Here is a 72,089-nt window from a genome sequence, read left to right as displayed (position 1 = left end):
CATTGTACGTAACAGAGGCTCTAGGACTGATATCTCTATTAGTTAACTTTATCCAATCTAAAAAAGACCCATTAATTCCAACTCTCTATTTCTGTGTACTGAATATCAACTCTGCTTGTTATATTGTCAAAGAATTTTAACAAAAATCTCAAACATGATTTGCCTTTCACAAAATCATGTTGCCTCTGTTTGACTGCATTTTGAACATTTTCTAAGTGTTCTGCTTTTTTTTTCTCCCCTTTAATAATGAACACTAATGTTTTAACAGATGTTATGCTAACTGGCTTATAGTTTCCTGATTTCTGCCTTTTGAAGAGGCAGGCAACTAACTGTCTAATATTGACTGTTCATCCCAGTGGGATGTCTGGAAATAGCTCTGGTGGGTTCCCACCAACGTTTTGGCCAATGGATGGGACCACTACGACTGTCATTATGTTCAATCTAACATTTCCAAATGCTGAGCTCTCCTCCTTTATCCAACATTGTCACCCTTCACAAGTAAAAGGGTTTTGCACTTAAAAAACAAAACTTCAATAAGCAAACAGCCCAGCGAATTCTGCAAAAGCTACAGTCACTCTCTGCCTTCTCAATGTAGGGCACCAAACACCAGTCATGCTGAAATGCTTCCCTCTTTCACCCAAGAATGGCATTTTCTTTCCCCTTTGGTTCATGCAAAATGGCATTTTCTTTGCCCATTTCTTATTCCTTCTCAATTTGCTATGGCTCCCTTCATCCAACTGCCCATGCAATTCAACTTAGCACCACCCACAGCTCCCATTTATACTTGGACTCTTCTTCCTCCTTGTTGGAATCATATCATAGGAAACCTACAGTGTGGAAGCTGGCCATTCGGCCCATCAAATTCACAATGACCTTCAAAGAGCGAACTACCCAAACCCATCACCTTACCCTTTCCCTGTAACCCTGCATTTCCCATGGCTAACCCACCTAACCCACACACTAAAGGGCAATTTAGCATGGCCAATCTGCGTAGCTTGCACATCTTTGAACTGTGAGAGGAATTCGGAACATTGGGAGGAAACCAGAGGTGGGGAGAATGTGCAAACTCCACACAGTTAAAAATCACTCAACACCAGGTTATAATCCAACAGGTTTATTCAGAAGCACTAGCTTTCGGAGGAGCTCTGAAAGCTCGTGTTTCTAGATAAACCTGTTAGAATCTAACCTGACGTTGTGTGATTTTTAATTGTGTCCACCCCAGTTAATTACCGGCTCCTCCACATCAAAATGCCACACAGACAGTCGCCCGAGGGTGGAATCAAACCCAGGTTCCTGGCTCTGTGAGGCAGCAGTGCTAATCACTGAGCCACCTTTCTTTAGTTCATGTTCTCCTTCTCTCCTCACTTCATGTTGTCTGTCTGTTCCTCCAAGCTCACAGTGATAGTGATTTCTTCACTCCCCGAGCTGAAGCTGGGATTCTCTTATCCTTCTGCCTAGCAACTCCAGTAGGCTGTCTCTTCTTCTGACTTCTCTTCATCTCAGTGTCATTTCTGACTCTCACTCCCTGGATATTGGTATAATGATTGAATGCCGCTGCAAAGAAAGGCTGGGAATTCAAGAGATTTCAGGCTCACAGCATGCAAAAACATTCAATCCATTTTGACCAATAACACAAAATGGAATGGATGCCAGGAGCCACATTTGTCTAACTGTAAGCACCGCCCTTGAAATGATGACTGTCCAAGTCACTCATGACCTCTTGGCTTAGACAAATGTGGCTAACATTACACCTATTTCCATTCTTCAGATCATTAGAGCCGAAATGTTAATTCTGCTTTCTCTCCACAGCTGCTGAGTTTCTCCAGCAGCTTTCTGTTTTGTTACCTACTTCAAATGTGCCAAGAATATTACACAAAGTGTTACCCACACACACAAAAAGAGCTACTGTTTGGCTTACATTATTCAATCTGCTTGTGATGATTAGTTTAATTGCTATGTCAGTCCTTTGTGTTATTGGCATTATGGTCCATATTAATATTCAACAGAATGCAACGATTACATTATAATTAGCTCAGGTTAGATAATTCTCCTTACAATAATTAATCAAAGATAAGGAAATCTCTGATATAATTGTGAGGGCCCAGCTCCCTTTTAATGGACCTTTTGTTTTGCTATTCTGAAATTGAAACTTGTACTATAAAACATACCTGCTCGTTAATGATTTTCGTAGTTCCATCGGAAATCATTGAACATGTTCCCAGTGCCCGCACTGCGGAGGCATTGTTAATAATGAGGACATTCTCTTCCTTTGATTAAGGCCCTAAATTGGTTGTTCCAATTCTTCAGGCAATCTAGCAAGACTGATCCATTATTTGAACTATTGGCACTTCCTCTGTTGTGTGAAGATTGTGTGCACAGTTCACAGACAATATGCCAACATTCTATTTTTCATCAGTATTCCATCCTTCATTCATATTGCAGCAAATTCCCAAGCCTGTATCAGTTGACCTCTCCACTGACAGCAATCTATTTTTGATACAGGAAATCCATTTTGTCTAACATTATTTTTAATGAGTTCTGCAACTGTATGGCTTCTTCCTGTGACTCATCCTGTGTTTCCCAGACCGGAGACTGTGGTTTTGTTTCAAATTCAAATCTAACTTCTCTATTCCTGAATGTGCTGGCATCTTTAAAGGATAAAAAACCCAATTTCATTTGTTTTTATTTAGATACTCAGGATATGGTATTACATTAAAAAATGGTGGAATGAAAATAAATTACAGTTATAGTTGACGTTACTTAATGGGAGTAAGATTGATAATGACATTTATTTACAGAGGTAATTTTGGCAAATCTTAGTTTTCAATATGCTTAACTCAGTACTTTTCCTCATGGATATAATCTAATAGAAGGGATTCCAACTTTTTCAGGCACCTCAATTAGAAGCTTTTTCTTGCACTTAATAAGGAACTGTTCCCTTTAATGAGTCACCACATCAATCTTTTTATTCCCCACATTAATTTCTATCTTGCAACTAAGCTCTCAAATGTTACATTCCTTACACATTTACTGCAGATTGCTGTGTTTATTCACTGAGTTGTAATAGATTTATAGGTCATGCTCTTCCAAGTTAAATAAATGCTGTTACATTAAAATAGTTAAGACTGAATGAATGTCCTGCTTCAAAAAGTGTTAACGAAATAAGTTTGGAAACGTGCTGGAGGTTACAGCACTTACCTTTGGAAATTAAATATTCCACAGGACATTCTGATTGTTTTTTTTCTCAGGAACAGTGTTGTTTGTGGAGACCAGGTAAGGCACAGTTGGTAAGTGATGTGAGGAGCATTGAATGTATTTAGACTACTGTGTAATAAGTTTTGCAAATTAGAGAGCATCTTTCTGGAACTGCCAGATGATTGAATGGATAAAAGTATGAATAATGAATATGCTGAGTTGCACATTGTCTATAAAGGGAGATGGGTCGCATGATCTAGGGTCAAACAAGATGTATCATTGCACAAATGTTCTTCTCTGTCTTCCATGTTGCAACACTTCATCCCACATCCATGAGGATTCCTGCTAGAGTAAAGTTTCTTTAGATTAGATTCGATTCCCTACAGTGTGAAAACAGGCCCTTCGGCCCAACCAGTCGACCCTCCGAAGAGTAACCCACCCAGACCCATTTTCCTCTGACGAATGCATCTAACACAATGGGCAATTCACCTATCCTGCACATCTTTGGACTGTGGGAGGAAGCCAGAGCACCTGGAGGAAACCCACGCAGACACGGGGAGAATGTGCAAACTCCACACAGACAGTCACCCGAGGCTGGAATCGAAACTGGGACCCTGGTGCTGTGAGGCCCTTTACTGAACGATCAGGAAACTGATCAATTTGCTTTGCCTCCAGTCCAGAAGCAAAACCATCCAATGTCATTGAACTGCTGTATGAAGATGATGTTTGTGTGTATTCACACTCAGCAACTGAGCTCAAAACCATTGTCACTGCATTCATGGAAGTATATGAGACAGTGGGTCATAGTCTGAACATCTGGAAGACAAAGGTCATTTCTCAACCTGCTCCTGCTGTATAATGCTGCGGTCAGGTTATCCAGACACATGATGGGTCACTGTACAATGTAGATCAATTGTCTGACATTGGGAGAACTCCTCTCAGCCAGCGCAGACAATAGACAATAGGTGCAGGAATAGGCCATTCGGCCCTTCGAGCCACCACCACCATTTATTATGATCATGGCTGATCATCCACAATCAGTATCCTGTTCCTGCCTTTTCCTCATAACCCTTGATTCCACTATCTTCAAGAGCTCTAGCCATCTCTTTCTTGAAAGTATCCAGAGACTTGGCCTCCATTGCCCTCTGGGGCAGAGCATTCCATCTATCCACCACTCTCTGGGTGAAGAAGTTTCTCCTCATCTCTGTCCTAAATGGTCTACCCCGTATTTTTAAGCTGTGTCCTCTGGTTCAGCACTCACCCATCAGCGGAAACATGCTTCCTGCCTCCAGAATGTCCAATCCTTTAATAATCTTCAATCAGATCCTCAATGATGAAACTCAACAATGCTTCCTGTGTGTCAGTGAAGCCTTTGCTCATCTGAGTCTCCAAGAGATTGCTCAAGAAGGAGACAGAGGTCTTTCTCTTGTCATGGTCTCAGGCAACAATGATAGCCTACTTCTCTTTTGAAAGCCAAGTAATGAAAGGGACGCTATTGTTTAATATATGAATGTATAGACAGGGTTAGACCCAGGCACAGGCTGCTTTGAAACGTTGTCTCATGCCACCGTACTCGCTTCTGAGGAGATATGACATTGCAGCAGGTATCAGAGACGGAAGACCGGTGTAGTGGTAGCAATCTTTAAAAACAAGTGCTGTTTTTATATTACTGGCTCCTTATCTGAGCTGAACTCGTGGCTTCAATATTGACTTCAGTCACACAATATCTTGTTATGGATTGTCCAGCTGCTGCTGTTATTGTTCTGCCCGAGATTTTGTTGTTGGGTGGTTGTGATGTACTTGTTTAGAGAGTGTGAGTGGGAGTATCTGTAGTATTGAAGCTCTGAGATCTGCTGTAGGTAACTTTATAAAAGTTAGCAAAGGCCAGCAGAGAGAGTTCTCCTTTCACTTTATCAGTGATTTAACCTCAGTCCATAGCCAGCTCAAGGAATGTTATGTATTATAAAACATTTCAACTAAAGAATTTCTTCACCTCCTTCATGATTTTGAATGAGTTGACACTTCTGTCAGGGTCTACTCTGCATTCTGTCCAAGTATTTTATACCTCAGGAGTATCTCTTGGCCTAAGCTATAATCCTTTGTTCTTCTCTAATTCTGACTTTTTGAGCATCCCTACATTCAATCACTCCACCGTTAGTGGCCATACCTTGTATTGACTGGAATAGCTTCCAGGCACTGCTTAAAACCTAACTTTCTGACCAAGTTTTTTTCCTAATATAGGGCTTGGTGTCAATTTTTTTAAAAAAATGATAATCTTATGAAGTGCCTTGTTGTGGTTTATGACTATATAAATGCAAGCTGTTGTTGATCTTTCTCCCATTTACCCCTCTGCCATTTTGCTTCAGTTTTTCTATTGCACACCAGCCTTTTAAACTTGGGTTAACACGTCACCCACGTTCTCGCTGACTAAATAGAAACCGTGAGCTCCCATTGACAGTTTAAAAATAACAACTTAACATTAATTTTAACTAATCATGTAACTACCTCAATATGCAACAGCATTGTCCATATCTGGTGCCAAGACCTCAGGGTTTGTGTATCTTTAAAAATATGTGTTCTTTTAAATTTTATTACTGATTTATAATCAATTAAATTAAGAGTTGAAGTTACTGATTAATATCCAAATATTGCATTTGTTACAAGTAACTCCTGTAACACAAATCACTATAGTTTGCAATTAGAACTCTATTTTATTTCTATGAAGTCTTTTTTGTTGCAAATTGATGCCAGTTTTTTTTCTAGTATCCATACTCAAAATCATACAAGTCTTTAAGCAACATCACAAGTATCTAAAATATAGTAGAAATTCCAAAGGGATTTCAGGATTGCAGTCCTTTAATGGGTCTCAAAATTAACCACGCCAATCTTGCTCATGCAGCTTATGATGTCATCTAATCTTGCAATGGTTTGTAATTGTTCCCAGGTATCCATTATTCTGCATGTAATGAAAGCCTCACAGAGAACCCACCACATATATAAGTATTTATTTCAAAATGGGTAGCTTGATTTGGTTTGTCTGAAAGCCACAACAGCCTTTTGCAAGTAATTGCTTTCCACTGCTTGGCTCCACAGTTCCAATGACTAGCAATCAACTCTGCTGCAGGCATGCTCAGTGTCCATTCTAAAACATTCATGAAATATTGTATAAAATGCAGTCAAACTGCTTATGACTCCCCACTCATTTATTAGATATTTGGGGTCTAGCATACTGTTAAGATCATTGCATTGCTTCCCTACTTTATTGTAATTCGCCAATCAGAAAAATGTAAAACAGGAAAATATTCACAACCAGAAAATTCCTGTCTAACTATCTACTATGAATAGCCTATAGTTAAATTTGCACCATATTTTCAAATTAAGAATAGAATTGTGCATTTACAATAAACATGAAAGATACATTCTTATGTCCTTGGTATGTTCTTGTCAGTCTGTAAACAAAGTTTTAAGCTGCAATCCTTGTGTTTCCATGATACACTCAATTCGAAAGCACAAGCTGTTATTGTTTTAATAGAGACCTGAGGGGACAGTGATACAGTCTAGACAGCAATATCCTTTTAGCTAAATGCCAAAGGGTAAGTGAGGTAGCACTGAGATTGGGTTTATCTGAGGCTCATATTTCATAGGTGTTTGTAGAAACCCTTATTTTTACTAACCAGAAGCAGGCATTAACTAAACTAGACCAGGCATTACTAAATTAAAATCAAGCATCATTTATCTAGGTTTACCCAAATTTGTGTCCTCATCTGCTAAGATATTTGGTGAATTAATAAAATTAATTAAGAATACATGCTTCTCCCACCTTTTCCTGTTCAGGTTTTTCCATCTCAATTTCTGTGAGGGACAGAAACAAAATTGCCAATGGCCACTCCAGCATACTGGTTTTCCATATTTTCCTTCAACTTTATTAGTCAGTCAATGCATCTACCCTTGTTCTTCTTGAAGGCAGAGTTTCTTGCATTGCACAAGGTGGTTCTATAAATAAAGTTGTATATTTTTTCCAATAGCATATTTTCCTATGCTAAATTATTGCCTTCATTGTGTCCTAGGCCCACCCTATTACCTTTGCTAACCATCATTTTGATGCTGGCTCTTGATGACATCATTAAAAGGTAGCTTTTACATGGACAAGTCGACTAACAATGGTTCTGGAGATGTGGCTGTCCAATACAGCATCTCACACAAAATCCTGGGAAGACTAAAATTTGACAAGATGGATGTCTCAGTTGCTCTTGCTGGTTGTCAATACAGGCTCAATCTACTGGCAAACAATTTTGGAGTTCTACTTTAATCTTTGTACAGTCTATTTACCCTCACTGTCTCTCCTCAGCAGCCCGCCTTCACAGTGCCTTACCTTGGTGGCAATGTTAATGATACTGCAAGCAAGTGGACAAATGGTCACAATGTGATGGATATTTTGCAATATGCAGGGAGGTGTCAGCATGCACTTAACTGTGATCAACCAGCACGAGTGATAAAGCAGGACAAGGAGTCATATATATCTGTCTACTGAAGCTAGGAGCATGATCACAGTAACAATTTTCATTGCTGCTTTTCACCATTGAAATGCTACATTAGGACATTTATTTAGTGTTGTTACAATGAGATCTGTCTCATCTCCTCACTCACTGTTGTCTTGTAGCTCGCCAGTAATTTATCAACATGAGCATCTGCTGATGCCCTTTGGGGATTGCAGAACAGACACAGGCATCCTAATGTTTTAATTAGTAGCAACATTTATTTAACGCTAATGTGTGTTACCATGCAGATCCCTTTCCGACTCATTAAGCCTCATGTTATACTTCAACTTTGCTGAGACTGATATCGACAAAACTCATTCGTAAAGTGTTATTTGTTGGGCCTTTCTGGAATTGTGACTCAAGGTCACTACTGTGTGTGCAACGAGTTACAATTGGCAAATTGGACATTTGTAAATTAAGAAAATTGCTCACATTCAGAATGTCATAACACATTTTTAAGTTGGTTTGTCAATGCATTGAAATTTTGCTCTACATTACTTAAACTCTGCATGGCAACAACACTGAGGGGTATCTCACAGACAACACTTTGCAATGACACAGAAGTGATATATAACAGCTTCCTAATTTTATGTGCCCAATACATAAACATTCTCCCTGTGTCTGCGAGGGTTTCTGCCAGATGCTCTGGCTTCCTTCCACAGTTAAAAGATGTACAGGTTAGGTGGATTGGCCATGCTGGATTGTCTGTAGTGTCCGAAGATGCGCAGGCTAAGTGGATTAGTCATGATAAATGTGAAGTTATGGGGATTTGGATAGGGTGCTTGGTCTGGATTTTCAGTGGGTTGGGCTCAGACACAATAGGCAAAATGGCCTCTTTCTGCATTGTAGGGATTCTACGGTAAAGAATTTGTGTAGAACAGTGACATTCATAAAGATATCTTTACTTCAAAGGTAGGATGTAAAGGAAATGTGCACTTGCAAGTGAATGGATGAGTTACATTTTCTGCTACAGTGCTTTTGCAGTCCTCATGCTTTTTCTCAAATTGCTGGCTTATAAGGTCCTTCCATCTGCTCTCCTTTCTGGGGATGCAGCAGGAGCCAATGGCTCAGATCGACCAAAGGAGATCTGAAAGTCTCCGCTTAAGCCGCTAGTAACCCATTGGTGCAAGAAATCAATGTTAGCCTTACATCTAGGAGCTGAGGATGTTTCCTTGAGGCTTTTGTGTTGCTCTTGGAATGTACACAATATGCATACCTATGCATCCTGTTTGTGAGAAGACGTGTTCTCATGAGAGATCCTCGTCTGCTGCTACACTGAATGATATACTGTACATTGTAAACTGCACCAATTCCCCCTTGCCACAGCATAAAGACGGATTTTACAACTGTTGTCACCCAGTGTCTCGATTGTTACATTTTGAACATTATTATTGAAAGGAATCTCTCTGCTACGACACACAGGATGGCAATGACTGCACGTGAGACCACACCCTGTTGGAAGTCTTCCATGATTGGGCAGTCCACTTTTCCTGAAGTGCCTCTGACATGTTTGATGTTTGTGGCCACGATATTATAAGATGATCAGTGCTCACCGCTGTAATGGGATAATTTTGACCACAGAATCTGGAGACAGCACCAGCACAGTCAAACACAAAAGCCAGGATGTCACTGTCCAAATTATTCTATTCCTCCATTTTGAGTTTACTTCACTGAGAGACTTGGCATTCAAATACATGAAGAGCCTGACGTTAGATACTTACCCAGTGAACACACTAATAAAAGTGATGGTTAGTCATTCAAGTATAACGGCATAATAAACATTCTCTTTGGCACTGACAATGTACTTTTACAAGTGTGGAGTTTCATTCTTTCAGATTTAATTTTAATAAAAAATATCTTCCTATCTCTTTTAAATGTCTCTCTATAAATGCATCTTCATTTGTTACAACTGAGGAGGTCACATTACCCTTTTCTTTTAAATCTCTTTTGCAACAAAATCTTTAATTTTCTTTTTTTTTGGCATGTAGCCATTATGCTTTAACTAAAAAAAAACGCAAAGAACTTCAGATACTGGAAATCAGAAACAACATCAGAAATTGCTGGAAAAACTCAGCAGGTCTGGCAGCACCTATGGAGAGAAAGCAGAGTTATTGTTTCAGGTCCAGTGACCCTTCTTCAGAACATTGTGTACAATTCTGGCCTCCTTTCTATCAGAAGGATGTTCTGAAACTTGAAAGAGCTCAGAAAAGATTTACAAGGATGTTGCCAAGGTTGGAGGATTCAAACTACAGGGAGAGGCTGGGGCTGTTTTCCCTGGAGCGTCAGAGGCTGAGGGGTGACCTTATAGAGATTTATGAAATCGTAAGGGACATGAATAGAGTAAACAGGTAAGGGCTTTTCCCTGGGGTGGGGAATCCAGAACGAGAGGGCAGAGGTTCAGGGTGAGAAGGGAAAAATTTAAAACAGACCAAAGGGGCAATGTTTTCACACAGAGGGTGGTAAGGGTATGGAATGAGCTGCCAGAGGAAGTGGTGGAGGCTGGTACAGTTACATTTAAAAGGCATCTGGGTGGGTATATGAATAGAGGGATATGGGTCAAGTGCTGGCAAATGGGACTAGATTAATTTAGGATATCAGGTTGGCATGGATAAATTGGGCCGAAGGGTCTGTTTCCGTGCTGTACATCTCTATGACTCTATGATTGTAGCTAGGGAAAGGTTGGTCTATGTGCTGAAGGTGAGAAGAGAGAAAGGAGTAAATAATAGATGAAGGTGGAGTCCAGAGAAAGAGAACAACATTCAGGCGGACAAAGAAATGGGTAAAGGTCAGCCAGGCAGAATCAATAGCTGCTCATGTGGACCATTAGTAGCTGCTAATGGGTTGGTTGTCATAGTAGCCTATGTGATTCCAAGGCCTGATGACTGGGGGTTGAGGACAGGACATGGAAGAAGGTGCTCAGGCCCTAACATTATTGAAAGAAACCCAAGGAACCGTGAATATTGGAAAACAGGAACAAAAACAGAAATTGTTGGAAAAGCTCAGCAGGTCTGGCACCATCTGTGGAGAGAAAGCAGAATTCACGTTTCAGTTTAGAAGGTCAGAGATTGATTTTCTTTCTATGGTTTAGGGGAAAGCCCATACCTTGAAGAAAGTTCTTGGATTTCAGTTTTGCAAAAGTCTTGGCTGAAGATGGAAGTCAAAACAGTTGGTCCTGAGAAAGGGCGGTAGTTTTAGGACTGGCAAGAGACAAATTATCTCAGTATAAGGAATTTTAAGTGATGATGAGACTTAATGTCTACATTGTGATGCTGACAATTCCTCTGAAGGGAGGAAGCACAATCAGTTAAGGAGAGAGGCTCCAAGACATTTCTGTGGAGGCCAAGAGAGCATATCTCCTCCTTCAGGCTCCTCATTGAGGTATGTTTAAAATAAGATTGAGGTCATAAAATCTGCCTATTTCTTGGGAGCCTCCAATGATCCTTCATAATGACCTGGTCCCTCCTACACCATTTGGAACAGCAAGGAATTATTAAAACTTGTACATGATAACATCCATCAAGCTTTCTGACCAATTTGGGGATGGTTTCTCCAATAGATACCAGGCCCCTTTTTAGTTCTAATGGCTGTTTCAGCTGACAGAAAGTATGGGACAGGGCCTTACCCACAAAATGGTATTGCTTTGTGGCTGGTGATTTCCTCCAAGATATCTCCACTTCACTGGCGTAGCTTCAAACAGGCGACCATGGTGAGAAGCCTCCCGTTTGTGTCAAGAGATTTAACATCACCCAAGTTTTACAAGTGTTACAGTTAAGCCACTTCAGAAATCTGAGGTGGATTTGGACTCGACAGATTTGTACATTAACACCAAACAGGTGAAAGATTGTTCCTGGTTGAAAATGGTATTGGGCAGGGGGGGAAGGATTGCAGTGAGAAGGCTTCGCATAAAGAAATGTATCACTGTTAATGGACCTAAAAATAAGAATATTAATACACCAAAAACCAAAGTAGACATGATGGTATAAATATAATCTTGGGTAATGGTTGTAAAATAAACATGTTGAATCAGCTGCCCATTATACACCCACCCTTTATATTTATATGATCTGACATCACTTAACTTACACTAACACCTAAAGTTAAATTTATCTACACGTGTGCATCTGGGCACGTTCTCTCTCTGTGCTTTCACAGAAATTATTTTTAACCAGTGGATATCATTTGTCTTGGATTGACATCAATAACCAATATATTTAGTACTATGATTCAATAATATTATTTACTGTTGAACTTGGTGATTAATAGATGTTTTGTGCACTTGTTAGAAATTGAAAGTGACACGGACCAGTTCTCATGTATGTTATGCGTTATCCTTAGGCCTTTGAATCGTATTATACTGTATTCAGAATGGTTTAAAATCAAGATTCGAGTCAGTGGCCTTTGGAACATAGACATGTTGGAGCAGGAGTAGGCCGTTCAGCTCTTCAAACTTGCTACACTGTTCTAGATCACCACTGATCATTTACTTCAATGCCATTTTCCATCAGCATCTCCATGTCCATAGATGCCACAAGAATCTAGAACTCTATCAGTCTCTGTCTAGAATTTAATCAATAGCCAAGAAAGAAAGAATGGTGAAAGACAGTTTCGAAGATTCTCCACCCTCTGGGTGGAGATGTTCCTCCTCATTCTCACTCCTAAATGCTTTGCCTTTTATTCTGAGATTTGTTGCCCGTTTGTAGACTATGCAGCGAGGGGCAACATCCTTTCTGCATCCATTCAATCAACTCTTTTACACTCTTAAAACTTTCTATGAGATTACCTCTCATTCCTCCAACTCCTCGATCTTCTCAATGTCTCCTCAAAGGACAGTTGTGAGCATATCAGGAGTCAGTCTGGTGAATTCCCACTCCTCTATGGCAAGGTAAGGGAACCAGAACTGCTCACTAGGTTTCATATGTGGTTTTACCTGTGTGCAATGTAATTTCAATGAGAATCTTTGATCCTGTGCTTCTTGAGTGTTGTTAGAGCTGCACTCGTCCATGCAAGTATGAAGTAGTCCATCACACTCCTGACTTGACCTTTGTAGATCATGGATAGGTTTTGGTGAGAAAGGAAGGGAGTTATTCCATGTAAAATTGATAGCCTCTGACTGCTCTTATAGCTACAGCATTTATCTGACTCATTTATGATCAGTGGCAACCCACAGGATGTTGATAGTGAGGGTTCAGTGTTGGTGATACCATTGAATGTCAAGGGACATGGTTAGATCCTCTCTTGTTAGAGGTGATCATTGTCTGGCTCCTATGCAGTGCAGATATTTCCTGCGACTTTGATATTGACCAGATCTTGTTGCATTTGAACATAGACTGCTTCAGTATCTGAGGAGTCGTGAATGGTGCTGCACATCATCAGTGAACATTCCCACTTCTGATCTTATGGCAGAGGGAAGACCATTGATGAAGCAACTGAAGATGATTGGACACTATCTTGAGGAACTTATGCAGAGATGTCCTGAAGCTGAGATGACTGACCACCAACAACCACAACCATCTTCCTATGTGCCATGTATGACTCCAACCAGTAGAGATTTTTCCCTACTTCCATTGATTCAGGTTTTTCTATGGCTCCATGGTGCCACACTTGGTTGAATGTGGCTTTGATATCAAAGGCTGTCACTCTCAACTCACCTCCGGAATTCAGCTTTTTTGTCCATTTTGAACCAAAGCTGTAATGAGTTCAGGAGCTGAGAGACTCTGGTGCAACCCAAACTGGGCGTCACTGAGCAGATTATTGCTGAGCAGATGCTGCTTGATAGCATTGTTGATGACACCTTCCATCACTTTACTGATGACCAAGAGTAGACTGAAGGGACAGTAATTGGCTGGGTTGGATTTGTCCTGTTTTTTGTTTAAAGGACATACTTGGGCAATTTTCCATATTGTTGGGTAGATGCCAGTTTTATAACTGTACTGGAACAGCTTGGCTAGGGGAGCGGCACGTTCGAGAGCACAAGTCTTTAGTACCATTGCCGGAATGTGGTTGGGGCTCATAGATATTCCGGTATCCTAGGCCTTTAGCCAATCCAATGAACTGAAGACTAAGACTGAAGACTGGTATCTCTGATGCTGGATACCTCTGGAGGAGGTCGAGATGGATCATCCACTCAGTACTTCTGGTTGAAGATAGTTGCAAAGGCTTCAGCTTTATCTTTTGCACTAATGTGTTGGGCTCTCTCATTACTTAAAATGGAAATATTTGTGAAACCTCCTGCTCCAGTGAATTGTTTAATTGTCCACCACCATTCCTGATTAGATGTGACAGGTCTGGACAGCTTAAATGTGATCTATTGGTTGTGGGATTGCTTGGCTCTGTCTATCACTTGCTGCTTATCCTGTTTGGCATGTAAGTAGTTTTATTCTGTAGCTTTACCAGTTTGGCCTACATTTTTAGGTATGCCGAGTACCGCCCTTCATATATCATCAATGCATTTTCATTGAACCAAGTTTGATCCCTTGGCTTGGTGATCATTGTAGAGTGTGAAATATGCCAGGCTGTGAGGTTCCCAGTTGTGTTGTTTAATGATTCTGCTTCTCCTGATGACCCAAAGTGCCTCACAGATGCCCAGCTGCTAGTTTTGTTCCAAATCTATCCCACTTAACGTGAGGATAATGCCACTCAATGTAATAGAAGGTGTCTCAATGTGAAGACAAGATTTTGTCTCGACAGGACTGTGCGATAGTCACACTTAATCACCTGTCAGGGACAGAGCAGTCTGTGGCAGAAAGATTGAGTTGAATTGAAATTAATTTATTGTCATGCGTACTATGGGTTTAAGAGCCGAAAATGTGTTGCTGGAACAGCGCAGCAGGTCAGGCAGCATCCAGGGATCAGGAGAATCGACGTTTCGGGCATAAGCCCTTCTTCAGGCTTATGCCAGAAACGTCGATTCTCCTGATCCCTGGATGCTGCCTGACCTGCTGCGCTCTTCCAGCAACACATTTTCGGCTCTGATCTCCGGCATCTGCAGCCCTCACTTTCTCCTATGGATTTAAGAGTCTTGGTTCTTTTTTTATGAGGTTTTGAGCCTGAGGGAATGAGTTGTCTTGTCCAAGCTCATAAGGTAAACAGTTTGTGAGACCTTGGGCTATCTTTTAAAAAGTTGGGACAATAGAAGCAGCATGAATGGACAGAGTCAGGCTCCCACTCAGCCACAGTTTGAATTGAACTGAATTTATTGTCACGTGTACTGAGGCACAGTGAAAAGCTTTGTCTTGTGAGCAATACAGGCAGATCACAGAGTTAAATAGCATAGATAAATAAATAATAGGTAAACAGTGGCAAAAACAAAAACACAGGTACAGGCAAATGTTAAGAGCTTGTGAGTCCATTCAGTATTCTAACAACAATGGGGTAGAAATTGTTTTGAAACCGGCTGGTGCGTGTGTTCAGGCTTCTGTACCTTCTCCCCAATGGTAGAGGTTGTAGAAAAACATTGCCAGGGTGGGATAGATCTTTGAGAATGCTGGCGGTCTTTCCTTGGCAGCGGGCCTGACAGATGGATTCTATAGATGGGAGGTTGGCCTTTGTGATTGTCTGGACCGAGTTCACCACTCTCTGTAACCGTCTCCAATATTGAATCGTTCAGTTGCCATACCAGGTAGTGATGCATCCAGACAGAATGCTCTCGATGGGGCACCTATAAAGGTTGGCAAGGGTATTTGCCATTATGCCAAATTTCCTCAGCTGCCTGAGGAAGAAGAGAAGTCGTTGGGCCTTTGTAACCAGTGTGTCCACATGAAGAGTCCAAAAAAGCTTGTTGTGGATGACCACTCCCAGGAGCTTGACACTCTCCACTTGTTCCACCTGGTGAAGATTGGTGAGGATGAGTTCAAGTATGATTTTCATTCTTGTTGATTCCCTTTAGTTCTGACAAAGGGTTACTGAAATTGAAATGTTTCCTGTTTCTCTCTCTACAGATTGTGCGAGATCTGCTGAGTTTCTCCAGAACTTTCTAACTTTGTTTCAGATTTCCAGCACCTGCAGCTCTTTGTTTTACCTCTGGATTGCTAGTGTAGTGACAACATGACAAAAGAAAAGAAAAAATTATCAAGGACAAACAAGAGTTCATTACAGGCAGAATTTAAAATAGAAAGTAGAGAACTAGCAGAAAAGCTAAATAAATATGTCTGTCTCCCTTAACAGGTTAAGAGATAAGGAATTTCTCTGTAATAACTGAGATCCAAGAGCCTGCTCACTCAGCCTCTCTAAATCTTCTTGAAATCCTTTTGTGTCCTTGGTACAACTCACAGTTGCAGTAAACTTTGTACCATTTGCATACTTGAAATTATCTCAATTAACTCCATATTGAAATCATTGATAAAAAATTGTAAATTTCTGGGGTACAAGCACTAATCATTGGGACACTCCACTCCTCAGAGTCTACGAACATATGAATGACCAATTCATTCCAACACTCTGCTTTCTGCCTGTTAACCAATCATCAATCCATGCTAGTATATAACACCAATCCCAGGTACTTTCATTTTGTTTTTAACAATCTGGATTAGATTTTATTAGAAATGTCTGAAAATCCAAAGATACCACATTGATGGTTGCACCTGATCAACTCTGTGAGTAACAAATTCAAAGAAATCTATCAATTTGTCAAACATGAATTTGCATTGCCATTGTCCAATCAGATAATTAATTTCTAAATATTCAGTCATCACATCCTTTGTGACATATTCTTATATTTTCTCTCCCTCTGACATCGGCTGCTTTCTCTCTCCCTCATTTCTTAAACAGTGAAGTTACATTTGCAAGCTGCCAAATGGTAAGCACTGTTGCAGATTTAATCAAATTTTGAAAGATGATCATTAATGCATCCAATAATTGTGTAGCTATCTCTTTCAATGTACTGGGATGGAGGTCATTGAGTCACAGGCATTTGTCTACTTTAATTTCTCTGATTTGGAGATGCCGGTGTTGGACTGGGGTGTACAAAGTTAAAAATCACACAACACCAGGTTATAGTCCAACAGGTTTAATTGGAAGCTAGTGTTGTGATTTTTAACTTAATTTCTCTGAGATTACTTTTTTAACAAATGATCATTTCTTTGAGGAACACATTCTCAATAGGCTCTTGGATCTCAATTATTACAGACAGATTCCATGTATCTTATCCTGTTATTTATTTAGCTTTTATTTAGCTTTTCTGCTAACTCTCCACCTTCTATTTTAAATTTGGCTTGTAGTAAGCTCATGTTTGTCCTTGCTAATCGTTTCTTGTTTAGATACCTATAGCTATAATGCTCTTATATTTTGGTGTTGGTCCTGGTGTTGGACAGCATGGTGACTCAGTGGTTAGCACTGCTGCCTCGTCGTGCCAGGGACCTGGGTTCAATTCCAGCCTTGGGTGACTGTCTGTGTGGAGTTTGCACATTCTCTCTGTGTCTCTATGGGTTTCCCCTGGGTGTTTAGGCTTCTTCCCACAATCCAAAGGTGTGCAGGGTTGGTGGATTGGCCACGGGTAATAGGGATAGGGTGGGATGCTCATTGGAGGGTTGGTGTGGACTCAATGGGCCAAATGGCCTCTGTCTGCATTGTAAAGGATAAAGAGAAAACTGTAAATAACAGAAATGGGGAAAAGTGGTCATTTCTGAAGGAAAAAGAGGACTTGATGCGATCAACTATTGCACCTTGTTTCTCACATAATGATTTTGTAGTCAACAAAACTCTCTGTTCTCAGTTTTTAAGAGTTCTTGCTCAAAATGTCAGTCATTTTGTCAGTCAATGTTCCTTCTGCCATCCCATTGTTGAAAAACAGACTATTGTTACCAAAAGGAATGTGAATGTTAATGAGTTAGAGTTAATGGGCCATTTATTGAGACTCTTGCCTATAACAATTTAGGATAATAGGTTTGTTTTCACATGAGAGGAATTGAGTAGGAATGTAACAGGTGAAACTGTTTCAGTGTGCAAAGCACAGTACTGTACAGCAGAAATTCACTTGTGGGATAATAGTAACCAATTAACCTGGCAGTTCTAATCTGGAAAGGAAAAGAGTTGTAGATTGTGACTCCTAAACACACGGACAGTCAAATAATAAATTGCCACATGTTTGGACTAAGTTCAAAACTCTGGAGTAGCCATAGGCTCATGCTAGAGTCAAATTTCAGCTAGTGCCATTGAAGTAAAGTCTCTTGCACATTCTCTCCTGGCTGTAGCACCCCATTAGCTCCCTCCCAATCTGTAGTCCTCTCCTTTTCATGAGGTTCCACTCAAACCCCACAGCTCCTCTTGGCCCAGAATGAGCTGTGTCTTCACTGCTCACTCTGCTCTTCCCATGTTAGAGATGATCTTTTCCTGCACCTTCCCTGTAACTGCAACACAATATACTGCATTCTGTTCTATCATGTAGTATGATTTGTCTGGATAGCAAACAAAACAATACTTTTCACTGTATCTTGTATGTGACAACAATATTTCAAATCAAATCAAAAGCAATTTCCCCAACTCTTAAAACTCCTACTTTCTTCTTCCTCTTTCGCTCCATCTTTAATCTACACCTTACCATCCAGTTCCAACACAGGGAGATGGAGGGTCTGTGACTTGGCTTGAGCAGGGCTGAAGCTATTGTGTGCCCATCCTGTGGGATGTACACGCAAATTCAACAGGATAACTCTTATTTCTCTCCTATGCCAGACAGGACCATATTTTGGTGAAAGGATAAGCAAATTATAAGAGATATCTTGAAGGATCAAAAGTGACAGTGAGAGAGAAAGAAGGGAGAATGTGTGACACTTAGAATGAAGGATATATAGAAAGAGTAAGATAGTCAGGGAGCGAGACATATACAGAAAAAAAGGACCTGTGACAGTCCTACAGAATGATTTAGAAATTATAATTTAAGAAAGGGAAGATGGAGAAAAATAGAGAGAGAAAGTATGAAGAAGAGGTGTGACTAAAAGTGGAATTAGAGGCACATGAGAGGATGAGGCAGACATAGAGAAAACTGTTCGAAAATGATCAGCAAGTCAGAGAGAAGGAGACAGAGGAATTAATGGGGGAGGTGAAGGCTGCAATTATAACTTTTAATGTCAGATGAAAATGGCAATAGTGAGTTGGCTTGCTTGTTTCACACATACTCCACAGAAAAGCAAGGTGGGCAATATGTTGAATCTCATTCATTTATTCATAAAAGTGAATGCTTCCCTACATTGTGGAAAGGCGAAATATACTTGTAGAAAAAGCAAGACACTTGTTTTTGTGAGTGTATGAGCATTATTGTTTCAGTAATAACTGCATTGCTGCGAAATCAGCCTGAGTAAGCTTAATGGTTTGAAATGGATTGGCAGATCATTGAGCATTCATGAAACGTTTATAAAACAATAGAATCCCCAAGTTTTAGAATGTCTACTTAGTCACCGAATCTACACACAATGATAGAAATTGACTTCTTTTGTGTGAGTATACTTTCAACATGTTCAGCAATTTCAAAATGGTTTCACTAAAGTAAAACACAGATTCCATGCATCACTTCCAACTGCTGTAGACTCAAATTCTCTGTGGTCAAGTACAAAGGAGCTACTTTTATTTGTATCCTCTAGTACTCAGCACTTCCTCTTTCCTCCTTTGGGGCAATATAATTTCCTTGCGGCCTGTTTCTACAATGTTGTGCCAATAGATTTTAACTTGGCCCCTTTTCTTCCTTGCCATCTGGAATTCATACCAACGATTGATTGAGTGTTCATTTGTTCGACATTCAACAGATGTTACCAAACTACATCAGCTCCCTTCTCCTAATTACTGTACAGACTTAGGTAGAATGCCCTTCCTTCCACCTCCTGAATTCTCCATCACATCATCTCATTTCGTGCCCAAAATGTATATTTTGTTTATCTTGTGTTGCTACTTTATAAAAGTTGTGATATACAGTGTGCTTTGCACTGATGGAAAATGCAGAAACCAAGCCTAACTTAAGCCTTGACTTGATCACACACAATTCTGTCTTCCCCATATTGACCTACTTTCTAAATGATGATTACATCAGACAAATGGAGTCATTTTCAGCTGGTTATCTAATAATTTTACTGCTGGGTAAATTACTACTTCTACTCTTTCATGGTTGTTAATGGTTTGAAAAGGAATTCAGGAAACAATCAACATGAAGGAACAACGTTGTTTTGAATTGGAATAAATTTAGGTGCCTCAGACTTAAAGTAAAAGGTTTATAAATGTAATAATGATGGATCCATTAACAACTATTTTCTCTCACTCTGCATTGTTCCTCTTCTCTGCACTCACCTCCACTTTTCTAAGTCCAAGGGAAGCTAATGTAAGCACATATGGTGCGTGACAGTTAATCATTCACTCTCAGAAATAGCTATACAATATTAAACACTACAGGATCCTGCTCTTGTCTGCCAAATCTGCTCACTATTCCACAACAACCAGCTTCTTTACTCCACTACAGGTCGGTCTTCCTGTTTGCTGCACTGTCATTTACATGAATTTTCAGGGAATGTAAGGACTTTTTGTCACTCAGATTGAGACCATCCAGTCAGCTACCTCGGCTGCTACCACCTCCTGCACCAACCCAACTGACCAACTGTCATCTAAAGCTCTGCCTGCTCTAGCTCTGAACTCATATCACTCTCCAATTTTTCTCTATCTCTCCTGATGCACTCTCCAAGTTCCTCTTGTCCATACAATCCACCTCCTGCTCCCTCACCCTATTTCCACTCAACCATTGAGCATATTTCCCCTCCTGATGCCCATGTTAGCTGATATTGTTAAAGTTTCTCTCCCTTCAGGTGATATTTCTCTCTCCTTCAAATCTTCATCACCTCTTTCCTCAAAAAGAAAACTTTTGACTCCAATGTCTTTGCAAACTCTTTCCCCATCTCCAAACAGCCTTTCTTTTCCAATGTCCTTGAATGTGTTTTTGTCTCCAAAATCCTTGCCCTCTTCCCAAAAAATCCATTTCTGAAGTGTTGCAGCTAGGTAACTGTACCCATGACAATGCTGAAACAGCCCTTATCACAGTTGTAAATGGCATCCTAAGTAACTGGGACAAAGTTAAGCTGTCCATCTTCACTCTTTGTGAGTGACCTGCAGCCTTTGATATGGTTGATCACAGTATCATCCTCCAACGCCTTTCAACCCTCTTTATCTGTCTAATTGCTGCCAGTGAATCTCTTACAATGGACTTTCCTTTTGCTCATGGGCTGTTACCTCTGGCATTCCCAAAGGATCTATCCTTAGCCTTATTCTATTTCTCGTTTACATCCCCTTGATGAAATCATCCGGGTGCAAAGTGCTAGTTTTCACATGTGATGATATCCAACTCTACCTCTCCATCACCTCTCTCTCAATTCTTCCATTGCCGCAAAATCATCAGATTGCTTATCCAGCATCCAATACCAGATAAGTTCAAATTTCTTCCATTTAATTATTAGAAAGACAGAAGCCATTGAGTTTGGTTCTATATCCAATCTGATCCAGGGAGATGATTCCCAGCCTCCGGTGATGATTTCTGGCCTCCGGCAATGACTCCCAGCATGATGTGGTGAACCCCTGGCCTGGCACAGTGGCCTCCCAGCATGGCATAGTGACCTCTTGTTCTGGCACAGCGGCCTCCTCCCATAGGGGCCTCCTGGCGTGCTGTGGTGACCTTCTGGCCTAGTGCAGTGACCTCCTGGTCTGGTACAGTGGCCTCCTCCCATAGGGGCCTCCCGGCATGCTGTGGTGACCTCTTGGTGTGGCACAGTGGCCTCCTGCCTTCTGGTGTGGCGTGGTGACCTTCCGGCCTGATGCAGTGACCTCCCAGCCTGGCACAGTGGCCTTCCGATATGGCATGGTGACCTCCCAGCCTTGTCAGGTGATCTCCTCCCATAAAGGCCTCCTGGCATGGTGTGGTGACCTTCCAGCCTCCTGGAGTGGCCTCCCGGTGTGGCGTGTCACCAGCATGGTGTGGAGCCAGGGCTTGGTGAAGACTGGAAACTAAGTGCCAGTATGGTGTGTTATACTGAACTTTTATTTCTGTAATTCTGGACATTTTATTTATGTATTGTCTAAGATCCTGTAACAATAGAACTTGTGCCTAGGTATGTTTGTATCTAAGTCAGCGCTGTAATTGGCAACTTATAAACTTTTCACAATATTCATTGAGTATATGTGACAATAAAGGCTATTCTATTCAATTCTATTTTATTCTACTCCTCTTCCTAGACACTGTCTGTCTTTACACTGGAATGTTTTCAACCTAGTGTCACATTTGATCCTGAGGTGATTTGCCAACTCTATATTTGTGCTATTCCCAAATCTGTGAGCACCTGACCATCCCTGCCACAACTTATCTGCTGCCAAAATTGTTTGTGGCACTTTTACCTTTAGGCTTGATGATTGTAATGCACTCCAGGCTGGTTTCTTGCATTCTACCCTCTGTGATTGAGAGAGTATCCAAAATGCTACAGTCCGCATGTCTCAACCTGTGACAAAACTCTTTGCCTACCGCCCTTCCACTTACTGGTCTATGTTGGCTCCTGGTCAAATGGTGTGTTCATTTAGAGTCATAGAATCGTTGAGATGTGAAGTATGAAACTGACCCTTCGATCCAACTCGTCCATGCAGACCAAATATCCTAAGTTGATCTAGTCCCATTTGCCAGCACTTGGCTCATATCCCTCTAAACACTTCCTATTCATATACTTATTCAGATGACTTCTAAATATTGTAATTGTATCAGCCCTCACCACTTTCTCTGGAAGCTCATTCATACAAGCAACGCCCTCTGCATGCAAAAGTTACCCCTTAGCTCCCTTTTACATCATTCCCATCTCATCTCAAACCTATGCCCTCTAGTTTTGAGGAGTTCCCCACCCCAGGAAAAGGCCTTGGATATTCACCCTATCCATGTCCCTCATGACTTTATAAACCTCTATAAGGTCACCCCTCAGCCTCCAACACTCCAGGGAAAACAGCCCCAGCTTAATCAACTTCTCCCTATAGCTCAAACCCTCCAACCCTGACAACATCCTTATAAATCTTTTTAAACTCTTTCAAGTTTTCTTTTCACTCTTGTTCTCAAATCGCTCCGTAGCCTCACCTTTCCTAATCTCTATAATCTCCTCTAGTTCCACAATTTCTAGAGATAGTTGTGCTCATCTAATTCTGACCTCTTGAGCATCCAGGGATTTTAATTGCTGCCTGTACCTAACACGAGTTCTATAATTCCTTCCCTACATATCTCTGCTTCTCTACCTCTTTCTCCACTCTTAAGACACTCCTTAAAGACCACCTCTTTGGACAAACATTGTGTCATCTAACCCATTAGCTGGATTGCTGATTTACAGTGCAGTTGGATGCCAGCAGTATGAGTTCAATTCCCGCGCCAAGTGAGGGTCCTATGTTCTTACCTTTTCCCCCTCACCTGAAACATACTGATCTTTAGGTTAAACCACAACTGGTCATTTCTCCCTAATGAGCGATTCGTCCACTCGAACTATGGTGACTTTATCTCAAGTTGCCCTTTGTCAAATTTTATTTAATAATATTCCTGTGAAGCACCTTGATATGTTTTACTTTATAAAAGCATTATTTAAATAGGTTAGTGTTGTCGCTGTTAAGTATAGATTAAGGAGATGAGTAAGGTTTCTGTTGGAACAATATATAGATTGCTATAGTCAGAATATTATGTAGCAGCATTGATTACTCATCCTCATAGTAGCATACAAGTCGCAAAAGAATCTCATTGATACCTTCGGTCCATTACACCCATGCTGGCTGTTTGAAAGGGCTCACACCAACATCTCCACTTCTTTTTCTGAAAATTCCTCATTCTCAAAAGCTGCCTAACAGCTTTTGCAAATTATTTATGGAACCAGCTTCCAAAACCTTTTCAGAAAATAGGTTCTGAATAAGAGAAAGCTCTCCTCCAGCTCCTTTGCCAATGTTTTTAAAGCACACAGAGGGTGGGGCATGTATGGAATGAGCTGCCAGAGGAAGTGGTCTGGGTACAATTGCAGCATTTAAAAGGCATCTGGATGGATACATGAATAGAAAGAGTTTAGAGGGATATGGACTAAGTGCTGGCAAATGGGACTAGATTAGGTTAAGATATCTGGTCAGCATGGATGAGTTGGACTTGTTTCCAAAGGGTCTGTTTCCGTGCTGTACGTCCCTATGACTCTATTATCTTTGACTGTTAACCCATTGGCAGAGGCAACAGTTTTGATCTAGCATAAGCTGATGATGACTGTATCTATTGCACCAAAAAAAATTATCTGGTCTTTTTTGCCCTTTTTTCTGTCAGTCATTATTAGATTATTAATTGCATTTATAATATTAAAAATGTTGGCAAAATGTGGTTGTTAATTTGTGATTTGACACGACTGAAGGAGCAGAAAAATTGTAACCTTCAGCCCTGCATCAAGTGAGGGTTGAAGGACTATGACCAATGCTTTCGTTATTTTTAACTTTGCTTCAGTATAAAACTTGGACTAGATGAATTCCCAGCTTTCAGTAATGTTAATCCTTGGTTAGGACATTGGTTAGGCCACTGTTGGAACATTGCGTGCAATTCTGGTCTCCTTCCTACCGGAAAGATGTTGTGAAACTTGAAAGGGTTCAGAAAAGATTTACAAGGATGTTGCCAGGGTTGGAGGAGCTATGGGGAGATGTTGAAGAGGTTGAGGCTGTTTTCTCTGGAGGCTGAGGTGTGACTTTATAGAGGTTTACAAAATTATGAGGGGCATGGATAGGATAAATAGACAAAGTCTTTTCCCTGGGGTGTGGGAGTCCAAAACTAAAGGGCATAGGTTTAGGGTGAGAGGGGAAAGATATAAAAGAGACCTAAGCAGCAACTTTTTCATGCAGAGGGTGGTATGTGTATGGAATGAGTTGCCAGAGAAAGTGGTTGAGGCTGCTCCGATTGCAACATTTACAAGGCATTTGGATGGGTTTATGAATAGGAAGGGTTTGGAGGCATATGGGCCGGGTGTTGGCAGGTGAGATTGGATTGGGTTGGGATATGCGGTTGGCATGGATGAGTTGGACTGAAGGGTCTGTTTCCATGCTGTACATTTCTATGACTCTATGACTCTATGACTTTGAGTGAAACTTTTCTATTTATTATGAACATGATCACAAACCCTGTTTAAAAATGCCTCCATGGGATATGGACATTGCTGGCTGGGACAACAAATATTGTCCATCTCTAATTGCCTTTTCTGTTCTCTAAATGTGTGTGTGCACACATACACCAGTTTTCAAAATGTATTAAAAAGTAATATATTGAATAAAATAAACGACCAAAAAAGATTAATTTTAGATCCTCAACAGATTAAGAGTTTTTCTAGTCTTAAATTTGATCACTATCAAATTCATCTTTTGTTGCATAATCTCTGTTTATAGCAACATTTCACAAACCTGTTTTTTTTTAAATAGTTAATTAAGCTTCTTAACTTTGATTAGTCATTTTTTTTTCTCTCAAACAAGTTTCTTGTAACAAAGACGGAGAATGCAGGTCATGCAGCACCTGTGGAGAGCAATCCGAGTTTATTTTTCGGGTCCAGTGACCCCTTTTCAGTTTCTTCTAATATCTCTAAGTCACCTACATCTACATTGCCTATTGTTAATTGGCATAATTATGGCATTCTGTTTGAGATATTAGTCTAAAACACAAAATAGTTGAAATAAATTGATTTTGTCATTGTTTAAAAATCTTATTAACGCCACCTGCAGTAGCTTTTTTGGTAGCTGCACTATAATTCACATTAAACTCACAGCTGACTTAAAAAATTCCAATTATCGCTCAGTTTCAAATTGACATTAAAAAAGTCTGAAACTTTGAGGGAGACAGCATTCACCTCTGTTACATTTGATAAATATTACATTGAGGTTTCATTATTTTCAGGCTTTCTGGTTTATTAGCCACCTGTAAATCATTATTCTGTTAATTGTTATTTCCCAATTTGATTCATTTATCCCTAAATGTTTTTTAATGACTGTAGCTTTAGAAATAATAAATAGAGATGTACATGGAAACCTAAATATTTCCAGTGCACATTGGTGATGATGGACCTTGCCTAGTGGCAGTGCACTTTCAAAAAATTATGCTCAAAATGATGATAACTCCACCAAGACTGCATCCATCCCATCCTGTATTAAAGTTTACTTTCTCTGATACTTACAATCAGAAGCCTCCTCCTCCATTAAGCTGCATACAGCTGTTCGTAACCCTCTTATACTGGGTTCAGTGTGATGCAATCTTACGAGTTTGGCTAAATTCATCAGGCTTTAATGAGATCCTTATGAAACAGTAAAACAGTAACAGGTAGTTTTTGTGTAAAAAGTCAAACGAAAATCTTGAAGGACAAAGTTGAGAATAGATTCTGATTCTGTTGGCCTGCTGTCTCCACCTATATAACTATTCAACTCTCTTTGATGCTAGGTATTCCACTCCGTCTGGAAATTCTTCACTTTGATGTACAGCTCCTCACATCAATAGAACATGCAAAGAAATATACTAAGAAGTATCAGTGAGCGATGTTACAGACTAGAAAAGTTCAATCAGTTGAAATAATGCATCCAACAGTGTATTTATACTACAAGTTTAGTATTGGTATGCAGTGGCTTTGGGCTTTACAACATGACTACAATCATGGGCTGAGCGGAATGCAGTTCATTCCATGATTGATGGATCCACCTAATTGTAGGAACGGCTGCATGTCAGTCCCCTGGTGGTTGTAAAACCTCTTTGTGGATACGAGTTTGAATTCCACCATGGTAGACAGTGAAATTTGAATTCAGTTCAAAAAAAAAGATCTAGAGTTAAAGCTAGCCAAATTGTGACTGTGTTGATTATCGTAAAGATCCACCTGATTCACTAATGTCTGTTAGGGAAGGAAATTCTCCATCCTTACCAGATCTGGCCTGCTTGTGACTCCAAACCCACAGCAATATGGTTCTCTCTTAACTGCCCTCTGAAATGTCAATTATATCATTAATGAGCCAACTGACGTCCATCTTTTTCAAAGGGAACTGGCATGCAATGGTAGCTCAGGGATTGATTATGAGTGGCACAGTTTTCCCGCACCTCCTGATAGCCAGCAGGCAAACCCTCCAGCCTTTGGAGATGTCCCTATCGGAATCCCGTGTTCAGTTGGAGCAACTGGCATCATAAATGTGATAAATGGCCATCTGAAAGCCCTTCCACTGCCCTTGACTCTGAAATTCCCATTCCCTCCACTCCAAGAAGCCCATCTCACACTTGTTCACTTAGCCCCAGGGGTCGCACAATGATTTGAATGAGCTATCACTCTCTATGGCATGGCAGGCAATAGAGGGCTGCCGACCTCTTAATCCTTGGAAGGAATTTTTATCCCCAGCAACCAAAGGCCCATAGAGGGCTTGATGTTGGCCTAGTATTTAATTTAGTTGAACCTCCCCTCAGCTGTAGCACATGTTTCTTGCTGATGGACTGGATTGATTTCAGTTCCATTAAATCCCACCTTCGGACTCTACGTAAATTGTGAAGGTCAAGTTATCTCTGAAGCAGAGCAAAGTGAGATACTTTCCTCAAGGTTTTCACTCTATTGCTCTCTAGTATCGTTTAGTTGTAGTATAGATGCACTCTGACTCCATATTTAGCTGGTAACACTCCAGTTAGAAAAGGCTTCTCTCCTTTGGACTCTCTTGCTAAGCAAACCGTGTTGTGCATCAGAAATTTTATGCTTTTGCCAAGTTTCTGGATCACCCAAATTTCTGTTTTAATGTAAAATAGAATCCCTACAGTTGGAAGTAGACCATTTGATCCACTGAGTCCACACTGACCCACTGGAGAGCACGCCATCCAGACTCATATTCCTACCATATCCCTGTAACCCTGCATTTCTCATGGCTAATCCACCTAGCTTGCAAATCCCTGGATACTATGGGCAATTTGGCATGGTCAATCTACTTAACCTGCATATCTTTGGACTGTGGGAGGAAACTGGAACACCTGGAGGAAACCCACGCAGACACAGGGAGAACGTGGCTGGAATTGAATTTGGGTCCCTGCCGCTGTGAGGCAGTAGTGCTAACCACTGAGCCACTGTGCCACCATGTAAATGGCTAAGAGGCAGCTTAGGGAATGGGGGCACCTGGCTGTAAGTTTGGCAGTCAGAAGATCCTTGAGGAGGGGGGAGAAGTATATGAAATAAATGCCCTAGCTCAGTTTTGGACAATTGCAAGGATTTGGGGGTCAGGTTCCATGTTTTGTCAACATGGGACTTACAGCATATGCCAATAGTTCATGCACCAAACATTGCACATACTAAGTTAATGGTCATGTGTGGAATAAAAAGGGACTCAGTCCTAAAGGGTGAAGGAGGAGTACAGTCTGACAGCGGATGCCACCACAGTCAGTAAAGGGTGTTGACTAATTACCCTACAGGGGATTGGCCATGGTCAGTCAATCACTTGTTCTGACCAGAGACCAGGAACCTGTGTAAATGCAGTCCAGAGCTTGGGCCATAATCAGTTCTGCAGGTCAACTGCATGTAGTCCAGAGATTACAGTGAGGTTAGTCAGGATGCTCTGGGGGTCTTGCAGTATATTTCAGAAAGAATGTGTTTTAATATGCTGACACGCTGTCCCCTTTCACAACAGGAGCTAGTAAACGATTTACTCATGGACACCAACCAAATGGAGGATTGACAGTAATAGATATTAGGATGTTTTACTGCAGATTTGTTACTGCAGGTTAGATTCCCTACAGTGTGGAAACAGGCCCTTCGGCCCAACCAGTCCACACCAACCCTCCGAAAAGCAACCTGAGTAATCTGATGCTGAAGATGAGGATGACAATCAAGCTGGTGATACAAGAGCTATGCCAGAGAGTGCCTGCTAGAAACCCACTCCCAGGATAAATGAGCTGAATTTGCACTTCATTTAATTGTTTAATATTGTCATATGGCAAGCAATCCCTGTTTCTTGCAAAGGATATGTGGACCTAATTCTTTCTGCAGTTCTTGATCTTTTATATTATTTAATAAATGTCTCATTGTCCATGTTATTGTAAGTTTGCCTTAAGGGAAGGAAATTGTCTGGCCTAAATATGATTCCAGACCCACAGCAATGTGGTTGACTCTCAACTGCTCTCTGAAATGACCTTTTAAAGTCAATCAATACAAGGACAACTAAAAATGGGCAACAATTGCTGGCCTTGGCAGTGATCCCCACCTTCCGTACAAGAGTTGTTAATGGGGGTTCACGTTGACCACTGCAGGTTCTGGTATCACAAACAGGGGGCGCAAGGGGCTGGCACTTGTCCTGAGAATAAGCTTCTAGGGGACCTGTTTATCATTCTTGTGGATGCCCACTAATTCCAGCATGCCCCCCCGAGAAGAAGGAACACTGGGAGTGAGGTCAATTTCCCTCATCACCCCCCTTCAACCCCTCATCTTTCCATTGAAGGAGAGCAGCCATGTGTACCTATCCAGCAGACACTGAGGGGCCTGTCATCAACCTGTCCAAGGAGACACACATACGCTGAGGCCATCATGGTATTGAAAATATTGGTGAATCCCTTCACCCTCTGATCGAGTTTACTGAAAGCCACTGACAAACCATTTTGATGTTCCTCTGCATTTTGACAAGGTCATTAATGACCATCTTCTGCTTGGGGCTTAGCAGGCACCTGGTCTCCAGCAGTCTACAGGGTGCCAGAGACTTGGCAGGTCCCTCCCTCAACCAGCTGCAGAAGTGTGCCAATGTTGTGCTCACTAGATGGTGTTCCCAAGTCTAATCTAGATACCCACTGAGGTGAATGTCTCCAAGTTGGACACCCCTTTTCTCCACCTCCCTGTCCACCTTCAGGTCTCTGTCCGTGATGGAGTGGGGGGGTTGGGGAGAAGCTTTCCTTTCTCTCTGGGCCATGTGTTCAGTAATAATGTCTGAGCACACAATTCCTGGCTGGCAGTGTTGCACTGGGGTGCAGCTGGATTTGAAATGTGAAACCAGAAGGCATGGAAACCAGAAGCCCCTGGCACTGGTGACCACTTCCACCTCCCTGAGGAAGGCACCCCGATGGAGCAAGCAGCGTGAATCCCATTGGGCAAAACACTTCAAATGCAAATGGAGAAATTCCATTCTCCAACACTAAATCCAGTACATAGAATCCCTACAGTGTGGAAGCAGGCCATCGAATCCTTCAAACAGGATCCAACCCCTTCCCCTAATAACCCAGTGAATCCCATGGCCAATCCACCTAACCTGCACATCTGTGGACTATGGGAGGAAACCCACGCAGACATGGGGAGAATGTGCAAACTCCACACAGACAGTAACCTGGGGTGGAATCAAACCCAGCGCCCTGGTGCTGTGAGGCAGCAGTGCTCGCCACTGACCCGCTGTGCCACAGTTGCATGCAGTCAACCAAATCCAACCCGTCTTCAATAAAAAGTGAATTTTTTTTTCTTGAGAACACAAAACAAATACTTTGATATTAACTGAGGATGGAACATTGTTTTCAGAAGAGACATTAACCCATTTAAAATACATTTGCATTGAAAATATTGAGTAAGAATACTTCCATCTGGTGTGTTTACATGCCATGGCAATGCTTTTTTTCAATTCTGGAAAGATTATTCTTTTATCTAGTTGTTAAGCCTCAATGATGTTTTTGGGCACTGGCTAATTTGCGTGCCTAACATTTCCACCCTGCACCTTGCAACCTGCAGCCTCAAAGGCATTCAACTTTAAAATGGCTTAAAGATTACTGAAACTTCAACACCAATTCAACCATGCCAGATAACTTTTTCTTTCCCATTCAGTTCAAAATACTGCAGGTGGTGCTATTTTGACAGGAAGCTGTCACGTTGAATTAATAGTTCTGGATCACTGGGAGAATGTCATGCAAACACACTTTGCGCCTGTCAGCACATTTCTGGAAGGTCACGGTGAATAATGAATGCTTCTACAGAGAAGCTCCGACTCTTCCCCCCAAACCCCCTATCACACGTTACTTCCCCCCAAACCTACCCACCTCCCCCTGTTAACTTCTTCCACATATTGCATCACTTGGCAACCCCATTTGTTTGACTCTCAAGGTTACAGAGTCCTCCCCCATTGTTGTAGCGCTTCACTTCCTCTGCAGCCTTTTGTGGCCGTGGAATGAATTTTATGCCTGGCTGCCCTAAGGATGCTGGATGTCATCCAGTTACTTTCCACAGAGGAGCTGCTCATTCTCCCTGAGGTCTACAATATCCTGTGGTTTGGTTAGCTCTCGGAGATGTTCTGAAAACAAAATTGGGATTGCCGGTGTTTCTTTTCAAAGAAAGGAAAAGAAAATATACCCACTTTTTACTTTGCAGCAGTCTGTTTTGCTCTGTAATAAATAGCTCATTCACCACAGAGAAGAATTGAGGCGTCTGTTACCTTAATGAACAAGGTCAATGCTTTAACATACATTCAAACTACATCATGTTGTTAATATTGACACTGAGGTGCCTTGCAAAGGATTGTATGTTGCATAGGAAATGCAATGTCAAAAGTAGTTCAATGTTCTTACAAACATTCATTAGTTTCACAAAAGAAGGAAAGCTATTTTCTTGGTATCCTTAGACATGACAGTATCTCTTTGGCTTTTTCTATCCAATCAAAACAAGGAAACACACAAACTTATCTTGAAATATTCCAACATTTTCTACAGCTGACATTTAGTTCCAAATCCTCTTTCCCCTTGCGTTGGGCAGATGCCTACAGATAATGTCTCCTCTGTGGAAATGTCAAGCAGCAATACCACACCAAAGGAATGGCAGCTATGATGCAATCGCACCTTGTTCTGTGAAAGAGCCCAACTAGAGCTTGGGCCATCTGAAAATCTGCAGAAATCTGGCAGCACATCACAAGCCATTTCAAGACTTTCATCCTATTTCAAAAGCCCAAAGAATAGGACTGCTTCCAGCATGGATATGACATGTTTTGCATTGAAAAATTGGAACAACAGTGACGATTACTTCAGAGATTTGTCCAAAAACTTAGCACTGCATAGTGTGAAAATAACATAAGAAAGTAAATCAACGTGACTTGATTTTTACAGGAGGTTCTTTTTGACCTGATTGCTTTCCCCTCTTATTTAATATACCCCTCTTTTTAGAAAAATGAAAATATGTGAAGCATTGTGATGAAAGAACTGCCTCCGTTATGACTGCAAGGCATTTTCTGACTAACAAGAGTTTTATTATAAATAAATGAGCCTTCAAGAATACTGTTCAAATCGTCCTTTATATTGCTGCAATGTTCAGAGCAGATCAGACAATGTCTTCCAACATATCACGGTTCGGTGGTAAAGATCTAGAGCTGAAATTCTAGATCCAGGACTTGGATGAGATGCACATAGAAGCTGAAAGTAGCCTTGCTGTCTGGTATGTGTTACAGCTCATGATCAATATGTTTGTAAAGGTTTCTGCTCTTGATATCATCACTGCATCATGGCAAGTGAACTGAGGATGCAACATTCTCAGATTCCATCTTGGATCTCTTAAAGCATAACATATCAAAACATATCACTCCACTGGAATTGTGTTGTTCTGTGCTGTAATATGATATGTTAAGACAAGTCCATACACTTGCGGCAATGAATGTTATGTTTCTATATAATAGTTAGCTGCAATAACTGTATGTTCGATTCTTCAATACCACAGTATCCACACACTGGGATCGATGCTGGCTCACAGTACAAAGTAACACCAACTTCAATCTGTGCATTAGTTGAGGTTACCGTGAAGGAGACTCATTCTCAACCTCTCCACATGCTTGTGGTGTGGTGACTCTAAGGTTAAACCACCATCAGTTCTTTGTAATGAGAGAGCAGTCCTATGACCTGATGAGGCTATGGTAACATTACCTTCCCCACATCCAGTTTCTTACCTTATGGGAGAGAATATAAGCATTGCCTCGAGAGGTGAAATGCCCTGCTGAATCCAATACCCATGTCAACCAGTTCCTAGGGACCTTCTTATCTCCATACTGTGTTTTCAGTATGATGAGCGACCTGCAAGTCCAACTACCCTCATGTGGTGAATAATAATGATGCTCATTGACATCCCAATTGAGGCCATGTAAAAGAGATCGATCCAAATGGTATTTCTGTTGAGGTACAGGAGCAGTCTGAGGCCACAAATGTAAAAGGGGCATCCTCAGTCATCACAGGGGTGGCCTGGCTGCTGAATCTATCTTATAAATATGCTAGAGAGAGGGTGCTTCTACCTGACACACAAGAGCACATTCTCTTTTACGCACCTTCCAATTGCAGCTAGTCACTCCACTTGAACTGAAAATTCAGGAGGGAGGGGTCTGGTTCTTGTTCGGCTGGCATAAAGGTTGCCTTGTTTAGCTGTCATGGCTTGAGCCCAACCTCCTTCCTCTAACTGCAAAAGAGGACAAATCTCTGAGAGTTGTCAATCAATCAAATGGTGGGCAGCTCCCTGGTCCCATAAGTCTCACCAGGAACTGTGGCTATTGTGGGGATCACAACCAGTCCTAATGACAACATGCTGTGATGGAGCTTGGGTTTTCAATTCAATCTGGATCTTCCCATAGCCTGGCTGCCAGGCCAGAAGTGAGGAGTTCAGGGTGAGGAGTGGGAACAAAGTGGAGACAATGGGGGTGGGAGGAAGGGTGCACAGGGCCAACGAAGGAAGCTTCATCTATCTTTGAATAACCAGCTATTTGCTCAACATTGAAACCTGTCAGGATACACATTTAGCATGGATGTGCTTAAAATCCCAATGACCAATGGAAGGGGCCCATAAGTGGCCATTAGTCCAAAAAACATTAGAAGCTACATCCATGTGGCGCAGATGGTGACAATCAGCTTGACTACAAAATCAGTGATCATTGATTACACAAACAAGGCAGAATGTTTATATATATCAAGGATCCTGTATTAGAAGAAGATTGAAGGTCTACAGTGATGAGTTTGAAATGGATTTTGTTGATGTATCTATCAATAAAAGAGTGCAGAATTTGCCTTTGGGTGACTAAAATGTATTGGCAGACCATTTAGAAGTACATAATATGATCAAGCAGAGTTAGAATAACGTCATGATGGTGAAATCATGCCTAACAAATTTACTAGAATTCTTGAAAGGGTGACAAGCAGGATAGATAAAGAGAAAGCTGTGGGTGTCATAAATTTAGATTTTCAGAATGTGTTTGTTAAGCTACCATACATTAGGCAACTTAGTAAAATAAGAGCTCATGGTGTTAGAAATAGTATATTGACATAGATAAAGTATTAAAAAGTGTGAAAAAGCACAGCAGGTCAGGCAGCATTTGAGGGGCAGGAGAGTCGACGATTCGGGTGTAAGCACTTCATCAGGAATGAGAAAGTATCGGTTAATGACAGAATATGGAAAATTGGGTTAGGACAGAGGGAAGGTGACATTGTCAGGACCTGTAACTCATGGAATGCCACAGGAATTGATGCGGTAGCCACTATTGTGTACAATTCTGGTCTCCTTCCTATCGGAAAGATGTTGTGAAACTTGAAAGGGTTCAGAAAAGATTTACAAGCATGTTGCCAGGATTGGAGGATTTGACCTATAGGGAGAGGTTGAATAGGCTGGGGCTGTTTTCCCTGGAGAGTCCCTGGGGTGGGGGAGTCTAGAACTAGAGGTCATAGGTTTAGGGTGAGAGGGGAAAGATATAAAAGAGACCTGAGAGATAACGTTTTCACTCAGAGGGTGGTACGTGTATGGAATGAGTTGCCAGAGGTAATGGTGGAGGCTACTACGATTGCAACATTTAAAAGGCATCTGGATGGGTTTGGAGAGATATGGGCCAGGTGCTGGCAGGTGGGACTAGATTGGGTTATGATATCTGGTTGGCATGGACGAGTCGGACTGAAGGGTTTGTTTCTATGCTGAACATCTCTATGGCTCTATGTCTCTATTATTCGTAACATATGCTAATGACTTGGATGAGCAAAGTGAATGTGCTGGAGCCAAGTTAGCTGATGGTACAAAATTGATGGGCAGGCAAGTGGTGAGGCTGACCTAAAGGGGACAGAGTGATATGGACAGGGGTAAAAGGTTGGCAGATGGAATATAATATTGGAAAATATGACATTATGGCCTTTGACAAGTAGGAAAAAAGAGCTGAATATTCTTTAAATGGGGAAAGATTGCAGGAAAAGCTACAGAACAGAGGGATTCAGGAGACTTTGTGCATGAATTACAAAAAGCTAGCATCCAAGTTCAGTGAGTAATAAGGAAGGCAAACAGAATTATTTCAATGGGAATGAAGTGTAACGCCAGGCAGGCTTTACTAAACCTGGCAGTAGTCAGACCACAACTGTAATACTGTGAACAGTTTTGGGCCCCTTGTCTAAGGAAAGAAATACTGCCATTGGAGGAAGTCTAGAGAAGGTTCACCAGGCTGACACCAGGTACAGAGGGGCTGCTTTATCAGGAGAGGTTGAACAGGTTGGGCATGCACTCATGTGAATTTAGAAGAATGAGAGGGGATCTTATTGAAACATATAACATTCCTCGGGGATTTGACAGGGTAGATGTGAAAAAGTTGTTTTCCCTGATTAGAGAGTCCAGGACCAGAGGGCTAATCCTGGAATTAAGGGATGCATATTTAAGACAGAAGTGAGGAGGAATTTCTTCTCTCAGTGGGAGTTAATCTGTGGAATTCTTCACTTCAGAAAGTGTCACAGTTGGGCTGTTAAGTATATTCAAAGTTGAGATTTTTAAACAGTAAAGGAATCCAGGGTTATGAGGAAAAGGCAAGAAAGTGGAGTTGAGGATTATTTAGATCATTTAATGGCAGAGCAGACTCAATGGGCTGAATGGCCTTCTTCCGTTCCCATGTGCCCTGGTCCCATGATAGTGAAAGCAAAACGGGATGACAGAACTTTTAAACAGAAAAAGACTGGAAAAAATTCGGCAGGTCTAGCAGCATCTGTGGACAGAGGAAGTCAATGAACTTTTGACATGGTGAGAAAGAGTGAGAAATGTATCAGGCTTTAGGCAAGTACCGAGTCAAGGAATGTAGGGAGGTAGAAATGGAGAATGGAAGGTCAGTGACAGAACCAAATACTAGAGAAATCAAATGACATGGGATGATTGTATCAACATGGGAGATGGTAATGGGATCACATGGTGAACAGTGAGTACAGAATGCTAATTTGAGGTCACATGTCACCAGGTCATAATCCAACAGGTTTACTTGAAATCACTTTCAATTAAACCTGTTGGACTATAACCTGGTGTTGTGTGACTTCTGACCTTGTCCACCCCAAGCCAACACCAGCACCTCCACATCACCTGGAAAGAGTGTTTGGGATCTTGGATGGTGAGAAGTGAGGAGTAAAAGGTTATGTGTTAGAATAGAATAACACACAGGCTCTTCAGCCCAACAAGTCCACACCAAGCCTCCAAAGAGCTAACCCACCCAGACCCATTATCACCCCTGACTAATGCACCTAACTAACACTGTCCTGAGCACCATGGGCAATTTAGCATGGCCAATTCACCTGATTTGCACATCTTTAGATAGTGGGAGGAAACTGGAGTAAACCCACGCAGACACGGGGAGAATGTGCAAACTCCACACAGACAGTTACCCAAGACTGGAATCGAACCAAAGTCCCTGGTGCTGTGAGGCAGCAGTGCTAGCCACTGTGTTTCCTCTGTTAACAGATGGAGGAGAGTACATGTCAGGGTGATGAGAAATGGATCACTGTGTCTCAGAAGGAATAAAGCTTTTTAATCCTGAAAAAGGAAGTGAAGGTGTTTGGCATTTTGCACTGGAGCTGATGGAGGATGTTTTTATTCATTCACAGGATATGGTGGCACTGGCAAAGCCAACAACTGTTGCTCATCCTTAATTACCCTTGAACTGAGGAATTTGCTGGGCCATTTCAGAGCTGATTAAGAGTCAATACTGCTGTGGGTCTGGAGTCACGTGTAGGCCAGACCCAAAGAGATGGTAGAGTTCCTACCCTCAAAGACATTAGTGAACCAAATGAGTTTTCACCACAATCAATGTTTGTCTTGGTAACCATTGCCAAGACGAACTTTCAATTTCAGACTTACCGATTGAATTTCAATGTGACCAGCTGTCATGATGGGATCTGAATAGTGCATTAGTCTGGGCCTCTAGAGTGCTCATTACTGCTACACAATCATCTTCCCTTATTGAATCTCAAAGCTGCTGGTGTGGAAGGTGAGGTCAAGGAGAACAATGTCTCAGCTGTGAGAGGGAAGGCAAGCAATGCGAATAGAAGTTCTGGAAATGAAATGATTTACACATGCTCTGAGGCAGGCGGCATTTGCTTCCAGCTGATCCTCTGTGGGAATGTACCTGCTAGTTATGATAATTCATAAGTTGCATTGCAGGACAGAATGGCTTACCTTCACTCTTGAGTCACACGTATGTCTTTAACCATTGGAATTAAAGCAGATTGATTGGACAGGTTAGAAGGAGAATGATAGTGTCTCCTCTGTTTGGACAGCATTGCAACATATCCTAAATCTTATTGCATTGTACTTTTCAGTTCTCAATGGCATGGGAATGAACTTAACCAGAGCCAAACCAGAATACCACACCAGTGACAGTGCATTTCCATTGTACTTGCACTCCTGAGAAAGACCTCAGAATGACTCATCGACTCTTATGGAACAACAATAGCACTGCACTGTTACCAGTGCAATAACCATATTGAACTAATTTCAAGAATATTGGCACTGGGAACAGAAAAGTTTCCCCTGAGAAGGTCCAAGAAAATGAGAAGATATAAGGCGTTAGCTATGGAGAGAGAGAGAAAAAAATCATCATCTTGTGCCCAGCAATGAACAGTGTCAAATTCCACATTCCTGCTTCTTTTTTTAAAAAATGATCCAGACTGCAGCAAAGTACAAGTAACTTAGCAAGGAATGAAAGGAAGGTCTTTCTAGGAATTAATTGATTCCTTCTAATTTCCTTCCTCATTTCCTAAACACCATCCTAACTCATACTGAAATACATGTTTCCACGAGGGCCATTTTTTTGGCTAGACTGAAATCAGTTAATGTAACACAGACTGTGAGTCAAAGCCTGGTCCTCCTCTCGTCTGTACTGTTCCATTCCACCTTGGCCACACATTTACCCACCTAATCACTAGGGGAGGCAGTGCTAGAAGATTCTAATATCTGATTGCTGCTTTATTATAAGCATAACTGATTAATAATGGAAAGCAGATGAGGAAATTGTAAATTTCCAGTTTCGAGCGTTTCATTCTATTTTAACCAAAAGAAACAGGAACCACTTACCAAAATCATTTGCAAAGTCAAAAAATTTTGGATTGTACAGTTATGTTAAAACTTGCGCTTTGTGAGAATTCTAATACTACACCACTACATATTCTTTATATCTTCCATTTCACAACAGCTTTACTTTGTGTGTGGGAGATGCAGCCTTCAAATAATTGAAGTAAACCCCATTGAATAGATGGTAAAGGTTGTGTTGTGGTTGTATCCTACTACAGAACCAAAAGCTCTGCATTCAAGTCCCACTTCAGATATTTGGTGGCTAAGCAAGTTACATTCATAATTAGATTAGATTCCATACAGGGTGGAAACAGGCCCTTCAGCCCAACCAACCCTCCGAAGAGTAACCCACCCAGACCCATTTCCCTCTGACTAATGCGCCTAGCACTATGGGCAATTTAGTGTGGCAAATTCACCTGACCTGCACATCTATAGACTGTGGGAGGAAACCAGAGCACCCAGAGGAAACCTGCACAGACACGGGGAGAATGTGCAAACTTCAAACAGACAGTCGCCCAAGGCTGGAATCGAGCCTGGGACCCTGGTGCTATGAAGCAGCAGTGCTGACCACTGAGCCACCATGCCACCTGTGGCCAAGTAGATTGAGTATCGACATTCCAATGTATGCCAAAGGCAAGCAGTAGAAGTGGCAGAAATTCCTTCTCAGTGACATAATGAGAATAAACTTGAGGCCTCTACATTGAGTCATACAGTACAGAAACAGACCCTTGGATCCAACCAGTCCATGCTGATGCTAACCCCAAATTAAACTAGCCCCACCTCCTTGTGCTTGGCCCATATCCCTACAAACATTTCTTATTCATGTATTTATCTAAATGTCTGTGAATCATTGTAACTGGACCCGCTCCACCAGTTCCTCTGGAATCTCATTCCACACATGAACCACTTTCTGTGTAAAGCAATTGCCCCTCATGTCTTATTTCGAATCATTTTCCTCTCACTTTAAATAATTCCCCCAGTCTTGAAATCCCCCACCCAAGGGTAAAGACACCTCTACCATTCACCTTATCTATACCCCTTATGAGTTTATGAACCTCTATAAGGTCAGCTCTCAATCTCCTATGCAATAATATCCTTCCTATAGCAGGGAGGCCAGAACTGAGCAGAGGACTCCAGAAGAGACCTCACTAATGTACAAGCCCAACATAATGTCCCAAATTCTATAGTCAAAGGTCTGAGTAGTGAAGGCAAGCATGTTAAAAGCCTTCTTAACTATCCTATCTATATGTGATGTAAACTCTCAAGAATTATGCACCTGAACCCCTCGGTCTCTCTGTTTTACAACCAACTAAGGCCTTACTTTTAATTGTATAAGTCTTGCATTTATTTGTTTTACAGTCACTATCATAACTCCAGGCTACTGCATACATGTCCAAATATATGTTGCCAAATCAACTTGGACTCCCTGAGAGGCCAGATGGCTGGTGTGGATCATATTGATGCTGAAAGTATGGGGTTTGGTTCCCATTCTGGTTGGTGTGGATTTGGGATTTACCCATAGTGGAGATCATGGGCAATGGGTTGGATCTATGTTTTGGGAATAGAGTTCAAGAAAAAGAAGAATAGATGGCTGCAAGTGAATAACTCAACCGGTAATACATTTATTTCAATTAGCTCGTTTTTAAAGGTGGAGAGAAACTATACAGGATATAAACTGCAACTTTAACCTAATCCAACTATTAGAAAGGTGACTGGGTCAGCTCAGCTGTACTTTTTAAACATGTCCAATTTTATTTTTTATGGGCTTGTTTGAAATTATTCTGCCCGATCAAAATTAAAAATGAAAGACCTGCCCTTAGCGGTGGTGAGATTCCTTTTGCCACTCTAAATCTGCGGCTTAAGCAAATGATATTTTTGCGTCTTCCGTCTCTGATTAGCTTTTGACTTATCTCCATTGGGCTCCTGTCATGGAGAGGGAGGGAAATTAAATGAAGTAGCCAGCAAAAGATGAAAAGAAGACGTGAGTTGAAATGCTGGGAGGCTGCAATGACATCAGCTTCCTCAGGAATTAAGGTATCAACAGAAGAAAGGGCTCCTAATTCTCAACTACATCCATCAATGTCGTGCAGCAGTGGATTTCCAGGGATGTTATAGTAAAGCATATTCGGCAAGGTGCATCATACCATATGGTGGTAAGTTGTTGTCATTCTCCACAACATAATGCAGGAAGATGTACAGTGACCATAAGGTGCAATGTACCAGTATAAGATGTGCAACTTGCCTTATAACTGTTTACAGCACAGAAGGAGGCCAGTTGGTCCATTGCATCTACACAGACACACACCCACATGCAAATATACACGTATAGGTTTGTGGGGTGAATTTGTATTTGCAGAATTACATTTTACTTTGCTCAAAAACTGCATGAATCCATGTAAGATTCTACAAATCTGTTTTTTAGATTAGAATCAATCTGACCATTGTGGCACAGACAGCCTCACACAGGGAAACTCACACTTTCAATACATTATCTGGACTGACATGACACAAAGTGTTAAAGTTCACTTGAGAATGTAACTTTTAAAAAATGTTTTGTGATTTGCATATGAAAGAACTGAAACCAACATGGTCATTCTAAAAGATGAGAGACTTAACAAACAATCCAGGTATTTTTCAATGTATAATTTCAGTTACATCACACTGTAGACTTTTGCTATAAATTCTGTATCTTACAACCCTTTTCTCCACAACCATCTGATGAAGGAGCAACACTCCGAAAGCTAGCGCTTCCAAATAAACTTATTGCACTATAGTCTGGTGTTGTGTGATTTTTGATTAGTGGTGCTGGAAGAGCACAGCAGTTCAGGCAGCATCCGAGGAGCTGCTTGAACTGCTGTGCTCTTCCAGCACCACTAATCCAGAATCTGGTTTCCAGCATCTGCAGTCATTGTTTTTACCTAGTTGTGTGATTTTTAACAAGTCAACAAAAATGTGACAACATTAATCCTATTTTCAAGCTTTTGTTTCACAACCTGAAGGCTATGGTGACACAAGCAAATATCTGAATACTGCTTAAATGTTACATGTATTTCACACTCAACAACCCTTTAAGGCATTGAGTTCCAGACTTTATTTTATGCTACCTCTTACTTGATGGCTGAATCTTACATTTTTGGCTAAATACAAGTGCCAATTTTGTTTTGAGGGAATGCCATTACAAGGCCAAGTGAGATTTCTCACCATATTTTACCAAAGGGGTATCATTAACTACTTACCCTTTCCCCAAGAATCCCTCCTATCCAATTCTAGTTTTCATGTTACCGCACTATTCCCTGAACAACTTGTTAATCACCAGATAGCCGCTGAAAGACCGGCAGCCCCTGCTATCTTTCAAAGTCCATTACACATTCAGACAAGCACTGTCAGTCTGGTGCTGGTCTGTCTGCTTCATTGTAAGGGTTGTCAGCTCACCCACTCCTCTGTGCGATGCTGACTGCCTATCACAGCGTCTCCACTATGCCTGCTCCTCAGGTTCTTTCTACATCATTAGCTAGGTGTTGGGTAACCTGAAATATATGAGGGAAACTACTTGGAAATATTGCAATAACCAGTTTGGTTAGCATTTCTTTTTTCTTTTGCATCTTCTTTCAAAAATGAAGTTGTTAGTGTAAAAAAGCTTTTTGAATGCAGAGTTACTATATTCAAGTGCTGCATGGTCAAACCAACTAACTGCTTCATTTCTGACTCTGTAATGAAAGCAGACAGTCTGCAAAAGCAGAAATGGTATAAGCAGCATGTCAGATCGACAAAAAGGAAGTGAATGCATTATGTACAGGCTGTTCTAATGAAGCATCTTAACACTATGGAAAAGACAGAGTAAAACTTTAATAATGTCGTTCATGACCTGTTGCTTTTGATGTGCTTCACAGCCTCTTAAGTACTTTTGAAGTGTAATCATTGTTGTGATGTGGGAAACACATTAGGACGTTTGCACATATCAGAAACAGCTATGCGATACTGACATGTTTTACTGATTTAATTGAGGGATAAATATTATCCAAAATAGTGCCATTAAATCTTTTACATTCACCTGAGATGACTCACAGGATGTAGGTATAATGTGACATCCAAAAACTTGACACCATTCAGGACAAAGCAGCCCGCTTGATTAGCATCACTTCACAAGTATTCATTCCTCTACCACTGACTCTCAGTAACAGCAGTGTCTACTATCAACAAGATGCACTGCAGAAGTTCACCAATGATCCTTAAACAGCACCTTCCAAACCCACAACCACTTCAGCTAGAAGGACAAGGGCAGCAGATAAGTGGGAACCCTACCAACTTCAAGTTCCCCTCCAAGCCCCATCCTGACTCAGAAATATATTGATTTGGAGGTGCCTATGAAGAACTGAAACCAACATGGTCATTCTAAAAGATGAGCAACTTAACAAAAAATCCAGGTCTTTTCCAATATATAATTTCAGTTACATCACACTGTAAACTTTTTGCTATAAACTCTCTCTTACAATCTTATACTCCACAACCACTTGATGAAGGAGCAGCGCTCTGAAAGCTAGTGCTTCCAAATAAACCTGTTGGGCTATAATCTGGTGTTGTGTGATTTTAAAGGAAATATATTGCTGTTCTTTCACCGTCGCTGGATCATAATCTTGGAATTCCCTCCCTAATGCCATTGTAGGTCAACCTACAGCAGGTGGATTGCAATGGCTCAAGAAGACAGTTCATTACCACTGCTAAAGGGCAACTAGGGACGGGTAATAAATGCTGGCCAGTCAGCAATGCCTGTGTCCCAGGAATGAATTAAAAAAATACAATTGCTAAATATGGTTGTTTATTCATTTTGACTGCAATAAAGTTTAAAACTAAAGTCTGATCTGACATGGTTCACTTCTACCTAACAGAAGTATGAACCTATCAAGATAGTAAGATAAATAATTACTGGAGATTATATTTTTGTTTTCTTACTTTTGGAAGGTTTCCCTACAAAACGAGACAAATAAGTTTCTCTGAACAGTTTTGGTGTTTGGTCTCATTTTTCTTATCTATTCAAGGGATGTTGTTATCTATTGGGGAGGACAATTGTTGCCAGTGCAATTGTCCTCCCCAATTGCACTGGCAACAATTAAAAGTTAACCATATTACTGTGTGACTGCACTCACATGCAAGCCAGACCAGATAAGGGCAACAGGTTCCTTCTTAAAGGGCAACAACAAACCAAATGGGCTTGTCCAATAACTACAATGATTCCATCATTAGACTTTTAACGTTTTTTAAAAAAAAATAAATTCAAAATCCACAATCTGTCATGGCAGTATTTGAGCCAGTCATTACCTGAGTCTCTGGATGATTAGCTTAGCAATAACCCCACTAGGGCATTACTTGCCCTAATGATAGGAGTGATTCAAAGGAAAGAGAGATAACAAAGACAGACATAACAGCTGGCTCATCCTTCCTTCTCTTTGTTTAAAATCACACTATGTTGATCAGTACTGTACAACTGCTCACTTCTCTTGCCATGCATCATTTTTACTGAGAACTGCCAGCCATCAGTCCAATAGAGGCCCTCTCTCCCTTAGCTCACTTGCTTCTGTGTGTCCAGAGAGCTCCATTCAAATTCAAGAGAAGTCGTTGGCTGGAATGATTTGTTAAAGTTATATCAGTCATTTACTATATATTAATACAGACGTTACATGGGAATATCACCATCTGTAGAATCCCCTCCAAGCCACTCATCATCCTGACTTGGAAATATATCACTATTCCTTCACTGTCACTGGGTCATAATCCTGGAATTCACTCCCTAAGGGCACTGTGGTGAACCTACATCACAGGGACTACAGCAGTTCAAGAAGGCAGCTCACTACCACTTTCTGAAGGGCAACTAGGGACGGGCAATAAATGCTGACCCAGCCAATGTTGCCCACGTCCCCTGAGAGAATTTAAAAAAAAGAATTGTTTTATACGGTTGTTTATTTATTTTGGCCAAAGGTCTGCGTTCTGTTTAGCTCTCAGAAAGTGGTATACTCCTGCCAGCAGCTGCAGACCTCCACAACCCTTAATTTTACCACCCACACTGAATGTGAAATATTACTGACATCCGGAGCTCACTCTCAGAATGTGAATTAGATTAGGTTCAGAGTCAGGGTGGGCTCAGCACACTGAGGGAGTAACTATGACTTTGCGTGCAAATCTAACATGCCCCTTTTTACATTTCTTCTGATTTATAAACATCAGAGGAGATTACAAAAATGCTTGACTAACTCACCACTTTTTTGAATTCATTCAGAGGGGATGAGGGCATCACTGGCTAGGCCAGCATTTATTGTCCATCCCTAATTGCCCACGGGGCTGTTAAGAGTCAGCCACATTGTTGTGGGTCTGGAGTCACATGTCAACCAGACCAAGTAAGGATGACAGAATCTTTTCCTAAAGAACATTAGCAAACCAGATGTGCTTTTTCCTGATAATTGATTTGTAGTTATCATTAGATTCTTAGTTCCAGATTTTTAAATTGGAGTTAAATCCCACCAGTTGTTGTGATGGGATTCAAACCCAGGTCTCCAGATCATTACCTGGGCTTCTGAATTAACAGTCCAGTGATAATACCACTAGGCCATGACTTCCCTTTACCTTAGTATGCAAAATAAAAATGATCCCTTTATCACAAAAATTGACAACTACCATCTAATTGTCAAAATCATCATAATAGTATAAATTTATGTCTAAGTAGATGCATCAGCTGATTTTTATTTTCTGTTTACAAAAATCTTGATTCAAGGAAGTTTTATCAAATTTAAATAAAAACCGAAAGAATAACTGAAACATTAACTCTGATTTCTCTGCACAGACGCTGCCAGACCTGCTGAGCCTTTCCAGCAATTTCTGTTTTTGTTTCTTTATCAAAGTTAACATGATTGTGAATATGCGACTGTAGTTAATTTATCAGGGTTGAGAGGGCAGACGTCACCAGAAGAGTATAATCAGGTGGAATAAAGTTCACTTCAGAAAATAACATTATTTATACTTAGCTTTAAATTTTCAGAGACAATTAGATATGACTTGTAGAAAGCTACAATATGATACTGCAATGGAGTACAGTATGTATTGGGGTTCACCAGGAGCTGGTATAAGTAGCGTTGACTTTCTTGACTAACCAACTCATGCATTGTCAACACTCTGTTTTAATTCAAGATTTCTGGTGTACACAGCTCAATTTTGAGCTCAGAAGATGAGATGTGCACTTCAGGAAATAACATTATTTGCAAAGGTCAGTTAGACTCGAAATGTCAGCTCATTTCTCTCCTTACAGATGCTGCCAGACCTGAGATTTGCCAGCATTTTCTGATTAGGAGGCCTGCCTTACTACTCACAGAGGAGAAAGTGACGACTGCAGATGCTGGAGATCAGAGTCGAGAGCGTGGTGCTGGAAAAGCACAGCAGGTCAGGCAGCATCTGAGGAGCAGGAGATGCGACGTTTCGGGCATATGCCCTTCATCAGGAATGAGCCTCATTGACTCTCCTACTCCTCAGATGCTGCCTGACCGTCTGTGCTTTTCCACCACCACACTTTCGACTCTTACTACTCATAGAATTTTTTTAAAGATTGTTTGGCACTCAAGCCCTAATTTCTCACACTTCCTCACCTCCCCACTCCCACGTCACCTCCATGGCCTTACACTTCTTTCTTGTCATCTTCTTTATGCCCAATCATCCAGATGATCATTCAATATAAAGTAACAAAGGAAAGTCTTGAAATGCATTTCAACACACCCATTCAGAAGACAGTTTTGACAAATACTGATGCTGTAACAACACTTCGAGTATTAATCAAACAAAGTTATTCTAGCACCAAAATCTAACTCTATATCTCACTTCATCCCTCTTATCTTTGTCTGTTTGAACATACAGATAATGAAACAAAGAGTTCAAAGAGAAAGTAGGTTATTATAATCAATTCAAACAAACACTACCCTTCTACTTGTGAAAACAGACCCTACGCAAATTCATTAGTGAGTGCTGAATCTCAGCCCGCCATCCATATGAGGCAGGCTATGGATTTAACAACAAAAACATATGGCCAGACATGGAGGGCATGGAAGGGGAGGGCATGGAGGGCATGGACAAAAGCACTTTTAAAATCTTCCTGAATACATTCTATGGTTCATGAATTCTCTGAGGGTCTGTGAAGCACGTGTTCAGAGAAGCTGGCCGAACTCCATGATAATTGTGTTGGCGAAAACAGCCCATAATCAGACCTCCATTTCATAAAGGTTGCAGAGTTGGCCAAAGTCTGTGAAAACCTGACCCACAGAGTGCCAAACAAGGAGGTTCTGATGAATCATTATAAAGCACTGGAATATTGCATCCAGTTCTGCACTTTGGGAAGTATATAAAAACTTAAGATAAAGTGCAGAAAAGATTCATGAGAATGTTTTGAAGTGTGAGAGCTTTGGGCTCTGTGGATAAATTGGAGAAGCACACTTGTTCTCCTCAAAGAAGAGAGATTGAGAGGCAATTTGAGCAAAGTGTTCAGAACAGGGAAGGATGGCAGATTCTGTTCGACTGAAGAGTCACAGGACTGAAAATGTTAACTCTGTTTCTCTCCACACAGATGATGCCAGGCCTGCTGAATTTCTCCGATATTTCTGTTTTTCTTTCAGATTTCCAGCAACAAGAGTACTTTGTTTTTATTTAAGAGTCCAGATCACATTCCAGTATTATTAGTACTCAATTTTATATTTATCAATTAATTAGATTTAAATATCTCCCTCTGACATGTTGAATCTGAACTCATGTCTCTGGAACATTATTTATGGCTATGCGATTATTAGCCCAGTAACATCAACGTTATGGTACTATTCGCCTCTTAAGTCTGTGGACTGATAGAGGTAGATTCAGTTTCTGCATTTGCTCAATAGCTATTGTTATAGTAAAGTATAATTCCCTTGACTTTACATAAAGAGAAGCAAGTCCTCTAGTCTTAATTGACTATAGAGACACATCATTTATATTGTGGAATTCCACAATCTTCTTGAGAGCAGGCTGGAAGTGAAGAGATTATAAAGTTGGATATTATTATGGAGAAACTGTTTCCTAGCGCAAGTGTGGAATTGGACAGCTTGCCCCCTCTTGTGTCATTTGCGACCCTTGTGACTAATGGTCATCTAAGGGTTTCTTCCTGTTGTTACATATATCTTACCCATGGCGGTTAGGAAGTGCTGGAGACCCTGGTTGCATTGTTGAGGGCAGAGGTCATCCCTTCCACTTGGGCACCCTAAAGTGGCCGGCATCCCTGGCCCTAAACCCTCCAACAGACCAGGGTGTTCAACTCCATCAACAAAACAACAATGCTCCCATTGGGTCTGCTGGGACCAGAAGTCGGTTGGCTGATTGATTGGCAATCTCTTCTCTGGGAATGGAAGCATTGCCCGAGTCAAAAGGTGTGGCACTGGAAAAATCACAGCAGGTCGGGCAGCATCCGAGGAGTGAGAAAGTCGACATTTCGGTTTCTGAAATGTTGAAGGGCTAATGCCCAAAACATCAACTCTCCTGCTCCTTGGATTCTGCCTGACCTGCTGTGCTTTTTCTAGTGTCACACTTTTCAACTCTGACTCTCCAGCATCTGCAGTCCTCACTGCTGTGATTCTGTTCGCCGAGCTGGAAGTTTTTGTTGCAAACGTTTCGTCCCCTGGCTAGGCGACATCATCAGTGCTTGGGAGCCTCCTGCGAAGCGCTTCTTTGATGTTTCCTCCGGTGTTTATAGTGGTCTGTCCCTGCCGCTTCCGGTTGTCAGTTTCAGCTGTCCGCTGTAGTGGTTGGTATATTGGGTCCAGGTCGATGTGTTTGTTGATGGAGTTTGTGGATGAATGCCATGCCTCTAGGAATTCCCTGGCTGTTCTCTGTCTGGCTTGACCTATGATAGTAGTGTTGTCCCAGTCAAATTCACACACACGCAGACAACAAGCAACATGAATTCGACTGGGACAACACTACTATCACAGGGCAAGCCAGACAGAGAACAGCCAGGGAATTCCTAGAGGCATGGCATTCATCCACAAACTCCATCAACAAACACATCGACCTGGACCCAATATACCAACCACTAAAGCGGACAGCTGAAACTGACAACCGGAAGCGGCAGGGACAGACCACTATAAACACCGGAGGAAACATCAAAGAAGCGCTTCGCAGGAGGCTCCCAAGCACTGATGATGTTGCCTAGCCAGGGGACGAAACGTTTGCAACAAAAACTTCCAGCTCGGCGAACAGAACCACAGCAACGAGCACCCGAGTTACAAATCTTCGCACAAACTTTGATCTGCAGTCCTCACTTTGTCCCAGTCTTGCCCTGAACCAATCAATGACCAAAGGGCTCTTATTCATTGCAGGGCATCTTGGCCTTGTGGAGGTGGGCTCAACTTAACTTCAGGCAGAGTGGAGCTGCCATTTCTGCATAAAGTCCACCCATTGTTTCATCTTCACCCAGTATGGTACCTACACAGTTGTTGAATGAATGAATGTTCTGACACCCAAACTTAGTCAGAATTGTCAGGGGGCAGCTGGAAATGGAGGGGAAAGATTCTTGTCCAACACAGAAAATTCTATGGCAATGAAATAATGCCCTCGTAATACCATCCAAATGAAATAGCTTCAGGTTCATGTTCTTTAATACTGTTAAATCAAATTCTGAGATGAAGGTCACAACATTATAAAGGACAAAGAAAGCATCTATATTCTTTCTTGAAAATGTTCTAAATTATTGCACTTGAAAGATTAAATCACACTATTCATGTTAAATGAGCATGCCCTTTAATAGCCAATAATTAAAAAAGAAAGGTATATCAATTTTGGTGAAGAACTATCACAAAGATTTTCAATTAACAAGGCAATTAATTACATCTTGTAAAATGAATGGGAAAGCAGGAAAAGATGATTTTTTTTTAGATTACATTACAGTGTGGAAACAGGCCCTTCGGCCCAACAAGTCCACACCAATCCGCTGAAGCGTAACCCACCCATACATTTACCCCTTACCTAACACTACAGGCAATTTAGCATGGCCAATTCACCTGACCTGCACATCTTTGGACTGTTGGAGGAAACCCACGCTGACACATGGAGAACGTGCAAACTCCACACAGTCAGTCGCCTGAGGCGGGAATTGAACCCGGGTCTCTGGCGCTGTGAGGCAGCAGTGCTAACCAGTGTGCCACCGTGCTGCCTATTTGCTTACCTGAACATATACATTAGACCATTTGTTACTGTACTGACGGCATTCCAAATGTAAATTTTACATTTCGCTACATCTAGTGTGATCATTCAAGACTTAAAGGAGATTTTTGGTTTAATAATCAATCAATCTGTGAAACATTCTGTTCAATGTCACAATGATGCCACACCATGCAAACAGGAGTGGCTTGGAAATGCAGTGATGAAGAAGTGGTGATATAATTTGGGGAACCTGGACCCAAGTGAAAAAGTTCCATAGACAGCAGGCTCTCCGAAACACCTTTGAATTCAGTTGTAGTAGAAAACTGAAGAAAAAGCACCATCCTGAACTTTGCAAAAAGGTCCATGAGAAACCCTCGAAACATGTGAAATCAATCGTCATTCCACAGGCAGTTACTGTTTTACACGATTTGGAGATGCCGGTGTTGAACTGGGGTGGACAAAGTTAAAAATGACGCACCACCAGGTTATAGTCCAATAGGTTTATTTGGAAGCACTAGCAGGTGAAGGAGCAGTGCTTCCAAATAAACCTGCTGGATTATAACCTGCTGGTGTGTGACTTTTAACTGTTTTGCACTGCTCTCCATTTTCTTATTTTATTGTGGTTGTTAAAAGCTGTTACACATTATCTCTCGACAGCTTCTCCGTGACCTGATAATGCTGCCAGTATTTGCCATTTATACTTCAGATTTTCATGATTGGCGTTTTGTTCCTGGCCAGTGTAGATTTGTGGCTTTAATGATGGTGAAGCTCTGAAATTCAATGTTCAATGGTTGTGTTCCTGGCTCTAAGTCACCTCCATTCCTGTTCCATTTGGGCGGATGAATACTCTGATCCTCAGAGGAGCTCTGTGTACATGTCATTGTTTAAAAAATCTTGTCAAATTAAAGGCAATATTGTTCCTCTGGAAGCTGGAGTCAGAATTTTTGAGTATTCCATTTTGGTCCTTGGACAGTAGATCAGTGAGAAAAGATTATTTGTTTGAGCTATCTTGAGATCAAGTCCTCCACAAGTCTACAGAATTTTCAATTGCACTTTGTGAAATTTTGGGTGTTAAAGCACTCCTAATTATTTCCACTCTTTTCAAACTGAATAAATCTTAATGTGCCCAGCAGATGAACCTACTCTGTTTCGTTGTTTAGCTTAGAATTCATCACCTGAGTTCACCACTAAACAATGAACTTTACACATTATATGGAATATCTAATCTGCACTAAACATCTCAGGAATTTGGGTCATCAGTAATATGAACCTCAGAGCTGCAGGTAATGGTTATCACGAATTGCTTTCACCAGCAAATATTGTATTGGATCACCATGGGATGTTGGTATTTCTGCAACTGGACAGCTGTGATTCGATAGAGCCTTGCACAGTATCGATTTAAACATGTTGGAAGATATGTACCCATTGCCTGACCTTGCTTTTTTCTCTAACCAAAGAGTAATGCTGCTAAGCTAACCACCAATAACTGTTGAAGAAAAAAGAACTGAGCTATGATGGGAGAAGCATCACTTTCTCATTTATGGAGTTTTTCAGGGCAGTGAAAGGGGTTGGAAACACAATGTACAAATATTCAGATCAACATAAACTACCTTCAAAGTTTCCAATGAAGTATTTGATGCAAGTAACTTGGACAACACCTTTAATGACAATTGAATAAGTACATGAGAGGAAAAAGGCTTGAAGGGTATGGAGATGAGGCTAAGTGTAATGTGGATGGACCATAAATACCAGCACAGATCTATTAGGTGAAATGCGGTTCTTTCACACAGTAAAATATATTAGATATAGAAATTTATTTGACTGTGGTAGTCCACATCATTCTCCATATTGAACAGCTCTTGCAATGTGTTGATGCTAACTGTAGCTATTTACTTTTCATTCATGATGAATATTGCTAAGAGTTTAATATGCATTCCACCTATTTAAAAGATCACTACCATTTCTGAAGGTACTAAGGACACTGAGAGAGATAAGAAATGCCGTTGTGACAATTCACCTGCAGACATTGAAAGGAATCCAGGCAGGGAGCTCACATCTTAGAAGAAATGTCAGGTACTTGCAAGGTGCTCATAGAATCCCTACAGTGTGGAAACAGGCCCTTCGGCCCAACATGTCCACACTGACCCTCTGAAGAGTATCCCACCCAAACCCATTTCTCTACATTTGCCCCTGACTAATTCACCCAACCCGCACCTCTTTGGGCTGTGGGAGGAAACCAGAGCAAACCCATACAGACATGGGGAGAAATGTACAAACTCCATACAGGCAGTCACCCAAGGCTGTCAGAGAATCAAACCCGTGTCCCTGGTGCTGTGAGGCAGCAGTGCTAACCACTGAGCCACCTTGCCACTCCAAAGTGGTGTGCATGAGGAAATGAGTGCTCTCATGCAAGGACATCTACCAGCCCGGCAGAAGAGCTAAAGAGTTGCTAAAGCCGGTTGGGACAAAAGTCATGGATTAGAGTGGTGCTGGAAAAGCACAGCAGGTCAAGCAGCATCCAAGGAGCAGGAAAATCGACATTTCGGGCAAAAGCCCTTCATCAGGAATAGAGGCAGGAAGCCTGCAGGGTGGAGAGAGAGTCACTGAGATTCTTATAGAGAGAGGAGAACTTCTTCAAGGCAGGCATCCTTTGACAAAAGTCATGGCAGCAACAGTACCCTTCCTTGTTTAACTTCTAGAATAATAAGAGGAGTTGGTAGTTACTGTGCTAATGTCACTGAACTGGCGATGCAGAGGCCAGGTAAATGCTCTGGCTCAGCATAACGCTTAAATTGGTCCAGAAATTGTCAACTTTGGTGAGTTTGATGGATGGTCTCTCTCGTGAGACCTAGTGTGATTTTTCAGTTTATTTACCCAAACTTGTTTAATTATTTATGCACCACACCCCTAAGAAGCCTACTCACTATAAGCGAATTACTCAGTGGTGCTACAATCTCCTGGGTTTCTGGGCAATGGCACCACCTTGAAAAGCTAGCCATGCTCCCGGTCAAGTGCTGTCAGTCTGGAGCAGCCCTTCACAGCACATGTACGGGGAGACAAACAAAAACAAATACTCTCATTACATATACACGTTTATACCTTGTTGCTATTAAAGAGCCAAGCGAAACATTTTACACATTCTCAGCCTTGTGCCATTTTATATCCTTGTCCCAAGAGAGGGCTAGTCTTTCCCCAATGCCTAGTGTAGCCCGACACCTTCAAATTGCTCCATGTGGGACCATCATACATAGGAAAGTCTTCAAACAGATTTTAAGCATTCACACTTATCCTGCAACAGCAAAAGCAAACAGAAAGCAAACAGTTAGAAGCTCCATTTGCTTTTGGGCCCAGATAGGGACCACTTGCCTTTTGAACATTACCCAATGTACGAACAATGAATGATCACTGCAGTCAGCTCCCATCTACTGGCATGGGGAGTCAGTAAAGTCTGCTTCCTGTGTTTGATGCTGCTATACTCTGTCATGTAGAAAATGATGTTCTTCCTGCTTGATAATCCTCATCTTCCTCCTCAGAAGATGCTGCCATTCCCCCAGCTCTTCAGAGTCCCTCACATCCCATGTAGCCCAAAGATGCACTTTTAAGGCCACATGGTTACTTCTGCTTCACGGAGATGGTCATTTTCAATCTGCAACGACCAACAACATAGTCAAGATTGATTGTGACCAGGATTTGTATTCCACACAGTTGGACTGTGCATGCATTTCACATGCACAATGTTATGTGAATGTGTCTGATTAATGTAACTGCCCCTTCACAGACCTCCCATCACTCTCAAATACATACCATGTGATCAGACAGTCAAAATGCATATCGTCAGCCTACTCCAGACGTGCTGCATCTATTTTCCATTTTCAGTGCACATTTACAATTGGCATGAATATGGAAGGCCATGCAGATTTTGCTTGGCATAGTGAGCTGCAGTGAGTTTGGGAATCAAGAACTTTCTGAATCTTCCTGTTGCATTCCCTGTTAACCTGATCAGTGATAAGCCTCCACATATTCCCACACACCCCTCTGAAATCCAGTTCTCAATATGACCCCTGAGCCGAATTCCTACAGCTCAGTCAAGTCAATCATAACTACACTCTCCCTCTATAGTGACCCGGGTAATTTTGACCCTGATTAATATCATCCCCTCTCACAATATCCCATGTCACCCAATGTACCTTTTTCTTCCGAAGTTCCTTTTACTTGCCCCCTTCACAATATTGACCCCTCTGCAGCCCAGCATGCTGCCTTCCAATCCCGTCAATGTGTTGTAATGCTGAGGACACTCTTGAGTTATTATGCATTAGCCCCCTTGAAGATTGCCTGCCTTGACTTGACTGATGACTGCTCATGGAAAAGCAGGAACAATACTGAATGTCGCACCACTCAAGCAATTATGGTTGATCAATGACCTCAGTGCCTTTTATGCACCTCATCCCCATAATCTGGTGATCATAAATCCATTCATCTCTACCTTAGACAGACTGGGCTTCCACAGCTCGCTGTGGTAAAGAATTCCAAAGGTTCGTAACCCTCAGAGTAAAAAAAAAATTCCCTTTATCTCAGACCTAAGTGGCATTCCCCTTACATTAAAATGCACTCCTCCCCCACCTCCCACCACCCCATGAATTCTAGATTTCCAACCAGAGGAAACATCTTACCTGCAATTACCCTGTCTATACTTTTGAATATATTATAAGTTTCAATGAGATCACCTCTCATTCTTCAAAACTCTTGAGAATATGTGCCCGATTGTACAATTTTTCTTCAGAGGCCAGTACAATAACAAAGCTGGTGAAGCTTCACTGCACTCCCTCAATGGCACGAATACCTTTGCCGAGATAAAAGACGAAAACCACACACAGTGCACCAAGTGCAGTCCAATCAAGCTTCAACACAACCGAAGTAAGACTTCACTAAGTCTGTCTTTAAGTCATCTTCTGATAAATGCTAGCATCCTGTTGGCATTCCTGACAGTTTTCTGCACCTGCATGTTAACCTTCAATGACTTACTGATAAGGACATCCAAGTCCCTTTGTACATCTACATTTTTCAACTTCTTATCATTTAAAAAAATACTTTGCATATCTGTCTCTCCTACTAAAATGGATAACCTCACATTATATTCCATCTGCCATATTCTTGCCTATTCACTCAGCCTATCCAAAACCTTCTGAAGCCACTTTATATCATCTGAACAACACACATTCCCACTTAACTTTGTATCATTTACAAATTTGGAAACATTTTATTTGGTCCCCACCTTCCAATCATGGATGCACATTGTGAATAGCTAGGGCTCAAGTACTGACCTTGTAGTACCCTACTAGTCATTGCCTGACAACATAGGAATGACTATTTTATTCCTAATCTCTGTATTCTGTCTGCTAGCCCCTCACTGATCCATGGCAGCACATTGTCTGCTCTCTCATGTGAGCTCTCAGACTTTGAGACATGGCCATTTGGTTGATGCACATACAGTATGCTTGATGTGTATATTGCTTGCAAATGGTGCAGATGTGAAACTGACTTAGCACAGTATGGTACAGCAATATGAACATCCGCTTGACTGATCAAGGTTTGTGTAAAGATTTGTAGCTCGGATGCCAATTGTCATAGTTGAGCAAAGTTAAAAATCACACAACACCAGGTTATAGTCCAACAGGTTAATTGGAAGCACTAGCTTTTGGAGCGCTGCTCCTTCATCGGGTGATTATCGTAGTTGTCGGTTATGTTCGCCGAGCTAGGAAGTTGATTTGCAGACGTTTCGTCCCCTGTCTAGGTGACATCTTTAGTGTTTGGAGCCTCCTGTGAAGCGCTGCTGTACTGTGTCTTCTGGAATTTATTTGGTTCCATTCCTGCTGCTTCCGGTTGCTGGTTCCAGTCATTTGCTGTAGTAGTCGGTATACCAGTCTAGGTCGGTGTGTCTGTGATGGAGTCTGTGGATGAATGCCATGCTTCTGGAAATTCTCTGGCTGTCCTCTGTTTAGCTTGTCCTATGATTGTTGTGTTGTCCCAGTTGAATTTGTGGTTCTTGTCATCTGTGTGTATGGCTACTAGGGACAGCTGGTTGTGGCGTTTAGTGGCTAGTTGGTGTTTGTGGATGCAGATTGCTAGTTGTCTGCCTGTTTACCCTATAAAGTGTTTTGTGCAGTCTTTACATGGAATCTTGTAAATTACATTAGTCGTGCACATGATGGGTATTGGGTCTTTTGTCCTGGTGAGTTGTTGTCTGAGCGTGGCTGTCGGTTTATGGGCTGTGATGTGTCCCAGTGGTCAGAGAAGTCTGGCTGTCAGTTCCGAGACGTTTTTATGTAAGGTAGCGTGGCTAGTGATTAGGTTGTGGCATGGCCTCATCGCGTTGTTTGGCTGTTAGGCAGACAGAAGTTGCCCTGACGCTCAGAGCAGAAGCAGTGATGCAAAGACTGGAACAAACAGCCCTATCACAACCTAACCCAAACTCCGGATCAGATGGGTGGATGATACTTTTATTCTCATTGAGAGAACTGAAATTGAGAACACAACACCAGATGATCAACCCCACGATCATCAGTTCAGATCATCATTACGGATCAGATTTACGAGGGAGGAGGAAACCAGCAATCAACTCCCATTGATGGCGATGGTAGGAAGAACACAGATAGGTGAATGCATCACGAAAGTGTGCAGGAAAGCCACACACACCGACCAGATCCTGAACTTCAACATCAACCACCCAAACACGCATAAGAGAAGCTGCATTAGGACTCTGTTCAAAAGGGCTGTTTCGGCCCTAAAAAGCTAGTCAGAATAGAAAGTCCAGTGAGCCTGTAGGTTCTGGCTGACAGAAACAGTGCTGTAGGGCAAGGCAATGCAGGGATGGTGTGAGAATACAAGTTAGTACAATGTGAGTGAACACTAAGAGGGTAAGTAGTAATCCCTGAGATACTAATGCATGCAAATCGGCCTCTTATCGCTCATAAGCAAGAATCTCACCCCTTTGTTCAACATTTTATTGGAAAATGGGATATTTTGTTCTCAATGTTCTCGCTTCTGACCTCACACTATTTTCTCAGCTTTTTGACTAACGTCCACATTCTTCAGTGCCAGGGAAGATTGTGCTTGAGTGTTGTTAAAAGCCCATCTGATTCACTGATAGTCATTAGGAAACAAAATCTGGTCTGTCCTCCATGTGACTGTTAACAGCCCTCTGAGATGTCCCATCAAGCCACTCAATTCAAAGTCAACTAGGGAAGGGTAACAAATTTTGGCCCTGCCATCCAATGAAAGAACAAACAAAAATTCCCATATCTCTTAACATGAATAATTATTATATTGTGTACCATGCTCAGATTTATCCAACAGTATAGAGATTAATAATAGTAAAAAGGATGCATATTTAGCACCTTCCCAGTAAAGTGAAATTTACCAAGTGTTGTAGTTTTTCCTAAATAGCCACGTTTTGTCTAATTTGCTATTCTGTTCATACCACAGAATCCCTGCAGTGTGGAAACAGGCCATTTGGCCCAACAAATCTGCATCAACTCTCTGAAGACCATCCTACCCAGACTCACACCCCTACCTGATCTCTGGGACACCACGTTCCCCATGGCTAACCTACACATCCAGGATACTGTGGTGCAATTCAGTATGGCCGATCCACCTGACCTGCACTTCTTTGGATTGTGGGCGGAAGCCCACAAATACACAGGGGGATGTGTAAACTCCATGCAGACAGTCACCCAAGCCTGGGATTGAACCAGGTTCCTCGTGCTGTGAGGTAGCCACTAAGCCACCATGCCACCCAATGATTAGATTCAATTCAACAACACCCTGAAGGTACTGATGTGATAATTCTTCTATCATTTATTTTCCTTTACCTGTGTACAGAACAAAGACGAGACATGTTTATTTGGTAAAATGCTTGCGTCCTTTGAGGCTGTGCTACTGAACATAAACATTCTACAGGACAATTTTGCCATGACATGAATGTAATATTCTGAACCATGCCCATGCAGTACATGTAGAAAATATTTAAACCACGCTGCCTTGCTAAAATTACTGTGATTGCACAGTGCTGGAATCATCCCTTTCTAATTGGTTGCAGAACTCTGTTATGAGTAGTCACAGTTGGAAAGTTATCATGCTGCTAATCACAGTGAACCTTTTACTTTTAAGTTCAACAATGGAAAATATGCACTTATCAAAGACATTCATGCAAATAATACTTACATCTGGCAACTATTTTTCTTATATTTGCACACGGTGTGGGCACAGCAACCCATGGATCAAAAGTGGCCTTTCATCTCAGATAAGAGACAGATATATTAAATGAATCATTTCTCCATGTTTTTTTAGGAGTGGAACAATAACTTTTGTCATAATGCATAAACCCTGTTCAAACTAAGAATAATGTATCATTGTTAATTCTCTTGCTCTTAAACTCCAAATGTAAATCTTAGGTGTTTCCTCATTCCTTCCTGAAAATGTTGAATGAAGCCAAACTTGCAGATGATAAATGTTGTTAGTGACATAAACTATGGGTTGTTAATGGGATAACACAAATGACCACTCTTTATGATTGAATTATATTACATCTCCTGTTAATCAAATTGTGATTTCAAACTTTATTGGCATTCGTTGCCAATTAATTGCCTTGTAATTCATGGGGATATGCATTTTGGCCCTTGGTTAAAATAGATTCTTGTGATCTCGGCAAGTCCAAATTTTAATGTTAGGAAGACAAACCAGTGCAGAAAACACAAATTTCAACTTAAGTTCATCTTTTTGTTCTGAAGGCATATTCTCAACACTTAGAGATTGGTTGATCAGGACGAATCCATGGGAGGTTTATTGCAGTAAAATGCAGACAAATCATGACCTTTAACCATCCAGTGGTTAACTGCACCCTTGACTTTGCTTTAAAAATAGACTCCAAACATTTAGAATTGCAGTTAGCCATCTGGAATACCTTTGTGGGCGTGGGGCAAGTTGATAGCCAGTAGTTGAGAAATTGTCTGCAGTTTCCTTCAAACATCTTTTGGAAATGTTTGGCTGAAATGTGACTTTTTGAGAAAGTAGGTGCTTACTTGTAGAATATACAACTGTAGGTTGGTAGCTGCTTTTATTGCATGCCAGATGTGTTTCCTTTGTATGCCCAGAGTTGGTGCTGTTGATGTTGTCAGTAGATGTGGTGAGCCTTTAACTATCGGCCAGTTTGAAATTTTGTGGATAAAAAGGCAGTTGGGTTCAACACTGTAAGAGTCATGTGACCAAGCCTCTTTGTCGGGAAAGGGTTGCATCATTGCAACCAAAACAACGGGTTGCATTGCAAATAATCAACTGTCTCTGAAGCATTTCTTAAGTTAAATAGAACATTAAGTTAAATAGCACATTCTCCTTAAAGATAGATGTAACTTGCAACCCTATTGTGCACATCCTGTTTCATCTTGGAGACAATCATCGCTTTGGCAGTTTATAACACAGTTGTTTAGCATTCTAATTTCATCAGGAGGTAGATGAGGCATTGATTGTATCTGGGAGGAAGTGAGAACTGCAGATTCTGGAGATCAGAGTCAAAGAGTGTGGTGCTGGAAAAGCACAATCAGTCAGGCAGCATAAGCTCTTCATCAGGAGCTGGCTGACCTTGACTTTCTGGAAGCTTCCAGATGGTTACTGCTGAGCAACGTTCCGTCTATGATGCTCAAAGGCTCCACAGACTTCCAGCTCCAGAAGCTATGTATAGACATCTACACAGCAGCAGGACAAATGAGAAGAAGTATAACTACTCAGTCCATTTGCATGATTAGAACAGCCATCCTTGTGGGTCTGTTCAATGTGTTTTTAAGAGGATGTCTAATCATATGTAACACAAATATGTATTAAAATTAAGTTTTACTCCATTTGGAACACTGAGGATGCTGGACTGAAGTAACTCAATAAAGCGTATTTTTTTTGAGAGGTTGCTATTAGTGTTGAAATTACAACATGTTTGTATAATTTCAGTTTTCAAAATCTTCCAATTCCTGCAGCAAATGAGGACCAAAGATGACATCACTCCTACAGTTGTGTACGGCCGCCATTTGTTGGCAGTGAGCACCCTTCCAACTCGTTCAGATATTCTGATGAGCTGGATGAGAGTCAGTCACTTGACAGGGCTCATTCCTGAAGAAGGACTTATGCCCGAAACGTCGATTCTCCTGCTCCTCGGATGCTGCCTGACCTGCTGCACTTTTCCAGCAACACATTTTTCCACTCTGATCTCCAGCATCTGCAGTCCTCACTTTCTCCTAGTTGATTTTAACCTACTGCGAATCCTCTTGCAAGGATGCCTTCCTTGAAGAAGCTCTCTTCCTCCCTCTACGAGAATCTCAGTGAGTCCCTCTCTCACTGCAACCCCCAGGTCATCTCCTCTACCCTAAAGCTCTTCAGTCACGTCCTGAGACAAACTCGCTACTACAGCCACATCTCCTTCCTCAGCACGTGTCTACGGAACTGACTGACCCCGCATGGACTCCGGACTACGTTCAGACCAACAAAATTTGGACCCAATCAGGACAACCAGTACCTACAACAAATCCGAAAAAAAAAGCCTCATTCCTGAAGAAGGGCTTATGCCCGAAACATCGATTCTCCTGCTCCTTGGATGCTGCCTGACCTGCTGCACTTTTCCAGCAACACATTCTTCAGGGCTGGGTCTTGTCCTAGTTTTCTGTTCTGCCCTTCCTGGGCTGTGGCTGCTCAATTCCTTTGATAATTTGGACTGAATTCCTGCCTGAGTAATGGTGAGAGTCTATCTGTGTCGCTATGGGAATTCAGGGCAATCATGTTCTAAGTAGCAATACCTGTCTGCCATGATTCCAATGAGAAGTCCTTGGGGAAAGGGCCACTCCTTTCCCTGGGAATGTGATGCCAGGTATACACAATATTTAGCTACATCAGATGGGCTATTTCTTTAGGTCTGAACACAATTTGATGATAAATATGAATGAACCCTTAACTCCACTTGTAAAAAGCTGGAGCACAAACCCATTGTATATTGGACATTCATGTTAAACGTGTGTAAATATTTCAGAAGGAGGTCATTGGAAATATTAAGTGTCCTTAGTACATTATGTTAATGGAATGCAGTGATGCATTCTCCAATACTGTAACACCTGTTCAGCTTAATAAACTTTTTTAGAGACTCATAGAGATGTACAGTGTGGAAACAGGCCCTTCAGTCCAACTTGTCCATGCTGACCAGATATCCTAAACTAATCTAATCCTATTTGCCAGCACTTGGCCCATATCCCTCTAAACCTTTCCTATTCATATACCCATTCAGATGCCCTTTAAATGTTGTAATTGTACTATTTCCTCTGGCAGCACATTCTATACATGCACCACCCTTTGCGTGAAAATGTTGTCCTTTAGGTCCCTTTTAAATCTTTCCCCTCTCACCTTAAACCTATACCCTCTAGTTGTAATGATACTCTCCATAAAGGGTTAGAAACAATGTTATTTTGTGAATGTATACCCAGAATTCTGCTGGTGTACTGTACTCAGGCTCCAAACAAAAATATATCAGTTCAGTATGATCCATGTGAAATACATTCAAAGAAAACTCCAGCAAATTGCATCTAAAAGTCTAACTATTGTGTACAGTTCTGGCCGCCACATTACCAAAAGGATGTGGACGCTTTGGAGGGTGTACAGAGAAGGCTTACGAGGATGTTGCCTGGTATGGAAGGTGCTAGCTATGAAGAAAGTTTGAGTAGGTTAGGTTTATTTTCATTAGAAAAAAGGAGATTGAGGGGGGACCTGACTGAGGTTTACAAAATCATAAAGGGTATACACAGGATGGATAGAAACAAGCTTTTTCCCAGGGTGAAGGATTCAATAATGAGAGGTCACGCTTTCAAGGTGAGAGGTAGAAGGTTTAAGGGGGATACACGCGGCAAGTATTTCACACAGAGGGTGGTGGGCATTTGGAATGCGTTGCCAGCAGAGATGGTAGAGGCAGGCACGGTGATGCATCTGGATAAATGCATGAGTAGGTGGGGAGTAGAGGGATACAGATGCTCAGGAATTGACCGACAGGTTTAGACAGTACATTTGGATCGGCTCAGGCTTGGTGGGCTGAAGGGCCTGTTCCTGGACTGTAAATTTTCTTTGTTCACTTTGTTCTATTTCAAATTCTGGAAACAAGGTAAAAGGTGTCTGCGTAAAATACAACATTTTTTGAATTGGTTTGATATTGAATTAGATTGAGGAAAATCAATCAAAATTTGTGCCAGAGAGAGCCAGTAAAACTCAGTGAATCATTTTAAAATGAAAAGCCATAACAATGAACACAGAACTACAGACTATGGTGATTGTGGGATGATTATGTTATATTGTCTCAACAGAGAATAGTTATTGTTTATTTATTTAAAAAGAAGAGATCCAAAATCACAGTTATTTATTATAAAAATGGAGCCAAATGACTCCACATTTTTTTTAACAATACAAAATGCAAACAAAGCAAACTATAAACTTAGATAATTGCTTATACTCTAACATCCAGAATCAAAATAAGTTAAGCAATAATCTTATGGGGAAGTTGCAGTCTATAATAAATAAGAAACTGCATATGTAACTAAAATGTCTCTAAGAATACAAAAACAAGATTACAGTGAAAAAAGAAATGCAGCAATTAGGAGCAGAAAATAAGCCATTTAGCCCCTTGAGACTGCTTCGTCATTAATAAGGTTGTGGTTGATTTATTTGTGTTTCGAATTCACATTCCCACCCAGCCCTGATAGCCTTAGATTCCTTTCCCTAACAGGAATCTATTTTTTACAGATTACATTACAGTGTGGAAACACGCCCTTCGGCCCAACAAGTCCACACCGACCCGCCGAAGTGAACCCACCCATACCCCTACATTTACATTTACCCCTTACCTAACACTACGGGCAATTTAGCATGGCCAATTCACCTGACCCTGCACATCTTTGGACTGTTGGAGAAAACCCACGCAGACACGGGGAGAACGTGCAAACTCCACACAGTCAGTCACCTGAGGCGGGAATTGAACCCGGGTCTCTGGCGCTGTGAGGCAACAGTGCTAACCACTGTGCCACCGTGCCACCCACTAAATTCACCTTAAAAATATTTGATGACCCTACCTCTACTGCCTTCTGACACTTCCAAATTTACACAATCATCAGAGAGAAAAAAATTCCCCTTTGTCTGAAAAGAGTTACCTCTAATTATTAAACAGTGCCCTCTACTTATGGACTAAACCATAAGAGAAAATATACTTTCCACATTCACCCTGTCAAGACCATTTAGGATCACATATACTTCAATCAAGTCAACCCTCGCTCTGTCACACTCCAGTGAATTAGGTCCAGTATAACCATCCTAACATGTAATGATCTGGCTTGACAGTCCATCCAGCATAATCGCTCTCAGAAAATTCTTCAGAATTTTATTGTTCTCAGGTAATTTCAGCTCCTCTTCTCCTAGGAGCTAATCTGAATCCCAGCTGACAGTAGGGGACAACTAATCCGAATTCCGCAGCCATTGTCTTCACTGAAAATGACACCTGTCTGCAGAACTCCTGAACACTATTTTTGATGGTCTGGATGGTGCCGGTTCACCAGTATTATCTTCAAGTGACTGAAACAGCTGGAGCAACACAGAGCCGAAACTTCCTTTTGTTGGCTAATTGTGTCAACTTTTTGGTGGGCTTTTCAGAGCGACCAAACCTGTCACATTAATAGTCTACCACATACCTAAGGCATCTCTCATTGTCTGATTTCTGCTTCATCGTAAGGTCGGTTACACAGGACTCAATTTCATTGACGTTTGACGATATGAGAGTTGACTCAATTGAAGTTTGTGAGATTCTAAACTGTCATGACAGGGTGAATGTGAAAGGTATATTTTCCCTTACAGTTAAGTCCATAAGTAGAGGGCATGATTTAAAAATTAGGGGGCACTCTTTTCAGACATAAATGAGGATAATTTTTTTTTCTCTCTGATGACTGTGTAAATTTGGAACTGTTAGGAGGCAGTGGAGGCAGAGTTATTGAATATTTTAAAGGTGAAATTAAATAGATTCCTGCTTGGCAAGGGAGCCAAAAGCTGGATTGGAATATAAATTCAAAACATAAATAAATTAACCACAATTTGTTAAAAGGCAAAGCAGTCTGAAGGGCCAAATGACTTACTTCTAATTTTTGCATTTGTTTGTTCACTTTAATCCTGTCATAGACATTTTTATTCACTCCTATCTAATGCTGAAGCACTCCCATATTGAGTACTGTCTCGCACTCTGGCAGCTCATTCCACTTTTCTATTCTCTATGCAGATGCCCATGCCTCTGCAAATTTCATTCATACTCTCCTTAACCACACTAGTGGGCCTCCCCGCTCAGACTTTTTGTTCAGTTTAGTGATAAAGAGTTGATTCTTAATCATCTTTAGTTTAGACATAATATAAGTTGCAAAAGTTACTTCAGGACGTAGATGCCATTTTCAAAGAAAAGTTGAATTTTGTATTCTTTCATTGTTCATAAAGATTTGGGACCTATATCATTATGTCATGTGCATCTAGGCATGCTACAAAGACAACCTAAGCTCTCCTTGAAGTGTGGCAAAATTGTAATTAATGACTGGGAGAGCTTGCTACTAATTGTTGGGAAGCACAGACAATGAGCAATTTGTCTCTCAAGGTGTTTGCTTTGAGTCCAAACACATTTACGATGAGGCAGAGCGACTGCAAAGAAGGAAAGGAAAGGAAGCAAATTCTACATTATCTGCACAATGTCCTGCTATGTGTGGCTAAAGATCTGTGGGTCAAGAGTCAATCTTTTCAGTCACATGAAGACCTGCTCGGTAAAAACTCTCAACTTTGATTAGACACCAGCCTTGAATCATGAAACAGTCGCTGCTGTTACCAATATCCAATTATAGTCTGGTGCTGAGCAACAGTTGACCAGTCTGCTGCACAGAGTGTAATCCATGACCAATATTTGAAAGGAGCTTCAGCATTTTCTGTCTAAAATTATTATTATTTCAAACTTATTGGCACAACAAGACAGAACTCCTACATTATTTCTGGTAGCACTTACTGTACCCAACAGGCTGATCTTTTCGATAGACGCTGTACTGAAAAGGTCCTCACTTTCTTCAGGCAAGTTTCAAGACAGAGTGAAGTGCTGTCTGGTCAATGTCTTACTCCTTCCCAGGCCTGATTTCTCCTGCCACTGAAGGGCCAACTGGGCATGCAAGTTTCCAGACACATGCAGATGAGCTTCTAGTCAAAATCATTCCACACACAAAAGGATTGCTTATGTTTTACAAATCACATATATCCTGAGAAATACAAGTGGATCAGCGCGTGGTGGGTGAAGTGGTTACAAATTCTTACATCTACTCATTTTTGGTTGGATTGATACCTCATTGGAACATTCATGTTCGGGTGTGAGATACCATTCTGGTATCAGGGGAAAGTGAGACCTGCAGATGCTGGAGATCAGAGTCAAAAGATGTGGTGCTGAAAAAGCACAGTCAGTCAGGCAGCATCCGAGCTGTAGAAGAATTGATGTTTCGGGCATAAGCTGTTCATCAAAAATGAGGCTGATGAAGGGTTTATGCCCGAAATGTCGATTCTCCTGTTTCTCGGATGCTGCCTGACCTGCTGTGCTTTTCCAGCGCCACACGTTTTGACACCATTCTGACCTCTGATACATCCACAGCCACCACTTATAAAATCAAATCAAAAAACGATTGCCAGACTTATAATAATGAAACTATGATGACACTGCTGTCGAAATGTCACTGGTTCTGAACCAAAACAAATTGATTAACTTATACCAGCTTGAAATTCTATTCCTTATTTCTATAAATTGAAATTTAAAATGTTAATGAAAAATTAATCAAGTCAAAAGATGCTTAACATAGCTATGCATCTGTTCAGTGCACAGAATTACATTAAAGGAGGAGGAGGAGTGTTTATAATGTAGCTGAAAATGTGTTGCTGGAAAAGCGCAGCAGGTCAGGCTGCTATAATGTAGCTGGTCTAGTAATCCAGGACCTAGTAATCCAGAGTAATCTGGATACATGAGCTCAAATTTCATGATGGTAGATTGTGAAATTTGAATTCAATAACACCTGGAATTAAAAGCATCTCACTATTGGTATAAAACCTATCCCGTTCACTAATATCTAATGTCTGTAGGGAGTCCTTGTTCAAGATTCTCTTCAAGTTAACACGTAGGTTCAGTTGGTGGTTAGAAAGGCCATTGTAATGTTAGCATTCATTTCAAGAGGGCTAGAATACAAGAATGGTTGTGTACTGCTGAGGCTGTTTAAGGTTCTGTACAGACACATTTGGAATATTGTGAATGGTGTTGTACCCTACATCTAAGGAAGGATGTGCTGGCCTTGGAGGGGATCTAGAGAAGGTTTACAACAATAATCTCACAAATGAAAGGTTTGTCAAATGTCAAATGAGGACCCTGGATCTGTTCTCGATAGAGCTTAGAAAAATGAAGGAGGATCTGACTGAAACTTGCAGAACACTGAGAGGTCCCAATAGAGTGGACATAGAGACATGTTTCCATGAGTAGGAGTGACTTAGATCCAAGGCATAATGTCAGAGTGAAGGGATGACCTTTTAGAACTGAAATGAGACAGCATTTCTTCAGCCCGAAGGTGGTTAATCTGTGGAACTCATTGCCGCAGAAGGCTGTGGAGGCCAAGCCATTAAATATGTTTAAGACAAAGACAGATAGATTCTTGATTAGTAAGGGAATCAAGGGTTATAGTGAGAAGGCAGGAGAATGGGGTTGAGAAACATGGCCGAATAGCAGAGTAGACTCTGACCAAATGGTTTAATTCTGCCCTTACATCTTATGGTCTTACAGTTTAATGGAAGGAAATCTATTATCCTTGTGTACTTTCACCTTCATGTGACTTCAGTTTCACTGCAATGTGGTGACTCTTAATGCTGCATCAAGATGGCAATGGAGTAGGGTTCCTGAACTGGGTTCATCCTCTCCGACCACTTGCCTTTTCTTCATTTTTTATTCTGTTTCTTTTTAATGTATCCTGTTATCCTGAGCTCAGATGGCACCGACGATGGTGAGGAACCCCAGCACGGAATTGAGGGGGCCCAGCACTGACCTTGAGGTGGCGGTGAGTGGGCCCAGAGTGGACTTGAGTGAGCCATCACTTACTTTAATAATGCAAGCCCGGGACCTGGCTACAATCAATGGAGGTGACATCGGCAAGGTAGGCCCAGTGATGAAAGATGGTGCCTGAGGATTGGTCACTTCGTCATTGGTTGGGTCCAGTACTGGCGACGACGAAGCGATGGTGGAAGGGGCATCACAGCAACATTGACGAGGTGGGCCTGGTGATGAGAGATGCGACTCTGATGTCGGTAGGTCTGGCGCGGGCTGGAGGCGAAGGAGTATTGGCCCCGCAGTGAAAGATGATGCCTGAAGACTGGCAAAGTCAACATTGGTTGAGTGCAGTGTAGACAATGATGAGAGTTTGGAGGGGGGATGATAGTGAAGGTGTTGTTGATGATGATTTGGAGATGCCGATATTGGACTGGGGTGTATAAAGTTAAAAATCACACAACACCAGGTTATAGTCCAACAGGTTTAATTGGAAGCACACTAGCTTTCGGAGCGACGCTCCTTCATCAGGTGATAGTATCACCTGATGAAGGAGCGTCACTCTGAAAGCTAGTGTGCTTCCAATTAAACCTATTGGACTATAACCTGGTGTTGTGTGATTTTTAACTTTGTTGATGATGAGCTGACTCAGGACTGATGGACTCTCTTTACATTTTATCTTTCTAATTTTTTCTTATTCTTAAAACCATTCAAAACGGTGCCGGATTGTGGCGGCAGTGGAAATGCTTTTCACTGTATTTCACTGTTTTTCTCACTATAAAATATACCTGACAATAAAATCATTCATTCCTTCATCCAAAGACAGTTATTCACTCCCTGCTAAGGCCTAGCAAGTCCCTCAGTTCTGTCAAAATCACTGCGAAAGGAAGTATGATACCGTGCCAACTTATGTCTAACCCAGCATTGACCTAGGCACCAGGAAGGCAGTCACAACAAACTGCAGGGGTCTTGGGCAAAAATGTGGAAAGCTGCCCCACAATTTAGTCAAACAACAGTTTGATGTAGTCATGGAACTGTCCCAGACAACACCATCACCATCTCTGAGTAAATCCTGTTCCACCAGCAGAGGTGACACCGTGATGGTGTTTCAGACCATTAACCATAGGAGAAGAAATTAGGCCATTTGGCCCATTGAGTCTGCTCCACCATTCGATTGTGGCTCGTAGATTTTTCAACCCCATTTTCCCCCTTTCTCCACGTTTACTTGGAAGGACGTAGCCCTTGGAACTGCAGAGTCTAATGGCACCAAGCCAAGAAAGGAAACCTCCGACTCATTACCTTCTATTGCTCCTCTGCATCACTCCCTGCTTGGGTGTTGAATCAGTGTTTCCCCATGTTAAGGAAGTTCTGGGAGTTGTAAGGTCATGGAATGTTTGGGGTGGAAAGTTCAATGTCAAACATTAAGAGTGGCTAAGCGGCAGCACTACTGACTGAGCTGGTGAAGTTCTAAAAAATCGAACATGCCGAACAGGATCTGGGGCATGTGCTGAGAGAATAAACTCGAGTGAAAAAAAAAACACTTGATCTCATCCTTGCGAATCTAAGTGTTGCAGAGGCAACATGTCAGTATTGGTAAGACTGACCACTGTATAATTCTTATGGAGACCACGTCCTGTCTTCACATTGGGTGAACCCTGCACAATGTGTAGCACCGATGGGGCAGACTTCGAACAGTTCTAGCAACTCAAACTCAAGCATTCATGAGACAGCAGCAGAATTGTATTAAACAAACAATCTGTAACCTCATGGCCCAACATATTCCTTCACTCTATCAATACCACATTCAGGGGATCAACCCTGGTTCAATTAAGAGTGCAGGACGGCATGCCAGGAGCAGCACCAGGTATGCCTAAAAAGTGGGTCTAGATTCGAGTGGTGCTGGAAAAGTACAGCAGGTCAGGCAGCATCCGAAGAGCAGGAAAATCGACGTTTCAGGCAAAAGCCCTTCTTCAGGACTTTTCCAGCACCACTCTAATCTAGAATCTGATTTCCAGCACCTGCAGTCCTCACTTTTGCCTAAAAAGGGGGTGTCAGCCTGGTGAAGCCATAACACAACATTGGTTTTATGTCAAACATTGAAAGCAATGCACATTCAACAGAGTGAAGCAATTCAATAAATGATGGATCACATCTAAGCTCCGCAGATCTGCCACATCTAGTCATGGATGGTGGTGAAGAATTAATGAACTTGCTGGAGAGCAAGGGTCCGCAAATATTCCTATTCGCGTTGATGGAGGATAGCGGCATGTCAGTGCAAAAGAGACGACGGAAGCATTTACAACAAACTTCAATCAAAAATGCCTAGTGGATGATCTGTGTCGGCCAACTCCTATACTTCCCAGCATCACAGACGCCAGTCTTCAGCCATTTTGATTCACTCCACATGCTTCAAGAAATAGCTGACTTCATACATCACATTTGTCTCCTCCTAGTCTACTTTTTCTAACCCTATCAGTAAAACCATCCAGTCATTTTTCTCATATATGCTAAGCTAGCTTCCCCTTAATGGACATTATTGCATGCTTGGTGATAAGTATGAATAGAAAATTCTCAGAGGAATTTTGCGATTGTGCAAACTAAGCCAATTAATTTTTATTAGGGGCCATTATGTTAAGTTGTCCACAGCTTGCTGCACTTTGTAGTTGCTTCCAAGAAAAAGCAGCAAATTTTACAATGTCTGGTGAGTGAATATTTTCTCACAGAACCAACTTTCCACAAAATGACATTTTATTTTAGAACAACTCTTCAACTCACTCCAATATGACTGGCTATTCTTAAATGGATATAAGTTATGTAATTGGTGATCGGTTTTATCCAACTTTGTAACACCTATCATCAAATGATCAAAGAATACTAGCACCTGTTGCATTCCTTATGATTAATTCAAGATGGTATCAACACTGAAAAAACAAGCAGCAGTCACTGGGACATAATAAGGGTGGCATATATGCTTATTACCAAAAATTAAACCATTCCTTTGAAGTGAACTAGATAAGGGAACTATATTGTACGTTAGTGAAATAACTCCACAGAGGCTGGCATCCCTTCAGCAAGTCACCCTTTGTTTTCACATGGGGAGTCTTTGACACTGTTACGGACCAGATCAGACCGCCTCAAAATATGTAATAAAGCTAACATATTGGTGGCATTGTGGCTCAGTGGTTAGCATTGTTACCTCACAGTGCTCGGGTTTTGAGTTCAATTCCAGCCTTGGGTGACTGTGTGGTGTTTGTACATTCTCCCTGTGTCTGTGTGGGTGTGCTCCGGTTTCTTCCTATAATCAAAAGATGTGTGAGTTAGGTGAATTGGCCATGCTAAATTTCCCATTGTGTTCAGAGATGTGTGTGTTAGGTGCATCAGTCGAGCAATAGTACAGGGGAATGGGTTTGGGTGGGATACTCTTTGGAGGGTCGATGTGGACTTGTTGGACCAAAGGGCCTGTTTCCACACAGTAGGGATTCTATGAAGGCTGCCTAGACCCTAACTTTTTCTTATTTTAAAGGTAAATGTCAGGCACTGTGTTCTAGATACAATTCATTTAAACACTATAGTTAAAACTCAACAAAATAACAAAGAACTTGGAATAACAAGTCTATTGGAAAACTTAACAGAACAATGCATACAGTAACTATTACTAATTAACTGGTCCAATATAATAACATCCCATAAACGCACACTTGGCAAGAAAGCAAATTCCAAACACAGATTTTGTTGCACATGCAATCCAACAGCCCAAGGTGAGAAACCCCCAGCTTTTGGTTGTAATCGAGTTGGGGAAAAATAACTTCCACTTTTTTAAGCCCACAACAGCAACTGCTGACAGCTAAACCTAAATTCTCTGGTTCTGTGGATGGAGGATTGGTCACACCCATTCAGGCTGCTTCTATTGTTCCAACCTTTAACACAAAGCACCCAATGCTTCACAAGTTGTTTATCTTCTCATAGACTACTTGACATCTGTCCCCCAATGTCTCTATAGAAGAAACCAGAACAAAACAACCTTCTCAAAGCCACAGCATCATCACAACATTCATCCAGCTCCCTCAGAGCCAGCTCTCAGAGTGAACAGAACCTCCGACACTCCTGTTTATATCTGTCAGCCAGGGATCTTTGGTTGGACAAGGTTAACAGCATCAATCAGGGAACTCATATTCTTTGAGCACCCCATGGCTGACCTCCTTACAATTAGTATAATTATCATCCACAGTGGACCAGAAATCAACTGAGTTGATGAATTATAGCTAACCAATATTGAGATAATTTCAGGACATGAAAAAATGTTTAAAAGCTGCCCATCTGTATGTAATGGTAAACAGGCTTTGATTTTCTGTATTTTATTCAGATTGTGATATGGTTTCAAGAATATTTTCTACTTAAATTGTGAAGTTACCTGTCACGGGTCTGATCCTGATGGAATGGGACAGCATGACTCAGCAGTTTGTTTTATTCACTACCCAATTAACCTTCCTGCTGCAGTCAGGTGGTGTGTAAAATGCACTATTGATTTGCCAATCATTCAAGGTCAGTTTTACTCCCAATATATCTCCAATTCTTTTAAATTAAAAGGAAAATCTACTTCTTCCCTTCTTGCCTCAGTTAGTTTGCTCTTTAGTATTTCAGTTACAATCCAAGGGATCGCATTCAATTGAGGATTTGAGAACAGCCTTTTCTCCATTTCTAATGGTTTCTACAGGCAATGATACTGCACAACCCGACTGTGTTAATTATCCTGCATTCGCATTCTGATACTGCGTCTTTTACTGTGGTGGTCTGATATTTGAAATGCTCATTGAAAAGCTGTTGCTATTCCTAATAGCAGTTAAATAAAGAAATTGCATTTATTTGGCACATTATGGATCTCAGGTCATCCAAGACAGTACATTATTCATTAATGTGTAGCTAAAAAATAAATTCAGTCTCAAATGTGAGTGCTTAAGAATTTTTAATATTAACTGAGTGTTATTAATTCCATGATTTGGAGAGAAAAGTGGCCGAGCAGAGGCTGATAGCTAAGTTCAGTACCCATAGGGAGGGCCTCAACCGGGACCTTGGGTTCATGTCACATTACAGGTGACCACCATTGCACTATACACACACACAGATACTCCTACACACACACACACACTCTCTCACACACACAGGCACTCCTATACACACATACACATGAACACACATACACACAGGTGCACACAGATACCCACACACACCCTTACAGACACACACACTCCCACACTCACACATTCACCCCCTTACAGACTTAAGACACTCTGCACTCACTACACACACACACATACACTTTCTCACACTCACAACCCCCAATCCAGACACACACACACAGACAGACAAAGACCCACATGCACACATATATGTTGTGGGGTGAATTTGTACTTGCAGGATTACATTGTACTTTGCTCAAAAACTGCATGCATTCATGTAGACTCTGAGCTCAAAAACTGCATGAATTTATGTAAAACTCACTTTTAACTCACTTTTTAGATTAGAATCAATCTAAACATCATGATTTGGAGATGCTGGTGTTGGACTGGGGTGTACAAAGTTAAAAATCACACAACACCAGGTTATAGTCCAACAGGTTTAATTGGAAGCACACTAGCTTTCGGAGCGACGCTCCTTCATCTGGTGATAGTGGAGGGCTTGATCGTAACACAGAATTTATAGCAAAAATTTTGCTATAAATTCTGTGTTACGATTGAACCCTCCACT

The sequence above is a fragment of the Chiloscyllium plagiosum genome, chromosome 3 (genome assembly GCF_004010195.1).
Source record: "Chiloscyllium plagiosum isolate BGI_BamShark_2017 chromosome 3, ASM401019v2, whole genome shotgun sequence".
Lineage (NCBI taxonomy): Eukaryota > Metazoa > Chordata > Chondrichthyes > Orectolobiformes > Hemiscylliidae > Chiloscyllium > Chiloscyllium plagiosum.
Note: the sequence above shows the minus strand (reverse complement) of the source record.